Consider the following 68,918-nt stretch of genomic DNA (forward strand, 5'->3'; position numbering starts at 1 on the left):
TCGTTACCAAGTAAGTTGTTATGCTAAACAATTATTTTGAGTAATTACCAATAGTGTCCAGTGCTTTTAATTCTGTATGTCACGAAAACGTTGAACATTTCGTTTCCTTTGTATAATCTTCACCAGACAACGGGCGAGCTTTATTGATTCGATCCCTGGTCGGTACCCGGGTACTCGTCCGTTAAATTCAATCGATCCTCCCTCCCGGCTGCTCGGTAAAACAGCCGCCGCATAGCCTGTTTGAACTTCTTGTATTTGATGGCATAAATGAAGGGATTGATGCAGGAATTCATGGATACCAACGCAACGGAGATGATGTAGGTTGTGGTATCGAATGATAACTTACGCCAATCCATATTGTGAAGGAAAAACAGGACTTGGTTGAGTGACCAGCACAGCACGAATGTAACGAATACGATGAGTAGAGCTTTGAATGTGTTACGTCTGGCCCGTAAGAGCGACTCCCCTCCCCCGTTGCGATTGTCTTGATCGGACACCGTAGGTACTATCCTTCGTGCACTTTTTGATATCGCCACAGCTATCCCAAAGTACATGTACGACATCAGTGCAAGAGGAATAATGTATTGGAACATGAAGATAATAACGGCAAGTCCATGACCGTTTGGCTTTCCGACGCAACTCCCGTCACTGACTGACCATTGGAACACAACATAGAGTCGAAAGGTCAAGACGAGTATCCAAAGACCGGCTAGGATCAAACCGATGGGTTTCTTACCGTGAAAGAGTCTCCCATAGCGGTATGGATGGACAATAGCAAAGTATCTCTCGAAGGTTATAGCTATGAGGCTGTAGGTTGACGCCACGAAGAGCGTGAAGAGGAAGTAGCGAGAGTTCCACAGGACACAGCTCAGCACTCCTTCGATGCCTTGGGGTATCGGGTCAACTTTAGGGAGGTATGCGTGTGCGAGAATGAAGACTGATCCCAAGAAGTCTATGGTTGCTTGGTGGAGGATCAAGGCGTTGGTGTTCGTGTGCATAGAGCGTTCGAAGATGATGACAAGACTCACAAGACCATTGCCGAGGATACCCAAGACACCAGATAAGGTGTTTATTACAAACAGAGATGTGTTAACTGAACCCATGGCTTAAAAATAGTGAGGGGCAACTAGACGACGGTTCAGTCTCCTGGCGATGATTAGAGCAAGCTAGTCGAAACGTTGAGACCAATAAACTCCCTCCGCAGTACTCAAGTTAATACCGATTCACTATAAGCTTTTCAGATCTGAGAAGTCTCCCGAGTTCCGAAAATTTGCTCCGCGGAAGAAGAAGAAGATAACATTGCGAGACAGTTCTCTAATTAGCACAATCTACCTGGCAAAATAGACACACTGTGTTTACTGCAAATCAAATATATCTTGAAACCTCACCATGCAATGCCTCAAATCCCACAGACGACGGTTATATTCAAATCTAGCATTGGTAAACGTGTCTAGAAGTGCATCTTGTCCTTGCTATCTGATTAAACAATACGTTCGTCTGGGTTGCTCTCGATCCTGCGTTCGGCGAAGCAAGTGGTGTTTGCAGTTAAATTCCGATCTTTAAATACCACTTAATGTCCGCAGATTTATCGCGTGAGATGTTGCATTGCTCATGATGTTACGTATGCATGAGGAAGAGGCATGTTCAATCTCGAATCAGTAAAACCTAATAGTGTCTCAGATTGTGCCCACGATGGACCAATTGCATACGTGCGTTACTTCCCAGGGACCAATCAAATTGCTATCACGTGAACCGTGAACATTTCGGTCGCTCCTTGCTTTTTGTGTGCACCAGATTTGTGCGAAAGCCATTTCGGAGTATGGTTGGCATAATACTATCACACTATGGCACGGGTTAATCTGTATGTATACACCCAAACCAAACATTGCACTCATGTATTGTGGCGACCATATCTCAAAAGTCTAATTGAGAGAGTTGTGAGTTTGAGGGGACATGATTCCTTTGGTCACGTTGATGTTGTACACCATTGTGCGCAAGTGCGTTTTTTTTTCCACCCCCCCCCCCAAAAAAAAAAAAATGTGCGGTTCTGGCTTTACTTCATTATATTTTGATTTGATGAAGTGCCGTTTGATGAATGTTTCAGTATAGGTGATTTGACCGACTTCGCCTCGTTTCTGTCCTTCAGCCATTCCATTATAAACTTTCATTGTGTCTGATAAGTTGCAAAGATCAACCTGTGCCGACAGATTGAGCAGTTGAGTATAATATTCTGATAGTTTATGTTAAAATGAAAGAGGCCTATATACCATTCCAACAGCTTTATCCCACGTACTGCATCTCTTTTGAACTCCTTGCCTGGTGCATGTTTCCCTCCATCCTACAATCTCTAAACTGTTTTAAGAAGAATATCAATTCCTACCTGCAGCTCCACTGAGTTTAATAATGCATAAGAGGCGTTTTAAAATCAACGATGCAAAAGTGACCGGGAATACCTATCAATTCAGTTCAATTAAAATTGACTTTAACCATTTAGCCACTGGACCGCCCAGCCGCCTATCGATATACTGTATGTGGTAGGAGGAAACCTTGCTAGCTTGTGTTTGTAGAAAAAAAAGGAACGTCAAAAGAATCCTCGATAGTCATTATTAAGCAAATGAAGCTAATGATGATGAAATAATTTAGCTCTTACCCCAACAAAACGCTCATTAGTGAACACAAAGGAAATTGTATTTATTCATCATTCATGATAATATTGTCGAAAACTCACGCCTTCGCATTTAATCAGTATAATAATTGAGTCAGATAAAAGCCTTGAAAAGCTATTGTGTCCATTTTATCCTTACAAACAAATATTATTCGCCATAAAAATTACCGTAGCCGTTTAACGAGAGACATTCATTGTTCTCATGCGAACTTGTACTTTTATACAAATATCAAGGTTCAAATTGTGCATACAAGTTAAGCTGTGGCTATCTTTTAAAATTTGGACTACGATTCCAGTAATTAATTGCAAGAATCTTGATATATTAGTTTTCAGCAAATTCGGGCGGTGCAGGGACTACAGGGTTAACGTCATATTTAAAGGCACTAGACACACGTTTTGGCAACTGTCAAGGACCAGTTTAGTTTACACGTGATGTATCCCAGCACAATGCAATAATAAATCTGAAAACAATTGAATTCAATTGCAAGAAAATGAACGAAGAAGAAAAAAGACCGCACAAATTAATGTGTGCTTTCAGGTGCCCTAAGTCTTTCTCAGAATAAAACATTAACTGAGTGACATTACCTCTTTCTCAAAAACAACGTTACTTCGGAGAGAGTCAGTCTCACAAAACTGGCTGATTGGGCTATAGCCATGCGGTTTAACAGTAGCATTGAGCTTAAAGGCAGTGGACACTATTTGTAATTACTCAAAATAATGATTATCATAAAACCTTTCTTGATTACGAGTAATAGGAGAGGTTGATAGTATAAAACATTGTGAGAAATAGCTCCCTCTGAAGTGACTTAGTTTTCGAGAAAGAAGTTATTTTCCACGAATTTGATTTCGAGACCTCAGATTTAGAATCTGAGGTCTCGAAATCAAGCATCTGAAAGCACCAGCTTCGTGTGACCATGGTGCGACAATGGTGTTTTTCTTTCATTAATATCTCGCAACTTCGACGACCGATTGAGCTCAAATTTTCACAGATTCGTTATTTTTTGCATATGTTGAGATACACAAAGTGAGAAGACTGATCTGTGGCAATTACCAATTGTGTCCACAATGTTATGCATGCTAGCGTAATACTCGAAATTGCCTGATTGTGCCATTAAAGACATGCAATAGTTTTTGGTAATGAGTTTTTACATTTCAATTCAATTCGTAACGGTTATTCCACACAAAATCGAAAGTGCATATCAGGTATACAAAAATTGATATAATGTTACAGTCATTGAACTTATGCCGTCGCTGCGTACAACTCAAATAATAATATTGTCTGATTAAAAGTGATTGATCTATGTCCGAAACGTGAGCCAATATCAATAACCTCGTCACATCTAATTTGATATCACATTTATTTGTTCCCTATAGACTCTTAGGCTTTATTTGAAACTGCTTAAGTGCATCCAGGAAGTGAAAGATGTGTTTTGTTTGATTCTACTGAGGGTCAAACTTGACAATGTGAGCAGTTATAATTACCAAAGTTCGTTGATTTCCGAATGAATGAAAGTCGTAAACCCTCATATTTGTTTTCACATATATTATATGTGAAAAAAATACGAAAACCAAATCTTTGTTAGATTTAAGATCTCCCACAAAAACTGAAACTATAGATACACTGGCTCAGCGTCCGTTGTTTCTCTCTGTTACTGCTGATGAAAAGGGAGTAGTATTTTCTTGGGTGATAGAATGGGATTACATAGTTCAGAAATTGTAACTTCAACGTAGGATTAAAGAATCATGAAATGCACTTAGGGTTTTGTTTCCAAGGTTGAAGGGAATGAAGAAATCATTATCTACCCATAAAATACAAGGAATATTACAACCGAATATGTTGCTTGAAGACCAACATAATGGCACATCTTTGCCACTTCAGACCGGTTCGCGAATGCGAAGCGAATGTGACGTGTCTTTGACGTCACAACCCTCCTTTCGCAGTGATAAATTATTCGCAAGTGAGTTAAGCAAAGTTGAACTGCATGCTGCGAATAGTTCGTTGCAAATTTGTGACGTCAACATTCGTATCGCATTCGCATTCGCAGAAAGTATGAAACGGGCTTCATGCGAAAGTTGTTAATCAATACAGACGTTGGTAGCTGACGTGGTAAGAAGTATACGACAGCTTTGGATGGTATACTGCATTTTGAGAAACTTAATTATAATATGAAACTAACATTTCGGGGGAAAGCACAAATACATTATGCAACTTTGTCATCATTTTTATGGTCTAGCCACATTATTTTATTAGCATCCACAATAGCGTATAACTCTTCTGGCGCTAGTTGTGAATATAAATCTGTTTCAGATATATTGCCTACTTGCGGGATAATGTACAATTATTCGTTAAACGCTGGACGACGTCACCATGAAATCATTTGTTTTGGCGTTTTGTAGTGTGTACAAAAACCATGGCTCTAATAAAAGCTAGACATTTTATTTTATCCAGTTTGGTTGTTTGGTTTGTAATGTTTGTTTCGAGCGCCTTGGGCGACTGGTAGGCGTATTTTGCGTTATATAACGGTAAAAGGGAGGCTTAGCTGCACGTTACGTGGGCAACAAAAAAAAGCAATAATGAGATGTCGTTTCTAACTTAGTGACGTCGCCACTTTAGGCTTATTGCATGTGCACGTATGGCGTTAACCCGTTTCACGTACCTGACGTGAAAAGTGGTAACTTCACGTATGCATAACACGTCAAACGTGAATATTTTACATGTTCACGTTTACGTTTTTCTCAAATAACGTGCAGCATAATCTCCTTCTTATTACTAAGATTTGTCGCATGACTGTCTGCAATGGTTTAATATTGTTCATGAATGAATGCACTTTCGGGGTCTACATACACTATTGGGTACATTTGGATTTTTGATAGCTGCCACAAGTACATGTCAAGGTCTTGTTTTCCTTAACAATTTGTTTGCGACATTGTAGTTCAACATTTATTATGGGACAGAGAGCCTTATGTTAACTACTACAATTTATTTTGAACGAAAGGAAAACAAACCAAATTGCATCTAGCGATGACGCATTGGAGCTCTTACCAGAACTGTAAACCTTGAGATTTTATTTTTATATCCTTTGTGACACACACTTTCATTCTTTTGAATTAAAAACATCTTTATAATATCCTGTTTCGAAGCCCAATAGAGGGCGCATTTCTGAATTTCTTTTGATATCTCCCCAGATAACATTCATACATTGGGCCAACGTTGGTGTTTGGTCGGCACCGTTGGCATTGGAATTGTGTCAGCTTTTTGCGTTGGCCCAATGTTGGCACTACGTCGCCACGATCGACATTGGCACTATGTTTGTTTCTGACATTGGGCCAACGTTGGCTGTAGGTCGGCAAAATCACGTTGGTTTTACACTGGCAATCAATGTTGAGCCAACGTTGGTTTTTAGTAATTAAACAATATTCGGCATTGTGTTGGTATCCGAGGTCGGCATTACCACATTTTTTTTCCTTTTGGCGATCAATGATGAGCCAACGTTGGTTAATAGTGGGACAGCAACATCGGCATTGTGTTGGTTTCCAACGTAGGACCAATGTTGGAACTAGGTCAGCATTGCCACATTGGTTTTACGTTGGCAGTCAATGTTGAACCAACGTTGGTTAATAGTGGGACAGTAATATCGGCGTTGTGTTGGTTTCTAACGTAGGACCAATGTTGGCTCTAGGTCGGCATTACCACATTGGTTTACGTTGTCACTCAATGTTGAGCCAACGTTGGTTGTAAGTGTGACATCAATATCGGCGTTGTGTTGGTTTCCAACGTAGGACCAATGTTGGATCTAGGTCGGCATTACCGCACACCGGTGTGGCGGTTTTAGTCTTTCGCCGTATTCAGTTTTCTGGGTGACGTTGCCGGACATTTCAGCACGTTGTTCGAACGGTTTTAGCTTTCCGGCGTGTTCAGTTTTCCGTGTGACGTAGTCAGACAAAAATACCGCTGCGAGTATCCTGGCGAGTACTGTAGTTCTCTCAGTGACCCCAAATTGTTTCTATGTTACAGTATTACGATTCTTTTCCGTTTAGTCACATTCTCTTGCCCCATCTTTCGTATTCATGCGAACAACTTTAAGCATGTCACACTGCTTGTATAAAAAACAAACCCCATTTCTCATTTTAAGATAATAAAGGTTTGTTTTACTACTTTCGCGTGACGTAATGTTACCGTATTTGGTCATTCGGAAAAGTGAACACGGCGGAAAGTTGAAACCGCACTCACTTCCGCGCCAACATAGGTTATTAGTGGAAAAGCAATATCGGCTTGTATTGGAGACGTATGACCAGGGTTTGCTCTAGGTTGGCAACGTTTGGGTTCAGTGTTGAGAGAATGTTGGTAACATTAAAGCTTATTCATTGGATCAACGTTGGTTTAAAGTCCATTATATTGGCCTTGGCAACGATAGCAATTGACCAAAACTGTTGAGGTCGGCGTTATGCCAGTTCATAGCATTTTGTTTGCTATAATTTTTTTAATTAAACTATTGTTTAGTTATTTTAAAATGTCATCGCAGCATACCGCTGAATTGCAACATAATTCAAAATATTTAAAAATATTACAATAACTATTAACTAGACACTAGGTGTTTGTGCACAAACACAAAGCTGTTCCGTGCTCTTTTGCTTCGATTAAGAGCTTCAAAGATTGTAGTTGGTCTGATTTCTAGAAATAACAGTTTTGGTCTTTGCCAAAAGAGTCTATAATAACTCAACAAAAGTTTGAAAATCGGTTGCATATTCTTAAGTTATGGCCCCACTTCCGGTTGACCCGGAAGTTAGGGTCAACATAGGGTCAAAATTATCCAAGGCTAATCTCCAATGCCCAATGAGTCTCCCAGCAAACTCTTTTTTTTTTTGCTCGAAACTGGCATTTACATTTGAAACATTGGCAGTTAACCGGCCCAGTACAGTTGCCATACCTCACCATGTACAGGCCCAATAACGTTCATGTCGATGCTGGCACAATTCTTTATTGGGCCATTACAGTCACGTCACTATTGACCCAATAACGTTCATGTCGATGCTGGCACAATTCTTTATTGGGCCATTACAGTCATGTCACTATTGACCCAATAACGTTCATGTCGATGCTGGCACAATTCTTTATTGGGCCATTACAGTCATGTCACTATTGACCCAATAACGTTCATGTCGATGCTGGCACAATTCTTTATTGGACCCTTACAGTCATGTCACTATTGACCCAGAATCAACCCGTTATCTGGCCAGATATGGCCCACTGCTGGCAGAAGGCTGGTCCAATACTCTTTGCATAGGCCCAATAACGCTCGCGCCGATGCTGGCACTGAATCTGTTTTGGGCCATTATAGCTTGGCAATATTTGGCCAGCTACTGGCCAGATAAATGCCACAGCCGGCAGAAGGTTGGCCAAAATACTTTTTGCACAGTAACAGTGCCATAACTCACCCAGTAGGTCTAAAGGCCCAATAACGTTCATGATGATGCTGACACTTCTGTATTGGGCCAACACAATATGCCACTATTGGCCCACAATTGGCCAGTTACTGGCCAGATTGTTCAGAGTGTAATTAATACGTTAATTAATTAAACCTTCTTCTAATTGCACTCTTAAACATATATATACACATGTGATTCTACTACTAGTAAAACACACAATACAAGCAGCCTACAGCCTAATATGCATTATAATAAGCACCGAGTGATATAAGTAGAATTAAACTTCCGTGGAATTTGTACCCATACATGGTTGTGATATTGATTATCAGTTATTCCAAATTATTACATTATTGCAATCAAGATTTATACAAATAAAAAAAAAGGCTCGTCAGTTTTGGCAACAAAATCCCCAAAAATAACATTAAACTGTCAGTTTTTATTTGTTTTCACAATATTTTAAGCCTTCTTGTGGCACAGCTTTGACACCCTGCCTTGAAAATTGCATGTTATGACCTACGTCGGTTCAATGCCGGCCCAAGGGTGCGCCGTTACAAAATCAGTATTGGCACAGAAATGGTTTTTTATACCATTATTTGCCAAAATGGTGTGCCGCTTCGAAACCAGTATTGGCCCAGAAAAAGTTTTCTATACCATTTTGCCAAAATGGCGTGGCGCTAAAAATAAAAACAAAGTATTGGCCCAGAAAAGATGTTCTATAGTGTTGCTACAAAACCAGTATTGGCCCAATAGAGGTTTTCTACCATTTTGCCAAAATGGTGTGCCACCAAAAAGCCAGTGTCAGAAAGTAAAACTTTCATTATCAGACGAAAATTCAACCAGCATTTTAACTCGTCAGTTGAATAATCAATTAAAAATGCAAAAAATTATATCCAATATATTAAATTTAAATGAAATTACTTTGCAATAAAAAAAGGCAATAACAATAAAGGGTAGTTGTCCTTGAAAAAAAAATGCAAAACCAATCAATATAATAAAGGATGTATACATTTTAGTACAACATTTTTTTTTAATAGTGTTCGGTTTCTCGAAATGCCGGTACCATCAGGTTCAACAATTTGCATAGCCTAATTCATTTTTAAATATTAAGTCGGCTCGGTAATAAAAACATATTTTCTTTACCGTTTTGCCAAAACCAGTATTGGCATGATTGGCCCCGAAAAAGTTTTCTATAAACCATTTTGACAAAAATGGTGTGCAGCTACAAAACCAGTATTTGGCCCAATAGAGGTTTTCTGCCTGTTTTCTCAAATGGTGTGCCGCAAAACCAGTATTGGACCAGTGCAGATTTTCTACCATTTTCCCAAAATGATGCACCGCTACAAAACCAGCATTGACCCATTAAAGGTTCATCATTTTGCCAAAATTGTGTGCCAACACAAATCCAGTATTGGCCAAGAAAAAGTTTTCTACCATTTTGCCCGAAATGGTGTACCTTTCTAAGGCCAGTATTGCCCCAGTTAAGGTTTTCTATCACCAAATTGGTGTGCCGCAACAAAACCAGTTTTGGCCCAGTACAGGCAAACCTCCGTCCTAAAAACAGTTTGCCTCTATAACACCGACATTGGCCCAGTGCAGGCACCTTACTAGCAATGACATGGCGCTTGACCGGAAGAAGGCCAACACTGGCCCAGTTCTGGCTCATTATCATCATCATACTTCTTGAGATATGGCGCTGCCAAGAACTAATTAAATATGCAAATGAAGATCACATGGTTAATGAATTAAGAATTTAAAACAAAATTACATTAAGAGTCAAGCTTATATTTCAAACTTCATTTTTGATTTTTTATCTTAGGATATTAAGCTTAAAGACACTGGACACAATTGACAATAAAAATTGTAAAATACCAGTCTTCTCACTTGGCGTATCTCAACATAATATGCATAAAAAACAAACCTGTGAAAACTTGAGCTCAATCGGTCGTCCAAGTTGCGAGATAATAATGAAAGAAAAAACACCCTTGTCACACGAAGTTGTGCGCTTTCCGATGCTCGATTTCAAGACCTCAAATTCTAAATCTGAGGTCTCGGAATCAAATTCGTGGAAAATTGCTTCTTTCTCGAAAAACTACATTACTTCAGAGGGAGCCGTTTCTCACAATGTTTTATACTACCCTGGCTTGCTTGAAATGGCCTTACCCAATCTACCCTACTCTCTCATCTATTCTTCACATGTTTCTTGTTGTATCCAAACCTTTATGTCAGTCTTCTTTATTCAGGACCAGTGCTTTAGTTGCCATTATTTAGCCTTCATGTAGTTCTGTTCAACATATTTTTTTCCATTCTTCTGTTATCTTATTTGCAATTACATGTATTGTTATTGTTCTTTGTGAAATGACCGAATAAATAATAATAATAACAATAATAATAATAACTATCCGCAGCTCTCCATTGCTCGTTACCAAGTAAGGTTGTATGCTAATTATTATTTTGAGTAATTACCATAGTGTCTACTACCTTAAACAGCAAATTTTCCACGTGATGTTCAGTTTAAGCAAACAACAGCTGAATACCAGTAACAAGCATGGATTGTGTCGTTGTACTGATTAGATAGTCACATAGCATAGCTCCATAAGGTCGTTGTAAAGCCTAATGGACAATCTAGCAAAAATGGATTTCAATATAATACGTTAGTATACAGGCCTTGGTTACGAAGCTTAAAGGCACTGGACACCTTTGGTAATTCACAATCACAGCTTTGGTGAATTGCACAAACTTGTTGGGAGGTTGACATACAGAGTGTATCTCTGAAACGAATGCATTGCTTAGTGTTGAGAATTTCAAAATCGAAAAGCAGCGCCCTCACTCTACGGGGAAATGGCTTTATCTCAAAATGTTGAAAACATTGACTGGCAGCCTTTCACCCAAATATGTCTGCGGGCCCAAGGGGCGTGTTTAGTGTGTGTGTGTGGTTGTGTCTTGGAAGTGCAAGTTTCGATGTCCAGGCCAGTATGAGCTGTAGTCGTGCCTGCGTCACAGACGTAATCATAGATTCCGATCAGGCAGTGGTACTCTCTCTATTCAGCGCTGTTGATGATTTACCAGCCCACTATTCCTCTAAAACTGATTCTGGGGATGGAGAACCATTGGTCGGGTATGCCTTCGTTCCGTCCCACAACATCGCAGAAAGTGACATCTTCCCGAATGGCATCGGTGTCCTACCCCAGGGTCACCAATTCTCAATCTTCAAGAAGTCGCATGCCGAAGAAGCATCGAGAATCGTCAACTACCTGGTCTCACTCCCCACTTTAAAGAAGTTCAAGGAGGATGCCGATCGTCTCCGGGCAATTCTGAACGAGGGCATCTACCTGTACGCCACCTCCACGGCCGTGCTGCACCGTGAGGACACCCATGGTGTACTGTTGCCTCCGCTGTGGCAGATCAATTCTCGGCATTATTTCCCTTGGCCGGTCATCAAGCGTGCTTTCGACCTGGCTCGCCGTGGTAAGGTTGGCGGTTCCGACGTCCCGGCTCCTCCTCTCCCCACCTCTACCACTGGTACTCACCGGGACCCGTAGTTCAAGCTTGCCTGGTGGAGAGAAGATTGTGGCTTAAACGCTCACCACTATCACTGGCACCAGGTACGAAGCATTTCCATTTACAGTGCAATTATGAAGAAACCACCACTTACAAAAAACTACAACAACAAAATTAATATACTAGAACCTGGTATTAATTTTTGTTTTATGGTTGGGAAACCCGCAAACACATGAAAACTGATCAGAGGAGAGTTAGTAAAATTATTTAAACTGTACAATATTATGTTATTTAAGTTTTCACGTCTTGGGAATACTGCGTCGTTTGATAGGTACTAGATTCGCAGGAAGTATGAACCGGGCTTTACACGAATGAAGTCATATTATGCATAATAACAACGTGGTTGTGCCCTGTTTTACTCTTTCCAGTTTGGCAATACATATCTTGTTTTTAAAGGCACTGGACACCTCATGTTCTCAACATGCATAAAATAACAAACCTGTGAAAATGTCTACTCAATTGGTCATTGAAGTTGCATGAGAGAATAGTGAAAGAAAAAACACCCTTCTTGCACAAATTGTGTGCTTTCAGATGCACAATATTTTGTCTTCTTTTGGCATGTAACAACAAATTATGGTGTATATTGATTTGAAATTTACAAACCCAGTTAGTACAGTACAGCCTTTAAGCTGGCTTGTCGAATATTGGAGGTTTGTCTTATTGCTATAGATCTCAACACGAACGGGGCATACGAAGAGTGGCATTATGGAGTGGATTGGAGCATTCATGATGTGTGTTAAAGGCATTTCTAGTTCCCGATGTCGATCATTATGAACGAGTGACCGCCCTCTGTTGATTCGACCTTCACATTAAAGATAAACATCTCCAAGTTTAACATGGACAGCGCAGTGCTTCAGCGTTTGATGTCTTGAAGATGAAAAATTGATTAAATGTCGACTGCTTGAACCGTTGGAGATTGGGGATTGGGTTAGCAAACCTTGAGCTGAATTGTACCCCAAAGGAGAAATTATCAAGGTGCGGATTTTATTCATAACTTTTATTCGTGGATTTTATTCTTATAAATCTTTGTGCGTTGTTTTTTGGGCAACATTTGTGTCTGCCTGTTGCAACCAATTGATATTTGTGGTCCTTTTTAAGCTTGTGTGAGCGAAATAATTTCTTCTTTTTGGAGAGTACGGTTTCTTGTGTCTTATTTTTTTATGTATTAAGGTCATGTTACACGAGGCAATAACGGTCAACCAGTTGTATGCCAATCTCCGAGAAGAAAGGCCGTTCACGTTTCAATGTTTTGACAAATTGTTTCTTTTTTGATCGTAAATTGCCAGAAAATTTACTCATGTGCTACCAAATTGATCCTGTTGGCAAGCACTTCAGTTGGTTGCCTGTAATTTGCTTGTCGAAGTCGTCTTGTATGGATACAAGGCCCCGAGTCATCTCTCACAAAAGGCAGTGAGACAACCTTTCGCTCACTGAATCTGAATCTGAATTATATAGACGGCAAAGCATCCTAATGGAAACATCAGATCAACTCTGTGTAGAGAATACAAAGGAGAAATTAATTAAGTTTAAGACGTGGGAGGAAAACCCCTAAAAGGAAACCCATGCAACCAGAGCCCAGTTGCATCTGCGCTTTCGTCAAGGGTAGGGCCTATATACGGATAAGACCGATCGATGTGGTGATCGGATAATTTGCCTATCTTGCGTTCCATTTTTTTGGTAGGGTCTGAAAACTTCCAGCGACACTAAAACAAATTGTTCTTCAGTACTTTTATATCAGAGAAGACGTTCGGCAGATAGGCCTAATTATATTGACTGTGTTCACAAACAAGTCCCCCCCCCCCCCCGCCCCCGCCCCATATTTAGTTACAGCCGAACCACTAGACTTGATTCAACTAGGATAATAGGATAAAACCAGACAGTTTATCCTAGGAGATCTTGTCTCGGGGGACGCGGTACCCTAGACAAACCAGGTCAAGTGGTCCGGGGGAACAGTTTCACCGGGGGGGGGGGGGGGCACAGAATATCCGTCCACACCGGCCGCGCATAAGTTTTCAGACGTTAGGTGATGGAACTGAACATGAAAGGAGTCTCACGGGATTGGGACTTGAGTCAAGTCTATTATGCAAAAACACAGGCGATACCAGAGTGTATGCCCAGTGCTAGACTTGATTCAAGTCCCGTTCTCGTGCGAGAGGTCCCTAAGCATATTCGCTGCCAAAATGTAGCTGTTGTGGCACAGGTTGGGGGAGTTTTCTGATGTGGTGTGATTGGACTCAGACTAAAAAGGACCCTCGCTGGATTGGGACTTGGGTCAAGTCTAGCCCAGTGCGTGCTTCAAGTATTATTACAACTGATACTTATGCAAACGCAGCCCAGGCAAATTTAAAGGCAGTGGACACTATTGTTAATCACCAAAAATAATTATTAGCGTAAAACCTTACTTGGTAACGAGTAATGGGGAGCTGTTGATAGTATAAAACATTGTGAGAAACGGCTCCCTCTGATGTGTAACGTAGTTTTCGAGAAAGAATTAGTAATTTTTCACGAATTTGATTTCTTTGCGAGAAAGGGCCCAGATCGCTCCCTAACCTGTGCCGCACCGCGCCATTCTCGGTGCCACGTACATATGTTGACGGCAGAGGGCTTTCTCGCACGAGAATAGGACTTGAAATCAAGTCTAGGTGTATACAATCCTGCTCCTTTTTATAATGATGTAGTTTAAAGGCAGTGGACACTATTGGTACCTCAAAATAATTATAAGCATAAAACCTTATTTAGTGACGAGTAACGGGGAGAGATTGGTGGTTTACGAGAAAGAATTTTACACGAATTTGATTTCGAGACCTCGGGTTTAGAATTTGAGGTCTCTAAATCACGCATAGAAAGCACACAACTTCGTGTGACAAGGATGTTTTTTCTTTCATTATTATCTCGCAACTTCGACGACCAATTGAGCTCAAATTTTCACAAGTTTGTTATTTGATGCATATGTTGAGATACACCAAGTGAGAAGACTGGTCTTTGACAGTTTTCCAATAGTGTCCAGTGTCTTTAAATCAGCCTAGGCGATTGTACATAATAATACACGAAGATTCTATGAAGTAGTTTTAAGTACCGGGGCTTGTATGTTGTTCTTCTCTAAAAGGGTGTGCTGTTAATTTAACAATATTATAACAGTATTTTAACAATATTTTAACCTCGTCCTAAATGAGTTTAAAATTGAACATGTTGAAAGGAATACTCTTCTGAATTAAAGACGTGGGCTCTCTCCCTGCGACAGAAAGTGGGAGGTTGAATTAAAACCGTTTGAAATATCAATCATTTACCGGTTCCCTTTTCATAGGTTTTATTTTTCTTCTAGCGTTTTTAGACATCTCTGCCTCTCAAAATGCGTGTCCTTGAATACAACTTTCAAAGGGAATGAATACTAAAATGATCTAAAGCAAAGGGTTTATAACTATTCTTTAACTTTGTATAGAGGGTTCAGACATTTATCAACTTCTACCTCTCAAAATGCGTGTCCTTGTATACAGATTGAAAGGAAATTACTAAATTATTTTTTAACTTTGTAGGGGGATTCAAAAATTTAACAACTTCTGAATCGAGCTGTCACGGCCCTCTAAATCTTAAGACGCGCTTCTTTGATTGACTTCAATCTTTCTGGAAGAGCAACTTCAGTTACTAAGTGATTCCAAAGTTTAAACTTGTCAAGACATTCTGAAAGTTGTTTTTCAAGAAGGCATTATCATTTTAGTAAACTGAAGTTTGAAGCGGCAAGTAAACTTGACTCATTTTCATACGCATTGTTGTCACTTACTTCGTCATTATTACCGATGCTGATCGTCGGAAAGTTCTATTTCATGTAGTTTTAGAAATGACGGAAAACATCACAAACTCTCCTAAGCTATAGGTATTTTATACAGGGAGAAGAACATTTACATAAAAATGCTGTCCACAGACTTGGGAGCAAAGGAAATAAATTTGCGGGACATATGACGATGACGTGACAGATAAACGGGACATTAGAAGAAGAAAACCTTAATAAACAGAAATTAAGGGTCAATTTCAGGATGCATTCTAAATAATGCCATTTACTGATGGGTGATATAGATAGCACGCCTCTCACCAACGTGGCACTGGTTCGATTTCCGGCTCGGGTGGGTTTTCTAGGGGCCTGATACCATGTGAGTAAAGTCGTACGTTGGCTCTCTCCTCCTGCCACGAGGGTTTTTCTCCGGACTCCGGTTTTCCTCCGTGGTCACTTTTGATCCGTGGTCATTGAGTCGAGCATGGCTAGACTGCATGTCGAATGTGTCTTGCCAGTGACTATACAGAACACTTTGTAGCTGTGTACTTTGCAGGTGAGCTTCTCCGGACGATTTGTCACCCAATTTAAAGATTAATTGTTGTGTATCTGTTCATCTAAGCCGAGAATTGATGTCAGTTCAAACGCAACGGTCTTGGGTTCGGATTCCACCCGAATGGCTTGCTTGTCGGAAAAGACCTGAGTTTACAGTGCTTTAATATTAAAATCGATTTGAGGGTAAAAAAATAATAAAAAAATAAAAAAAAGTTAAATCCTTTGTCAGCAATGCAATCTAGTTCAGCCGTGAAATAGTTCTGCACAAAATTACCCACTGGTCCCAGTCGGAAAAGAAACACAGCACGGATTATACAGATCTTTAAAACAACATTATTGGAGAACTGAACAAACTGTGTTTGGATTAAATATCTCTTCTATAAACCCATAATTATACTAAAACACTGTTTGTATTCCTTCTTATTCTTCATTGAATTTCGTTTTTAATCAGGTGCAATTTTTGACATAGTGACACACTATACCAAGAAGGTCGGGTCATCCCACGGTGTCACAACCAAAAAAGGAAGTTTCATAAGATGTTGTTTGGACTCACTGACGAAGAAATTAAAAATGTTTTTAAGAGGATGAAATCCTATTGACCCCTTGCACGCGCGTCACACGCGGCGACCGATGCCACGCTCACCCTGTTGGTGGTCAACAGGCTTACGTGTAAACGCCGCATCACCTGAAAATGCGCACTTCACTGAAGAACACACATTGACACAAGATTATTCTGATGATGACACCAGGTGAGATGAGTCAATACCTAGTTGATTTATCGCCTGCAAGGGAAAGCAATCGTCTGCGACGAATGTAAACACAAAGGCTTTTTTTCTGTGACTCCAAAATCATCCGAACAGCTGTTTTGTTGGGCATTATAGAGACCGGTCCGTCGCAGCGTTCATTTCATTTCATTTCATTTTAAGACATGTACTTCCATTCCAACAGATAATCCAAAAAGCAGTATTGAGGAACATTTGAAATGGGGGCATAACCTGAAAAACCAACGCTATAGTGGTAAGCATGCCCGGACAAACAAAAACACAATGGACTAGCATGGTCATATGTACTACATGTATATTTAGCTAATACAGAACAGACTTTATGCGAACTTGGAATGAAAAATAATGACATGAAAAATGACTGTGATTTGGTAATTACTCAAAATAATTATTAGTAAAAACCTTTCTTGGTGACGAGTAATGGGGAGAGGTTCATGGTATAAAACATTGTGGGAAACGGCTCCCTCTGAAGTGCCATAGTTTTCGAGAAAGAAGTAACATTCCACGAATTTGATCTCGAGACCTCAGATTTAGAACCTGAGGTCTCAAAATCAACCATCTAAACGCACACAACTTCGTGTGACAAGGGTGTTTTTTCTTTCATTATTGTCTCGCAAGTTCGATGACCGATCGAACGCAAAATTTCACAGGTTTGTTATTTTATGCATATGTTGAGATACACCAACTGTGAAGGCTAGTCTATGACGATTACCGATAGTGTCCAGTGTCTTTAAAGATGCTATGTCAGATTTTCGGCCGATTTGACCCAACAATTTTGATTTAAAATTCAATAGGTATTTTGATGGGGGTCGAGAAAGTTACAAGCTTTCATTTGAGCCATTGCTCGAAAAAGTCCGCCAATTATTAGTAGCAGTGAAAAACAGTGCTCAAAATTCGGGATCCCGACAATATAACACGTGACCAATTCTTATGTGTTTTATAAGAAATGTTTTAAGTTTTTGTCATGGTTCCTGACCATTAAAAGTAAAAGTAAAACTTTTTTTCATTAAAGCGGGTGATACTCTTTGAAATACCATTCACTAAAAAAAAAACTATTTTTTTTAATGTTTGGGGGCAAAAATCTGACATAATATCTTTAATTTAGTATTGATATTTTCCCATACACTATGTGGTGCTGGCTGTAACTGAGACCGGATCCAGAGTCGAAAGGATTTAAGTGAGAGTGTAAAAGTATAGATACACACTTACACCGGGGGACCTATAATAAAAGATGACAATAGGGTCCTCGGTTCCGGAAAGGTCCACAAAGATGGACAACGTATATAAAAGGGAGCTGTTGCCAAAAATTGTTAACTTTTTACTCGATGTAAAAAAAAAAAAAAAAAGAGGATCTGTGGCACTAAAGCGCTATTTACTTTTTTGAATCCCTACACTATTATTGTTCATACCTTTATGTTCAATATTAATGAGACAAACGGCGCTTGTAAAAACTAAACGGTTTCCGAAAGCAGTTGTTATTGACATTCATACGTGCATGGCATCACGAATACGAGTAATATTGACTGTTTCCAAGGTTTTCACAACGCTTGAGCACGGTATATTAACCACTTAAATTGAGCAGCGTATAATTAAAGGAAAGGTATTGGTAGTCAAACATAAATTTATTGACAATTATTCAACTCTTGGTTGGAAGCCTAATTATAACTTGATATTCATAAATACCTCAGACAGTTTCGTTATTCCTATTTGTGGAGACCTTGTCGCGTGGGTTAAACGGTTGATAATGACCAGCTGGACTCTGTTTATAACCGGTTAGTCTTTATAGTACTAGACGTTTCTCGTTACGGGCGATGCGGGCGCTGCCGGTGAGTTGGCCGCGTTGTGTGTGGAAGGAAAACGAGAACGTCTTGCACCAAGACTGTACGCGCACGAAGGAATCCGGAAACTGTCGGAAATAGGCGTCTCAGTCATAACAGTGCAACACACGGACGTACAGAGCTCAAGCACGTCGGAAAAGTTTTACACAGTTTCTTACTTTATTACGCCTTTTAACTAACAAAGGCATTTATGAATGGAAACAAAAGAGTAGTGACTCGTTCTTAAACGGCCGTTTAAAACCTTGCAGGGTCACGATTGCCGTGCGGTAAAGACCCTTTACGGCAACGACCCTGCCGGTTTCAAACGGCCGTTAAAGTACTCGTCGCTACCCTTTTATCCCCTTAGTAAAAACGCATTCTGAGAAATTATGTTGTTGTTGTTTTTGTGGTGTGTTTTTTTTGTTTTTTGTGGTTTTTTTGTTTTGTTTTTTGTTTTTTTTTGTTTTTTGTTTTTTGGGGGGGTGGGGTGTACACTTCTATGTGCGTAATAAGTGCACATTGCGTTGCGTAAAGAGATGGGTGCATGATGACCGCCTCCGAAATTTGAATGGACAAAAATGTATATATATATCCTGTAAGGTCTTTGACCCCTATGGAATGCAAACATGTTGGAGCGTCGTAGTTCTCATTGAAACTATAGACCAATCTTCTTAAGAACGTATAAAAGAACGATGTAGACCGTTTCGCATTATGAACACAACAAAATGGACTGTCATTTCTTTTATTTGTTTAATTAAAACGTTATTTTTAACGAGAGCGACCCATCCCGCTTTGCAAGCTGGTCATCAAAATACCTCAACAAGATAAGTGCAAAAAGTAAAAAAGAAAAAAAAACATTTAATGTCAGTGTGGAGAAAACTGAATAAGTAAATGGATTATTTAATCCAATCTAGAGTCACAGAGTGCTCTCTGATTGACGCAATTATAGCTTAATCTTTGCGTCTCCTTTAGATTTCATGCATCACAGCAGTACACCGACTCGGTAGTAGCCACTCTGGGTGTATTTGGGATTGAGCTTTTCTCTTGACCTTCTTCGGTAAAGTAGCACTCCCCCGCAGTACCGAAGTAGCGACCGCATGACGTCACCGTCACGTCTCGTCCTGGCGTGTCGTACATGCCCCATCCATTAAGACGGTAACCGGCATCGTAGGCAGCTTTCAACTGAGCCAATGAACACAGTTGCATATCACACTGTGCACAACGCTCTCTGGCCTGTGTCAGGTCGGCGCTGGGATACTCCTCCGGTGTGAAGACGATTGCGTAGTCTGAAAAACAAATGGTATTTGTAAAGTCACGAAAGGAACTGGATTAAGTGCATAATTAGTCAGGTTTACGGAACATGGGAATCATACATTCATTCCTATACAGTGTTGTTTGCAAACAGTATTACAAAGTGCAGCTTGGTTTACACAACGCTGAGTAGAGTTGTATTACAAAGTGCAGCTTGGTTTACACAACGCTGAGTAGAGTTATACGTTGTGGCTTTAGCGGCCCCGCCTGCGCCACTATATACGTCATCGCCTCTGAAAGCATTGTCTGTGCGCTTAACTATGTATTATGCTTCTATAAAAATAAAATAAAAATAATAAAAATAATAATAATAATAATAATAATAATACTAATAAACGATAAACCATTCGGGCTGCTTAAAGTTGAAACACAAATTTAAAGATTAAAATAAATGGCCCATAGTTAACATCTCAGTGTCATGGGTAGCCTTGTCATGGTAGGCGTTTTACGCAAGCACCGGCCTGCTCTGACTAAACGAAATGCATAAATATATGCACAGTACCTCGTTGATACCTCGAACAGCCATGCCTCGACCCCGCGGTATCAAGTACTGTTAGGTGCCATGCGGTATAGTATCTATTGTTACTTGGTCACAGTTTGTACCTATAAACCTGTAGCCAGCTTGTGTGTTTGTTGAGCCGTATCTTCCTTTCTTAATTCCCCACCTGTGTGCTTTGTTAATGGCACTTTATACTTTCATTCAAGACGTGGTCATGCTTGAGGAACTATGCGGTATAAGCATAGCCGCATCCTCTTTCGATTCTGCGAAGCGCGGGACGGGATGCTGACCGGTGCAAACCTCGGGGATGTGATGTGTCTGACGGCGCTACTGACTGGGCGTGGTACTGGGGGTTCTTTGACTACTCTTAACTGTGATGTCTCTACCGTACTACCGAAGGCTACCTACCGGTGGTGAGCGCCGGACTCCCCGTTCCCGAGCACTCTTGGGTCGATTGAGCACAACTTAATGGTATTTGTTTAAATAATCTTATTTCATTGATTTCGGCCGAATCTTACTTTATTATCCTAAATCAGTTCATTGACGAATTGTGCCTTGATTTATGCTCTATCTAACTTCATTTTGTCAACAACCTTTGTAAGCTTTGATTTTGTAAATTAATGACTTAATTAATTGTTACTGTACACAGAATGTTTCAACTCTTGTCTTTTTTCAGTTGCTGGTTTTCCATTTCTTTATTTGTTTTGGTAATTCCATTCTTTATAAAAATAGTCTGCCGTGTGTACCAACTTATGGGGTTTAACCTTGTGAGTTGGTCGTACGTAACACTATGCATTTCGTGAAGTCAGAGCGGGCCGGTACTTGTTGTTAGACGGCAGCATTCAACCGTGGAAAACTTCTATTTAGGGGGAACAATTTCGCTTTGTTCCTGTTTTGTTTGTTTGCGTGTAATTTGTTTGCTTTTTTTGTTCAATTTTTTTATTTGGTTGTTATTTGGGGTGGGGGGTTCAAACAGATGTAGATGCGTATCGTTACAAGGAGGTGACTAATGATGTATTTTCACGAGTCGAAGCAATTATTATGCAGTCGGCATTTATTGTTCTATACAATTGGAGATATAACTTAATAAATGTCAATTACACAGCAGCAATAATAATGTTGGTTTTGAAGCGCTGGTACCAATGAAAACATATAATTTCCGGCTACTGATTTCGTATTTGGAGCTTATTATACTGCGGTTGAATGGTGCTGTTGTTACAAAATTTATGCGTAAAAGCTCAACTACTTTTTGCAGTGCCGTTTTGTCAAACAATATTCCCTTGAAAAATATCAACCCGGTATTTGCTTTTGTTCGTCTAACTAACGGGTTTTCAGCCATGCGTTTATTAATGTGCATTGTTTTGTTTTATGATGATACTTGCAATTAAAGTAGGCTACTATGCAAAGGTTTACAATGTGCTTCAACGTAAACTTCAAACCTAATAAAACCAGCGAGCAAACCATTCTTTTACGATAAGTGTGAAGAGATTGTTTTCTTTGACACAAAACGGGATTAACTTGTGTGATTGAGATGTAATTTCAAGTTGCGATTCGGTCGTTTGACCCCAGATTTTAAATGTTTTAAAAATAAACAATAAACAATAAACCATTTATGTCGTTGCATACAAAGGCTGGAACATTGAAAGCAATTTCTTATTTCTGTCTTGTCTACTCTGACAACACCAGACAAAGTGTTTTGGCGCGGTGCACGGATTCTGTCACTACACTTCACTCACGTTATTGTCTCTTTATTATGGGAAAATGGCTTCAAATTATTATCTTACTGAGGTGCTGTAGTTTTTGAGAAATGAGTAAAACAATGTCATGAAAATACGTTTGTAAATGCTTAAAATAATTTTGGTCTCATGAGACCAACATTATTTCCATGAACATTTTGTTTTATTGTTTTACTCATTACCCCAAAACTACAGCACCTCAGCAAATTTTCAGGGAAGCTTTTTGCTATCATTATCTTCAAACTGTGCAAGTTACGTGTAAATCTGTGGACATTGTGGGGTTTTTTTTCCTACAAAAAGTGAATACACCCTTTAAACTCCACTGATTAACTATATCGTATTACATTCAATGCCAATTGGGGTGAATTAAAGCAGACCGAGTAAGATTCACACTTAAATTAAAATAAAACTATTCACAAACACCACGACGGTTGCCTGAAAATTCTTCAGTCTTGATAGGCTTTAAAAGAGTAGTGAATAAATCCTTTATTAAGTAAATCCGAGGCGTATAGTTTTGTTTCTTTCATTTCCTTGTCATTAGTTTCGAAAAAGGACACGGCTTGTCAGAAAACAAATTTGTATCTGTGGTGATTTTGGGTGTTTTTGCGTCTGATTCATAGTAAATTAAAAGACATTTTTGTTATTTTTAGAATTGGTTGTAATGAACTTCGTATTAAGGACATTTTGCGGCTGTGCCAACAAGTTAAAGACACTGGATACTTTTGGTAAAAATTTTCAAAGACCAGTCTTCCCACTTGCTGTATCTAAACATTATGTACAAAACAACAAACCTGTGAAAATTTGAGCTCAAACGGTAATCAAAGTTGGGAGATAATATCGAACGAAAAACCCCCTTGCCACACGGAGTTGCGCGCTTTCAGATGCTTGCTTCCGAGACCTCAAATTAATTCTAAATCTGAGGTCTCGAAATTAGATTCGATGAAAATTACTTTTTTCTTGAAAACTACGTTACTTTAGAGGGAGCCGTTTCTCACAATGTTTTATACTATTTAACCTCTCCCCATTACTCGTTACCAAGTAAGGTTTTGTGCTAATCATTTTTTGAGTAATTACCAATAGTGTCCACTGCCTTTAATGACAGTCAATGTAAATTGGACTACGGGATCCAACAAATTAATGTTAAGAAACAGCAAACTTACCACTACTAATAGTGTCTTGACACGAGCTTTGTTGAGTTAGATTGGTGAAGAAATTCTGTAAATGAATCGAAAATATCTCCAATGATGTATTTCTTTGTCTTGAAACAATCACAATATTGTTAATCCACGTCCCGGAGCTTCGTTGGACAGAAATGTCTTTTATAGCCATCCGATTGAAATAAGCATATCTGGAACGCCTTCATCAGTCGTCCCCTTTCTTTTTGCAAAGATAAATCAATGACCTACTTAGAAATTGCGTTATTTGTTCTGGTTTTTATTTTTTCTTCAAATAATAGCTCCCATCCAACTTAATGAAATTGTCTTACCTCTTCCGGCCCATAATAGTAGCTGCCGCTACTCTCAGCCAAGGCTTGCGGGACCTGCGACGCTGATGCCCCGTTCAGCTCACACAGCTTCTCTCGCTCCCAGTAGTTGATGGACAAACAACGGGTGTCAGACAGACACAGATTGCCGCAAAATATATACGATTTGCCCGTCACGTTGCGGTACCCATATCCGCGTAAAATCAGCTTACTGAAATACAGGTTACGAGAGGTACTCGTGGTTGCATTTTGACATGACTTATTAGCCTCGGCCAAAAGGCACCAAGTGACCATCAAAAAGAGGATACTAAGCCTCTTCTTCATCGTCAATATTGGTGACGATTACTCTCAACTTGTATATTACATGTGATCAAAGTTATCAAACTGTGGCATCTTTTAAGATTGAACAACCTTGCTCAAGTAGGTTTTCGTTTTCACTCCGGGGGAAAAATGACGTAAAGAACACCACACGTTTACATGTAGGCATATTACACACGATGTGTACTTTGTGTATCACTACCACTCGAGCACGATGCGCAGGTCATCCGCACCCGTATTACCATATAAGGCAGTTCATACTCACTGCGTTTTCACTGCGTACGCATTAGGTTTTTCTTCGTATTGACTCAAGATGTCCACAAAGCTTTTATTTGACTTTAACGAATAGGCCTACCAAACGTTTTTCGTGGCCACATGGTATCATTTTTTACGTATTCCCTCCATAAACATTTTATTTCGCTTCCAACCTAATCGTCTTCCTAAATTACATTTGTGAATATAACTTCACTGGTTAGGTTTCACTTATCCTTGTCATTTGTCTCTGTCGTGCCTTAGTTCTTTTTTTACATTATGAATTAGGCGCACGTAAACACTATGGTCAATATCTAGCATGGTAGCCGGCCTTTAACAAACTAAGCCGTCCAGAGTGTAATTGACTGGCCTACATCAAAACGGTTTTTATCGTGGCCACACGATCTCATCTATTTCACTTTTCCCTCTATAAACTTTCCCTCTATAAACATTTCGCGCATAATATGTTGAGATACACCAAGTGAGAAGAAATGTGTCCAGTGTTTAGCCAGCACTATTTAAGCATGTCTATTTGTGGCCGTTCCCGGATGTCTGTTTTCACGAAGTATGATAATAAAATATCAAAGCTAACTGAAAGATGGTGCGAAGGATTTGTTACAATAACCATCAAGCCACGATATAAACTAGTTCAGAAATAGTTAGAGGCACTGGACACCTTTGATAGTTGTCGAAGATAAAGAATCTGTAAAAGATTGGACTCAATTATTGGTCATCAAAAGTTGCAAGAAAATAATGAACGAAAAACAAACCCAAAACCTTGTGTGTGCTTTCCGATGCTTGTAGGGGAGAAATTACCTTTTTCTCAAAACCTACATTACTCTTTAGCGGGTGCCTTTTCTGACAGTGTTGACTTTATCAACAGTTCTCCATAACTCGTTACCAATTAAAGGATTTGGGTACTTTTTTAACACAATACAAATGTCCATAAATTTACATTGAACTTATACTCAGTTTGACAATAATTAAAGATGGCACAAAGCTTCACTTAAAATAGTACTTGCTGAGGTGCTGTATAGTTTTTGAGAAATGGGGTGAGTAAAACAATGTCACGAAAACAATTTTCGTCTCAGTCTGTCAGTGAGACGAACATTATTTTGCATGTAAAAAACGTATTAACCAGTTTTGGCATGATAATGGTAAATACCATAACTGGTTGAACCATTTTTACATGCAAAAACTTAGACTAAAATAATTTTTGTGACATTGTTTTACTCATTTCTCAAAATCTACAGCATCTCAGCAAGTATTAAATATTAGCTTTCTTATATCATAATCTTCAAACTGTTCGAGTTTAATGTAAATAATATGTGGACATCGTGTAAAAAGTACCCAGACCCTGTAAGTTTTTATGCTAAAAACAACAATTTTGTATGCTATTTTTTAAGCGTCTGTTCGGTCGATCCATTATATTGGCCGCCATCTTTGATGCCAAACAATGGAAACGTGCATGCACGTGCAACCGTTCGCTAATGACAGCTCTTCGTCATGACGACCTCATTGAAGGAACTGTTTCGGGCTTGTGACGTCATGTGAACGGTTTAATTGAACGCACATCATAGCAGACGAATTCGGACGCAATGTCACAACGCGTATTATGTTACGTCACCCGATTTTAGGTATTATGTTTGACCAATGTGTTCGACGTTGATTTGTCGAAGATCGCGTAATTGGTAGCTAATTTGAATAATGTTCGATGTTCGAATGCGCTGGCGTAAACTGCTCATCGGGACAATGGACGAACAGCGTGTACCTTGGTTGGGTGAAAGGTTTTGTACACAAGTTTGTAAACAAAATAAATGAGGTTTAAGATTTTACTGAGGACACTATCGCCTGGGGTTCTTGATTGAGTTCCAGCTCACTTTGAACAATGACCGTTTCCCGCTGCGGTAAAATTACAATAACCAACGACGACAACAACCATCCGGTAAGTGACGTCATTCCGATTTTGGTATTAAAGAACACAACTTTCTCAAGTTGTACATCTGTAATGGTCATTACGTAAGATACGAATGGTCCTAGTTCTCACTCTGTTGGTGTTTTAAACTGTACAAACTCCTGGGTCTGAATATTATTCCAGATTCCGGGTCCCAGAGGGCCTGACCCATTCAGGAAAGTGAATAAGATTGTAGTTGGGATGATTCTGCTTCCTTTTTACATACTTCTGGGTCATTGTTGAAACATAGATTCCGGGCTTTCCGGTGAAATTTTTTAGCGTAGGCCTACTTTAAAACTATTTTGTATTTCAAAACAGAACAGATTTTTACATGCACTAACAATTAACAGCTTCATAATTAATTTTATGTTACACGAGGAAAGGTAAATATTTTGCCAAGGAGGCCTTTGATTGCGCATTGTCCGTCATGAAAAGCATGACGATATGCTAAATTTAACAAAGTGCTTAAGGAATTTGAATGCCTCAAAATGAATGACCGACTTCTGAATGCAAGAGGACAAAAGTACGACTCCGTAGTATTTTCGTAGAAATCAGAATTAGGTAATTAGAAATGAACTTTTTTCTTCTTTTTTTAGGTTTACCAAAGAGTTTGGCAATTGTCAAAAAAAGGATTATACTGTAATCCAGATTAAGGACAGACACCAGAGAATTAAGATGATTCTTCGACCGTTACCACAGCAATCATCCAATAAGGTGAGTAAATTGCATCCCAATTACGTTCATGTTAAAATCAAACAGCACTTCACCCCATCCCTTACGACGATATCACATGACCGGTTTGAAAAGACTGTCGCCGGCCCCCATGGTTGTGTGTTCTCTACATGGAAGAGGCGAATCCTTGTCCAGACTCTTATACTGACAATACATTCAAGATAACCAAAAAATTAAAGACACTGGACACTATTTGTAATTGTCAACGACCTGTCTTCTCACTTGGTGTATTTCAACATATGCATAAAATAACAAACTTGTGAGCATTTGAGCTTGATTGGTAGTCGGAGTTGCGAGATCGAGATAACTAAAAAACAAACATTCTTGTCACACGAAGTTGTGTGATTTTAGATGCTTGATTTCGAAACCTCAAACTCTAAACTTGAGGTATCGAAATCAAATTCGTGGAAAATTACTTCTTTCTCGAAAACTACGTCACTTTAGAGGAAGCCGTTTCTCACAATGTTTTATACTATCAACCTCTCCCCAGTACTCGTTATCAAATGAGGTTTTATGCTGATAATTATTTTGAGTAATTACCAATAGTGTCCACTGCTTTTAAATGTTTAATAACTTGACTTGTATTGGCATAAAAATGTTTAATATGTTCGACATTCACGTCAAGGACCTACACTGCAAATTTGTTGGCCAAAAAATGTGTTGGGTAAAATGCATTACTAATTTGTTGGTCACAAATAATGGACGTTGGTTAAACAAAACCGTTGCCCAACACGCACCGTTGCCCAACAAAGTTGACCAAATTATTGGTTAACTGGTTGGTCCAATGTATATATTATTGTAGTTGGGCAAGATTTGCCCGAGAAGTTGGTCAAAATTACCACAGTAACCAATGGTGTTGTGCACAAAGCTTTCTGGTTGTTGGGCAAAGTTACCGGTGCGCAATATTGTAACAAAACTGTAATGATTTAGTATTTATTAGTGTACATGTACAACGTTCGTACTGTATGTAGTAGTGGTAGGCCTACACACACACGCACACAAGCAACATCATGGCGGCTGGCTGTCAAAAATACTCTCGAGATTGGGGAATGGAGTGCTTCTCTGAAACGTTATAGGTTAGAAGCAAAAACAAGCAATATTTAAAGGTTTACCCATAGAATACACTGATTCATGTGTAGGGACACAGTTTAGTTTTCAGAAGTAAAGTAGGATGGAGCCCACCGTGCATAGTTTGATGTTTACTCCCGTGTTGGGGAAATGGCTGAACAGTCCGTTGTCGTTAACGATCGAAAGGCAAGGGTTAGATTAAATCCGTTGTGTTCCGGACTTTTTGATCGGGCTCAGTTATCTCGACAAAATTATATAGACCCAATATTATTCGGAAATTGTCATTTTTAAAAAGCAAAAAAAAAAAAAAAAAAAGGGAAATGAACACTGTTGATTGCTGACTCTTTTACCAGGTTACTTCTGACATGATAAATTTATTTACCTTTAAATTGTGAGCTGTATAATTTGGGCCTTTTGGATTTGAGGAATAATCCATTACAAGACATAATGCAGTATTAAGTCAAGAAATAAAATAATTTTTGCAACGCAGTATATAGTCAGAATTAGATTCTTTCAAAATGCATTTATTATCACACCAAGGGCATTTTACCGCACAACAGTTACCGACTTGATTTCAAGCCTACGTAAAAAGGTATTGTTATTATTATTGTTATTATTGTAACACGGGGGAAAACGAGGACAAGTCATGCGGCTCGGGGCCAACAAAATTAAATTTCCATGTAAAACTCAAACCTCCATGTTCAACGCAAAGGGCAGGAAATTGGAACCAACAGTGGCTGTTTTCACGACCTGCATGGCATTAAATTGCGCTATTGTTATTCAATAACTCATTATTTCAGGTTCAGAAACGATAATCTCCGTAGGAGCGATAAGTGCGTCTCGTTAACGGCTACCAGGAATTGTGTGGATGACTTGTTTTATTTATTTGTTTTATAAAAGGATGAACACAATTAGTTTTAAGGGTTTCCATATCATATTTAATTTTCCTTTCAAAGATTGCTTGTCAAATATTTGTGGCGATGATATTATTTAACCTTAGTTTATTTCGCTTTCATCACGATGATTATGTTAAAAATTCATGACAATAGTAATTAGTCAGTCCGAGCATTTGACGCTTTCGGTGACTTAGAATGTTGTCATCTACATTGTAACAGCCATTTCATGTAGACATTGGGTCGACCACTGGCAGGCCGACAATGCGCACACACAAAATGGGCATAGCACATTACGATAATGCTGGCCGCCTGCACTGCAAAACAAGTTGGTCAAATCATTTTACCCAACAGTTGCCCAGCTTCCAGCAGATACAACAAAGCAGAAGTTGAAGCAGAAGTGAAGAGGAATGACTGGCTGAAATTTTTTTAGACTGCACATATCAGATGAATCCAGTGGTGAAAGAGTACCGCAAATTAGATGCCCTTTCCGAATTGAAGTTTTTGTTGCATCATATTTTACGTTAAAAAAAAAAGGGCCCTCACCTTCCTTCTTTTGGAAAAATCCGGACGATCAACGTTTTTTTTTGTTTTTTGCCTAACCAACAATTGAATAAAGGAGTAACCAACAAATAATCAATCATTGCTACTTTTTTGGGGTAGCAACCTTTGCCCAACACGGTTGCCCAACGTTGGTTCAAATATCAACTGACTACATTATTGGGCAACATCTTAACCAACATAATGGTAAACAAACTTGCCCAACTATTGGGTAAAATGATTTGACCAACTTGTTTTGTTGTACTGTTTGCCCAACTATTAGATAAACGTTATTGCCCAACCACTGTTGGTTAAGTTATGCCCAATTATGTAGTCAGTTGATATTTGAACCAACGTTGGGCAAAAAAGTTGGGAAATTTTTTACCAACGGGATTGTGTATGGGCTCTGCAAAAAGAATTGAGATTTATTCTATTGGTGGCAATAACTATACTAAGCTAACTATACTAAGCAAAATCTAGTGTAACGAAGCAAGCAATCATGGTGATACTGACAACTCAAACATATTAAATTTGACTTACTTCGAAATAATGGACAAACATCAATTTGAGGTCTTTGTAAAATCACTTGTCATTATGCGTTTTGTTTCTTTCATTTTAGTTACATATCAAAGGACATGGAAAGCGGCAAGCAATCAAGAGAAAGACACGACCATCTGATGATGGCGAGGTTTTAGCGCAAACCACCAAGAGACCTCGTGGGACTCCCATTGCCCGGTACTCAGATCAGAGGATACCCAGCAATTTCTGGCTCAATGAGCTCAGACTCAATGCTAGAGATGTTGAGATACTGGACAATGGGGAGTGGCTAACGGATGATCACATCTCAGCCGCCCAAACGTTGCTTCGTCGTCAGTTTCCTGCAATGTCTGGTCTTCAAGAGCCCGCCTTGGGTGAGATCTTGCAGTTTCAGCACATGAATTCAGACGGGGTTCAGGTCATGCTGAACGGTGGCGGACATTGGGTGACAATCAGTCAAATGAACGGCACAGTCAAGCTGCTGGATAGTGAGAATGTTGGTCTTTCTCCAAAACTGTCCAGTCAGATTATGAATCTGTTCTCGGGGAGTGAGTGCGAGCTGCAGTCCCCTACCGGTCTTGAGATCCAACTGCCGAAGATGCACCCACAGCGTGGCTCTAGTGACTGCGGGGTATTCGCCTTGGCTTACGCCACTGAGATCGCCTTCGGAGGTCACCCGGAATCCACAGTCTTCGACCAGAGGTCAATGAGGGGACATTTTAAGAGATGCTTGTCCTCTTTGCAAATGGTTCCCTTCCCAAAGTTAAAATGTACTCCAAGGAGTGCTAAAGACATCGGAGGGAAATCTGAAACTATATAATATTTCAGTGTATCTCGTGAATAAACAGATTAGAATGAATTCACTTATCTTGGATTAATGAGATCTATGATAAACAAAACTGTTATTAGATTGTACGTTAAAAGAGCTGTTATTACAATGGGCTATTATTCACCAGTCAAGGAAAGAAAGATGAATTTTTACTTTGCATAATTATATTTATCGTGGTTTTAATTCGGGTCGTATTGTAAGATTGAAATGGTGACTTTCAAACAGGAAATCCTGGCTAGAGAAATTAGTACCCAATCTTTTACTCAATCATGAACTTCAAAAACCAAAATTAAACTGCAATTAACGAAAGTTGTTGTTTTGTTTAATTTAAAAAAAATATTATAAAAAATATATTATCTATAAAACAAGAAGGAGACAGGGCAATCACCACCCCCGGCCCGCCCCAATTAATGCTGTAACTTACTTTTGAAATAAATCATGACTCAGAGCCAACAAATAGTTTACATCCATGTTTGCCAATTAATATAGCTGGCATTGATGAACAAAAATAATATTTATTTTTTTAATTAACAGATTTGGGAGTGATATTAAAACACTTTAATACAGTCTGTCTGTTACTGCGTTGAAATTTGTTATTTACTTCTTCTTCTTTGAGTTTTTCTAGACACAGTTGCCTATTGCCGTTTTTAACCATGTCCTAAAATTGCAGGAAAAATGTTTGAGTGACAACTCTGTCTAATTTCAATGTAAATATGCATGCAGATTATTTTAATAAATACTGGTGATTCAATCACACCAACACAAAACAGTTTCATTGTGCTACTTGTATTTTCTTTTCATAAGTGTCTAATGAACAAAAATAACAATGTAACAATGCAGTTTCTTTTTGTCTTTAGACATATTCAATGTTGGTTTATCAACAAACAGGGAAAAGAGTTTCTAAAATTAATAAGTGATGAAAGTTATTTGAAACTCACTTCATTGAAATGTTTATTAGTTTTGCTCTTGTGTTTTCAAAATAAAAATAATTCAGGTTTTTTCTTTTTTTCAACTCCATCATTTATTTATTTTTTTGTTATTATACTTAAAATGGAAGCTTTCGATTTGCTGCTGCAGCGCCGGTGTCAGATGCATTTGTGTCCGCCATGCAATACTGTCAGCTCCGGACACTTTTGCATATGCAATCGTGTCCGGGGCTATGCAAGAACCGTCCGGCGGATATGTACATGACTGTACATATGTATGTGCGCGCGTAAGCGAGCATGCATGCACTGAACCTACGTATATGCAGCATGAATATGCACGTATTATCATTCATGACATGCACTTAGCTCGTAAAAAAAACCGGCGAACGTGTTCCGTCGGCCCATGGAGCAATAAACTATTGTCGACCAAGGGCGTTTAATTTACTGCAAGGACGGTTTTTGCACGGGGGCGGACACAACTGCATATGCAAATGTGTCCGGGCGGACACAATTGCATCATGCAGCAGCAGCAGCGTCCGGGCGGACACGATTTCATTTATGCAAAACCGTCCGGCGGACATAATTGCATATGCAATAATGTTCTCCGGATAGTATTGCATAGGGTGCATTCGATTAGCTTTCCTGGGTCGACCCCGGTGTGTGGCGTTTTCTTTTTCCAGGACGAACGTGTGCAGATAATTACCCACGTTCGTCCTGGGCAAAAAAACCGCCACACACCGGGGTCGACCCAGTGAAGCTAAACGAACGCACCCATTGAGGACATAATTGCATGCGACTCACACCGGCACCGGATAAAAATAAAATTGTGTTTAAAGGGCGCCCTCTAGAGGTAAGTTTGTCTCAGTGAATTAAAATGGCAGCGCGCATAGTGAATGCAGCGAAAACGGTGCGAACACACTGGAAAAAGTCTACATTTGCAGCAGTGTTTGCCACATGGGGTGTATACTACCTTCAGGATAAATATAAGTATGTATACAATAGTCTCTTAACACCAAAGGTGTAAGAACGAACGAATTCTTTCAGTTAAAGTCATGTGTGTCTGCTGTGCTATATGTTATGTGTACATGTATGTGCCACCACCCTGACCACCGCACGCGGTACAGACAGAGTCAGTAAAATTTGTCACTGACAAATTATCCAGGGGCCAATTTCATAGAGCTGCGTGAGCAAAAAATAATATGGTTAAGCACAAAATAGCTTGCTTATTTTACACATGTTACTGGCCAAAATTGCATGCCATTTACATTGCTTGTGACTGGAATTTAGCTAATGACATGTTTACTTAGCATGCCACATAACATCTGTCTGAGTGGAGTCTTGGCCGGTATTCTGATTTTACAAAGCATGGATTTGTTTGCAGCAAGTGAGTAGGCTGGTGCCCGCGTGTACAGCGCTTGGTGACCAAAAAGTAAACCGCTGAGCATATTGAGAAGTAAAAAAACCCTGCGATGCGACATAAATACAACAGAGAGTACCGAGCAGAAAACTTATTTTTTGAAGATGTTTTTTAATTTAATTAACTCAACAAAAAGGCAATACAAGCATCATGAATGTATATTGAGTGTGTAGGGTAAGTTTTGGTTGTGTAGTACAAAGGAAATTTAAGTTATTGGTGGCTAACGGTCGTAAAACTTTCATCTATCAACCCCTGATTTAAAAAACGTATAGCGTTAAAGCCATTGGACCTTTTCGGTACAGAAAAAACAAAAAAAGTTCACAGATTTACAAATAATTTACAGGGTTTACAGAAGGTAATGGTGAAAGACTTCTCTTGAAATATTAGTCCATGAAATGCTTTACTTTTTGAGATATACATTCTCGTTAGCGAGAATTACGGATTTATTTTAAACACATTTCATGACACGGCAAAACGCGCGAAAACAAGAGTGGGTTTTCCCGTTATTTTCTCCCGACTCCGATGGCTGATTGAGCCTAAATTTTCACAGGTTTGTTGTTTTATATATAAGTTGTGATACACGAAGTGTGGGACTTGGACAATACTGTTTACCGAAAGTGTATAATGGCTTTAAGGAGGCCCAAAATATTAGACCCCTATAAGGCTCACGGGGGAGCCTTATAGTTTCTAGAAGTAGTAATCACCCACCACATACCTTACTTTATACAAACAATGGGCGACCTGGCATATGTGAGTTTGTGCATGCGCACTTGGTTCTTCACGCAACAATGGTGTCGTATGTCGTATGGATGTAATAAAGAAGGAACAACTTTTTTTTGCTTTTTTGAGGCCTGATAAAATTTGTGTACGCTTTCGTACACAAAATCGAAAAACACAATTGAATACCAACCATCCTCGTGTGCTAATACCCAAATTTTGAACCACCTAGTGACCGGAAAGTCGCAAAAAATGTAGAAATATGCTGTGATATTTCCATGAAAACACCAAAAACGGTAAAAGAAGAAGTCGATTACAACACACCTTCTGGGAAAAAAACTTTCTGTACAAGAGATCTAAACACGCATGTACATGTAATCGATTGCCTGCAGGAGGTCTGCCATCTTTTCCCACTGGTAAGACAGGGGTATTGTCAGGGTTTTCTTTTGTTACTCTACGGCTTGGCGGGTCGTTCGAACTCCTGCTCTTCCTTCCTCAATGATCTAATGTAGTTGCGATAACATAACCCTCCTCCCGATGGCGGAGCCGCAGAGTTACGGGATTCTTTCGAGCGGTAGATGGGAACAGCTACATGTACTTAGCTAGTCACCAGATTTGCCCCATTTTTACCACTTTCGAAAATCATTACACAAATTCTAATCTAAGAACACGAACTTGATCCTCAAAAAGAACTCAATGTCAACTATCAGTAATGAATCCTTTCATAACACTCCATTGAGGAAATATTTTGAAGAAAAAGGACAAAAACTCACCAGAGCCCGGAGCGACATGGTAACAAAATTTCCCAAGTTGATATTTTAAACTTGAGTGGGCGGAGCTTCGGCTCTGTGTGCCCAATGATTAATGGAACTTGAGACGACTTGGGACCGAGATGACTTGACACTGTGTTGACTTCCCACTAAGTGTACTAGACCCGAGCTGATGTCCGACTGGTTTAACCTATTGTATCTGATGTTTTTATTTTACAGGGCAAACCTTCTGAGAGAAGAATTCTGTCGCAGAGCAGTCGTAAGTATTCCTGTACTAAAGAAGTTATGTTTTTTTCTTAATTTGAAAGTGAAACATTCTCATCATGCCTGGTTCAGTACTTTCATATAAAAACCAAATACCACTAAGTCTATTGAGCTACAAACAAAGAAACTCTCCACTATCCTCCAGAAACCCACTACACTGTAATGCTATACAACAAATTCAGAATAAAACATTGTGAGAAAGTGTTTAGACGTTTATTTCAGCAGGCCTGATACTTCACGGAGGCAACGGAGGCGATTGCCTCCGTTGCCCCTTGTCATTGCCTTGGTGCCCTTGAAATGCTCCAGTAGAAATTTACAATTCCCTCATAGGGTGCCCTTTGCCAAAGAGAAAATGCCTTGGTGCCCTTACCCTTTCAAAAACGAAGCATACAGGCCTGTTTCAGTATTGGCAACAAAAGAAAAACATCAAATGTAATACAAGCATTATACAGTCTACAGAATTGAGACATAATTATAACATGGCTAAAGATACTCCGTTAAGTTATTACCAACATGCAGGGGAAATTTGAAGCATAGTGCTTTTTTAAAATTTACCCTGGGACAGACAAGACTAGGACTAGACAAGGACAGACAGACGGACGAGACCAGCCAGATAAGTAAATAGGTACATTGTTTTGAGTGAAACAAGATGATTACAATGACATTTAACAGTTGTCACTATTGGCCTAGTATTTTAAGAAAGATGTTTTATTTTTTCTTGAGAAACTTTCAAGCGTGAGGGATTGCTTAATGGTTTGGAGGTTGTTCCAAAATATTATACCATTTGAAATAAGACTATTTTTAGAATATGAAGTTCGGCTGAAGTTAATATGAAAATCACCCTTTGATGCACCACGAGTGTTATGTGAATGAACTGATGAAGATAGGGTAAAACAGTCATTGAAATTGGCAGGCAATATACCACATTTATATTTGTACATGAATTTACCTAAGTTAAAGCTATCCAGGTCAGCCAACTTAAGCACCCGTACAGTAGTGCTGCAAACAGGGGAGTTGTGTGTTCTAGAAATCTAGACTTTGTAACAATTCGAACAGCTTTCTTTTGTAAAAGGAACAATTTGGTACAATTTTGCTGTGGTAAATCAACAGCAAAGTTTGGATATTGATAAAGGTCAGTATGACGGCCTGAATGATCAACGTAATAGGACCTGCAGTACCCTGACCTACAAAGTCAGACAACTTTTGGAAAAGCATTTTGGAGGATTTTGGCCGAGTGGTCAAGCTTTCTGGACTCAGGTTATAGTGTTTCTGATCAGTAGAATTTGGATTCAAGTCAGTAATGATGATTGCGTTCAACACCCCTTTAAAAGATGAACTTCTTTTTAAAAGCATGTGCATGTTCCAGAATCTGTAAACTGTCATCACCCACAAGTAACCAATGATCATTGACCTGAGATGTGGGGATGGTTAAGATATGGTTTTGATAAAATCTTTCTAATCCTGCAGATTTATGGTCAGCAGTCCATTAAATATGCAACAGAGAAACCAAGAAAGGTGACAGTAATCTTGAATCCAGCGGCCAGAAAAGGGTAAGTTTTATCTTCCAAGTTAAACTAGTCTTCGTGTCCTTGTGACCGAGTCATCGGCGTGTCGGTTTGAATCCTATTCATTGCTCGTTCAATGTCAAATTATTTCCAGTCCAGCAAGTGACCAAAGTCATCAGGGTGTTAGTCTTGATTAGAGATGTTCATTTTGTAAAGTAGTCACCGATATCACAACAGGAATTATATCTGTAGGCCCTATCACACAAACATCTGCTTTGGTCCAGATTTGTAGACTTGTCCAGTCCGTCCGAGCCAGTCGATGTTGAGCCCTCTACTGGTGACTAATACAAATACATTGTCACCAATCCAAACTATCAGAGTGTCGGTTCAAATCCCATTCAGCGATTCCATAGGAGATGTTTTTGATCTCGGACAAAGAGACAACTAAAAGTCTGCAAAACTGTATCCGTTCTTCTATGACCTGTATGAGCTCCTGTATCTTTTGCTGACGTGTATGCAAAAACACGATAGTCGCGGATACTAAATGATGATGTATCAGTATCTGTATAGTGTATCCGTAGACTTGCGAAACCTCTTTATTATCCAAATGTTTTTTGTTTTGTAGAAAAGCTAAAAAGTTGTTTGAGAAGAACGCCGTTCCTCTGCTACATCTTGCTGGAATTGACGTTGAAATCATTAAGGTATGTTCCAATTGTAACTTTGTGTTGGACCGATGAATGCACTAGAAAAATTATCATGCTTTATATTGGATCAGGCACACCAGAATAAACAGAGTCCAACAGTTTGGGCGTTGAGTTACTGTATGGTGTTGGACTGAGGACTGCACTAGGAAACTGATTATGCTTTACATGGGATCAGGCATACCACTATTATCATAGTCAAACAGTTTAGGTGTTGAGTTACTGTATGGTGTTGGACTGAGGACTGCACTAGTAAACTGATTATGCTTTACATGGGATCACGCCTACCACCATAATCAGAGTCCAACAGTTTGGGTGTTGAGTTACTGAATGGTGTTGGACTGAGGACTGCACTAGTAAACTGATTATGCTTTACATGGGATCAGGCATACCACCATAATCAGAGCCCAACAGTTTGGGAGTTGAGTTAGTGTGTGGTGTTGGACTGAGGACTGCACTAGTAAACTGATTATGCTTTACATGGGATCAGGCATACCACCATAATCAGAGTCCAACAGTTTGGGTGTTGAGTTACTGTATGGTGTTGAATTGAGGACTGCACTAGTAAACTGATTATGCTTTACATGGGATCAGGCATACCACCGTAATCTGAGTCCAACGGTTTGGGAGTTGAGTTACTGAATGGTGTTGGACTGAGGACTGCAGTAGTAAACTGATCATGCTTTACATGGGATCAGGCCTACCACCCTATTCAGAGTCCAACAGTTTGGGAGTTGAGTTACTGTATGGTGTTGGACTGAGGACTGCACTAGTAAACTGATTATGCTTTACATGGGATCACGCATACCACCATAATAAGAGTTCAATTGTTTCAGAATTGAGTTAAAATAAATGGATTTTGTAAGAGTGAGGAAAGATTGCATATATCACTCAACTAGAGCTGAAGTTAACAGTCATTTTCTGACTTCACCTTACAGACTGAGAGTGAGGGGAACGCCAAGGAGAAAGTCAGTTATGTTGAGTCCACAGATGCCCTGGTGATCGCTGGTGGTGATGGTACGGTTGGAGAAGTCATTACTGGTCTGCTACGAAGGGAGGATGAAGCGACGGTCAGTTTAAAATGGCCTCTGGGAATCATTCCGCTGGGTACAACTAACAGCTTAGCCAAGTTCTTATATGCAAGTGCAGAGTCAGATGTGAGGTGAGTGGTAACTCATTGTCAGAATCATCAGGACCAGCTTATAATCAAGATTTAGAAAGTACGGTACAAATTGGCAGCTACAGTGATGGTTACTGCTAGATTCTAGCGCCATACACCTCTCTTGATATTTATGCATGACGTCATATTCTTACCCAAAATGAGGCTATGGGCACACGTCCCCCATCACTCGCCATGGCTGCGCCTATCGCCTCGTTTTGGATTAGCATTGTGACGTACCTCATGCATAAAATATTAAGAAAGGCAAATTATCCGCTGAAGTATAGCACGTCCTTAGCAACACCCTTGGCAAGAGCCGTAGTTGTAGCTGAAAATTTGGACATGGCCTAATAATATCACAGCCTTTTCAGTGCGCTCAATGTTTAAATGGAAGGTCCAATGACAAGGTCCAATACCAACCCATGACTCATAGCATGTACTCTGTTAAGCCCTGGTCCCACTGCAGCGATAACAAGAACGATAACAACCACGACGCAAAGAGAACGCGCTCTATTGGTTGAATTGCTCCACGCAGAATACGCACACGCTCATTCAACCAATAGAATGCGTTGGCATCGTTATCGTTCTCGTTATGGCTGCAGTGGGACCGGGCCTTTACCCTGTTTTTTTTTTCTTCTTGCCCCTGGTGCAACTTCATAAAGTTTCCAAAGACTTTCAGATTTTGCAAAGATTGTTTGTAAAATGCGCAGTACACAGTAATACCTGTAGGGATTTTGACTTCCAAAATGGTACAACCAAGATTTGGGTGATGAAGTCAGGGTCTTAACACTGGTCTGATATACTCTTTACTCTTAGGTGGATGGGTAATGCAGCAATGGCAGTCATTAAAGGAGTAACAGAACCAGTAGATGTCATGGCAATACAGGTAAGGAGTCGACATACATCAGGGCCTAATTTCATGAAACCTGTTAGCACAAAATTGCTTAACAAAATTCCACAAAAGTTTACATTGCTGCAACTGGCGCCCCACTTATCTTTTGCTTGGCAAAGAAATTGGCTTAACAGACAGTTCTGCTCAACAGCATTATAAATACAATATGGCCCAGGTCTCCTTGATTAAAGAGGATTAAGAAAAAGTTTGTTTAAAGGCAGTGGACACTATTGGTAATTACTAAAAATAATTATTAGCATAAAACCTTACTTGGTAACGAGTAATGGGGAGAGGTTAATAGTTGAAAACATTCTGAGGAACGTCTCCCTCTGAAGTGACATAGTTTTCGAGAAAGAAGTAATTTTCCACGAATTTGATTTTGAGACCTCATAATAATTTAAATTTGAGGTCTCGAAGTCAAGCATCTGAAAGCACACAACTTCGTGTGACAAGGGTATTTTTTTCTTTCATCATTATCTCGAACTTCGATGAACAATTGAGTTCAAATTTTTACTGGTTAGTTATTTTATGCATATGTTGAGATACAACAAGTGAGAAGACTGATCTTTGACAATTACCAATAGCGTCCAGTGTCTTTAAGCTGCGTCAAATTTTAAGATACTTTGGCTCTTACTGCGGCTAGTGGCTGCAGTGATAACATTGACGACTGTGACTTTCGGTGTTGTATGGTGGGAGCTGCTTGTCAACCTTTTCCCCCATGAAACAATGTGGCAATTCGGTAGAGAGCACACTATTGTGAGTTAACTAATTCAAATTTAAAACCTCTTAAAGGCAGTGGACACTATTGGTAATTACTGAAAATAATTATAATCATAAAACCTTTCTTGATTACAAGTAATAGGGAGAGGTTGATAGTATGAAACATTGTGCAAAACAGCTCCCTCTGAAGTGACATAGTTCTCGAGAAAGAAGTAATTTTCCACAAATTTGATTCTGAGACCTCAAGTTAAGAATTTGAGGTCTCGAAATCAAGCATCTGAAAGCACACAACTTCCTGTGATGATGGTGCTTTTTCACAAGGGTGTTTTTTCTTTCATTAATATCTCGCAACTTCGACGACCGATTGAGCTCAAATTTTCACAGGTTTGTTATTTTATCAATATGTTGAGATACATGAACTGTGAAGACTAGCTTTTGACAATTACCAATAGTGTCCAATGTCTTTAAGAGAGTTAGAAATGCAGATGGTGAACACTGACTGGCTGAATTTTAAACAATTGAGGGTTGAACAAAGACAATTGACCAGAGCAGGACTTGAACCAACGACCTCCACAATAACATGTCGCCCGCTCTACCAACTGAGCTATCAAATCCTTAGGTTGGAGGTCTCCCTATTTTGTCAACATCTTTGTTCAGAGGTGCCAGTCAGAAGCCATTTAAAGGAACATTACAGAATTGGTTTTTGCCAACAAAACCGTTGCTGGCAGTGTAAGCACTTAATGTAATCCACCCTATACATTAACTTGTCGAAGTTTGAGATTGATCGGCCATCTAGATCGCGAGAGAATAGTGAAAAACCAATTACCAATTTTGCATTGCATCGATGCCCAAACAAAAATGAATAAAACGCTCACTGAGCGATTAACTCCAAACGCGAAATTAGATTATTTATTTCTCATCAAGTATGACATTTCAGACAGAAATATTTCAAGGGATGTTTTCTACTATCATCATTATTAGACCGTGTAAGTTTTATGTAAATCTGTGATCATCACGATTTTTGTTTCTTACCAATTCTGTAATGTTCCTTTAACTTGTAACTGCTGTTATAGCAAGGGATTACAATGATAGCCTGGGATTCTTTAGTGCAAAAGGAAATTTTAAAAACCTGTTACCTCTTTTTTCCTTGTTTTTCTTTTTTTCTCTGTTTTTTGTTTCAATAGGGAGAAGATGGACGAAGTGTTTTCACAGTAAACAGTCTAGAATGGGGACCCCTTCATGAAGCCAGGGAAAACAACACAAAGTAAGTTCACAACACACTTTGTAACTTCTGAATCATAAATGGAGTCAAACTACAAACACTTGCAGTCAATCTGACAGTCTGAGACAATAGAGTAGCAAGACTGGCTAAACTGGTCTCTAGAATGCAGCAGTCAGGGGTTCGAATCCAACCCAAGTAGTCTGTTGATTTCTTTCCCTGCTGGATTCTGGAACCACCCAGTATGCAGCAGTGTTGTAGTCAAACCCAATAGTCTGAGACCATAAAGTACCAAGACTGGCAAAACTCTAGAATGCAGCAGTCAGGGGTTCGAATCCAACCCAAGTAGTCTGTTGATTTCTTTCCCTGCAGGATTCTGGAAGCACCCAGTATGCAGCAGTGTTGTAGTCAAACCCGATAGTCTGAGACCATAGAGTACCAAGACTGGCAAAACTGGTCTCTAGAACTACAACACTGTTAAACAGTGCTTATCAACATATTATAATTCTACAAATGCTGTCTTACAGATACTGGTACTTTGGCCCCTTAAAATGGAGACTGACATATGTATTCAACAGCCTGAAAAGTGTAAGTTCATATATTTATTATTCCAATAACTATTTTTTGATGTTAAGTCACTAGTTATAGTGCCATTCTGCTTCTGCTTGTATCTGTACTCAACGTCCTGTTTTGGTTCTCCGAGGAAATTTTTTTTTTAGAAAGAATATCTGCTCAAACATTAAACCAGACTTAAAACCCCAACAAAAAAGTTTAGTAGCAATCCAGTGATGTTCTGTGCCATTGATTCTCATCAAATTAATAAAAGTGACTTTGTAGCCATTCCCAGATCAGCCTAAACCTCAAATGATGAAGCAAATGTCTAGTTATAAGCGCCCAACAATTTGTTTTGTTTCGTCATTCGCATTTTTACAGATTTCATCTACAAATAATTGTATCCTGAGTGATAACCCTTTTAGTCCAAATGGCAACTCTATTAACAAAGATGATATACAAACAAACGGCACAACATTCTGAGCACAAAGGCCATTTGTTGAAAAAAACTATAGTTTTGTCTATGCTCACCCTCAGTACCAAAGCTTACTATTGTTAGCATGAGAAAGATCAGTTCTTTGTAATGATGGAATGAATAAGGGTTGCTATCACGCAATCCCTTAAAGTTTGAATGGAAGGATTTGAAATGCCAAACAATTACGGAGCGCCATATGGTTGCAAAAAAAAAAATGTTGTTTGGGTTTACAGATCACACTGAGAACACAAAGACCAAGAACTTAAAACATTTATTTGGTTGATCTGAATGATTTTAGTATGATATGAAATGAGATACAATAAGTAAGATATTTTGTATTACTTAAAGACAGTGGACACTATTGGTAATTATCAAAGACTAGCCTTCTCACTTGGTGTTTCTCAACATATGCATAAAATAACAAACCTGTGAAAATTTGAGCTCATTCAGTCATCAAAGTTGCGAGATAATAATGAAAGAAAAAACACCCTTGTCACATGAAGTTGTGTGCATTAAGATGGTTGATTTCGAGACCTCAAGTTCTAAATCTGAGGTCTCAAAATCAAATTCGTGGAAAATTACTTCTTTCTCAAAAACTATGCCTTTTCAGAGGGAGCCGTTTCTCACAATGTTTTATACCATCAACCTCTCCCCATTGCTCGTCACCAAGAAAGCTTTTATGCTAATAATTATTTTGAGTAATTACCAATAGTGTCCACTGCCTTTAATATGCTCGAAAATGAAATCGTCAAAGTAATAATAAGGTTTGAACATTTCAACACAAGCTTTCTTCTGTGTAAGAATTTGTGCTTCTTGCTTGAATGTGGGTGGGCACCAGTGGTTGTTTATCTCAAAACCGAGAGAGGTTTAACAAACTTTACTTCCCATCTTACCAGGTTTGGCCACCAGTACTCTCTGCAAACATTAAACACAGACCTCCCGTTGATGAAATTGAACCTGTTAATGAAGTAGCTACATCAATTGGTATTGACTGGTGGGCATGGATACAGAGGTTGATGATATGGAGGACTGCCCCACCCACACAGGAAAATAAAGGTACGCTATAGTGGTGTGTCGTGGTTGTGGATTAGAGCACCAGACTGTGGAGTTTCTGTTCAGCAGAGTGTGGGTTCAAGTCCCGGACGTGGTACTCGGTCCTCAAAGGTCCTGTCACACTGCTGTGAAAAGAGCAAATGTGTGCCCGACGTTCTTGGAAATTTGGGTGTACATTCGTTGTTAATATTTCGAGACACGCTGTCTTTCGTTCAGGACACGCTTTTGGCATAAGTTGTTTTCGTAACAGTTTGCCTACAATTACATTTGAAGATCCACTAACATGTGCTTTTTCTCTATTAAGTGTTCATGTCAGACTGTTGCGAAAAGAGCTAATGGGTGCCCGACGTTCTTGGAAATTTTTGTGTACATTCGTTGTTATTAGTTCGAGACACGATGTCATTCGTTCGTGACATGTTTTGGCAAAGGTTTTATTCGTAAGCAGTTAGCCTACAATATTCTTGGAGATCCACTCACTTTTGACTTTTCCCTATTTAATGATCATGTTTATGTCGATTTAAAGCCATTGGACACTTTCGGAACAGAAACAAAAATTAAAAGTTCACAGATTTACAAATAACTTACAGGGTTTACATAAGGTAATGGTGAAAGACTTTTCTTTAAATATTATTCCATGAAATGCTTTACTTTTGAGAAAACATTAAAACACTGTCAATTCTCGATATCGAGATTTACTGATTTGTATTAAACACATGTCATGACACGGCAAAATGTGCGGAAACAAGGGTGGGTTTTTCCGTTATTTTCTCCCGACTGATTGAGCCTAAATTTTCACAGGTTTGTTATTTTGTATATAACTTTTGATACATGAAGTGTTGGCTCTTGACAATACTGTTTACCGAAAGTGTCCAATGGCTTTAAAGAGCTTACCTTACATTCTTCATGGTAATTTTATCTCTAGGATTCTTTTTAATTTGTCTACAGTCATATCCCTGCTCAAAGAGAAACATTTCTCTGAAGGAATGGTATTTAGATCAGTTGAAACTTTTTAACTTTTTGCCAGCTTTATGTATCTAGATTCCTTAAATTTTATTTTACTGTGTAATACTTTGATTTGTATAAATTTTGTCTGGTCCAGACTTTTATTGTTCTTTTCCAGCGCCTTGAGGCGGATTCTTTCTGCTATTGTGTTTGCGCTTTATAAACTTCTCAATATTATTATTATTAATATTGACTATTAACTGTTTTCCCAAATGATTACCAATCATTTATATTTCTTTCAGAGTTGGAAAATGAAGATCCAGAGATTCAGGGGGATAAAGAGGAAGAGATTGAATGGACAGAGGAGGACTTTGTTACCGTGGAGCTAGTGGTTTCTACCGGGAACACTGATGAAATCAAGAAGGTCAGGAACACCACACAAGTTTCTCATGTACTCCAACATTTAAGGGAACAGCTAACTAAAAACTTGGGATGGAAACCAAATTTACTCTCCCATAAATATATGACCTCTTATTGTTGATGACGTGCTAATTTAATTTTATATTTTTGATGTTTACCTGAGTTTGTTATTTCCCTTGAGATTAATTAGCTTATTCTGCGTGTCAATATTATCTACATATAGATAGATTTTGGTTTGGTCATGTGTTGGTAGTCCCAACTTAAAGGCGGTTTTGGTTTGAAACTTCTTTGACCACTACAGTTTTTATTTGTCTTTGTAAATCTTGTTTTTTTAATATTGGTGTTTCATATTTGATTCTTTTCTTGTACTATGGGGTGTCGTCGCCGAGCGAATAAGAGCACATAATTCAAGCTCCACTAACTTTGTTTGAATCCCGGTCGTGACACTTGTGTCCCTTAGCAAGACACGCAACTATGTATTATTGCTTTTCTCCATCCAGGGGTAAATGGGTACCTGTGAGGGCAGAGATGGTTCTTGTGCTTGATTTAGCCCAGTAGCGCATTCGTTGCATGAGGCTGTATACTCCCTTGGGAGCTGAGATGGTTTAAGGAATGATTTAAGGCCCAGTGACCAGGGGTAATAATTTGAAGCACTTTGAGACATCCTTCAGGTGTGAAAAGGCGCTATATAAGAACTTAATGTTGTTATTATTATTATTATTATTATTATTATTATTATTATTATTATTATTATTATTATTATTATATTTTATTATTTTGTTATATTATTATATTTATATTATTATTATTATTTTTTTTTAACTCTTTGAAATATATATTTTTGTAGAATCTCTTAGTAATTTGACTGGAATCAGCCTTTGGCTGCGATAGTTGTTGTTTTAATGAACCATTTCAAATCCAAATTAACTAACAATAACGCATTGTTATTACTACAGTCTCCCAGAGCTCTAACATTGACGACTGGCCCAACTGAAGTAACAAGAACAGAGTTTATCCAAGAAGGGTAAGGAATATTAACATACTATAAAAAGGAAGAAACTGTAAATAAATAGTAAACTTGGGGTACAACCATATGGTAATCTCATTTAATACATGTAGTGGGTGTGTTGGCTCCAAAAAAAAGATGGAGTGGTATCGACATTTCGAGCAGTATACTCTGCTCATCTCAGAAAATAAACAGAAAAGACTGCTGAACAACTTTCTACGAAGCAAAAATGAAGATACAAGTCACAGATGGTACATCTATAATAATAATTTGGCTAGTAACCTTATTCTGGTCAGCATGACATTGTTGTGCATAGCTATTTGTTGTGGTTAAGCACTTGTGAATTAGGCTTAGTTCTTTTGAGTCTATTAAGAACATGTCACATTTCAAACAATTCTTCCTCTTTTATGAATTCTACTTCTTTAGGTGGAGGAGGTTAAGTCCTAGCGAGGATCAAGACAGCAAAGTTAGCATTTATAAAACCCAAACGTCAACGGTTGGGGAGATCAAAATCACACCAGTCTTGAAAGAGGTATGCTAAGACAGGCCACACACTAGGCCCACCCCCCAGCCTTTCGCAATCTTATCTGGCATCCAGCACTCTTGAGCTACCATCAGTACTCTATACTTAGTCTGTACCATAGAATTATATATAAGAACTAGAGGGCGCACTAGCCTATTTACGCGCTCCGGCATGCGCGCAGGCGGCCATTTTCTAAGTTGACAAACTGGCATCTCACAGCGTGTGTTTGTGCGGCACATTTTGTAAGTTGAACAAACAGCATCGCGTGAGCATTCAATAAAAAAAACTCAAACATGCAGAATGACGCGCTTGTCATCTTGCGGTCCCGTGCCGTTTGTGCACGAAGCATCACTCGTGCGCCCTCTAGTTCTTATATATAACGCTATGGTCTGTACATGTATTTTTCTATAATACCAGCTTTAATAGTAGCTTCATGGTATTGGGGCTCATGCTTAAACAAATCTGACCTGTTCAAAAATTTTTGACTAATTAATGAGTGATGTAATTTACTAAATGCTTTTGTAGTCTGTTTCAAATAAACATAATGTTATGATGAGATTGCTGCCTGCTCGCACTAATCGCCATCTTCACTCTTGTGTCCCTATTGATATTGCGTTTTTTAAGGCAGGAATAGAAGACTAGTGCTGGTTCACAAGTTTTGCATATATTTTTAATAATAGTTATCATAATTTGTTTCTCTTGTTTTGTATACATGGCTAGACTGAGTGTGTGGTTGACATATGGATTTTATTCTTAAATCCTTGTGCACTGTTTCTTGTGCGATATTTGTTTCTTTTGCAACTTTTAACTCTTTGATATTTGTTGTGCTTTAAAAAAAGGGGGGGGAGAGTGGGCCTAATAAGGTTTCTTATGTCTTATCTTATTCAGATAAATATAAATAATTAAGATTACAATTTGTTTCCTTTTAACTTGACCTCAGGGTGAAGAAGCTTGGTATAGTGTTGACAATGAGAGGCTAGAAGCTCAGCCAATCACAGTCCAGCTACTACCCAGGAAACTTCAGTTCTTCACTGATAGACAAGATAGAGACAACATGATTGGTGAATCAAAAAGCACATGACCAACAGCTTATAGATTGATGATGAATTGGACAAAAAAGAGAGTCAGTATTCCATTCACAGATTCCACTTCTTAAGATGCAACAATTCATTGAAGATTCTGTTGACCTGGAATTGCACAGAGCCTCTGTTGCACCATGTCTTGGCCTTGGTGCCCCTTTGGAAGTTTCCAACGGAGCAACCTTGAAGATGGCCTGATTGGCAGAAAAGGTTTTGTACTTTGTATAAATCACTGTAACGTTGGCTGGTGTATTGAAACTCTCATAATAAAACAAAACGACGTAAATAAGTGGTACTATGATCGAAATATTGTTTTTATATTTCTTATGTTTCTCAGCATTCTGAGGCAAAGACAAAGTACCGGTTTTTGTTTCAATTGACCCCTTGCACGGGCGTCACCATGGTCACACACGGCGACTGATGCCACGCTCACTTCACTGAATAATACACGTTGACATTGACCACCAAAATGGCGCATCCAAGATTATTCTGATGATGACGTCGGGTGAAATGGGTCAATTGACTGAAAACATTGAACATTGATGCTGCAGCAAGTAGTGTCATGAAATTGGCTCTGGGGCCTTAGTTCATAAAGCATGTAAGCACAAAAAACTTACCAAGCACAACCAAATCTTGCTTAGCAAAAATAGATTACCAGCCAGAATCAAGTACAGTTACCATTGCTGTGATTGAAAACAACTCATTTCTTGCTTAGCGAAAACATTTGCTCAGTAAAATTTTCTGCTTAACAGATTTATGTAAGTGTGCCCTGATGACGAGTTTTAAAATTCTGTTACAAGTACAAGGTAAAGGTGACCTCTTCTTTCAATATAAACACTATAACTAGTAATAATAATAAGCCAGTTTTTATACAGTGCTTTTCACAACCAAGGGCGTCTAAAAACGCTTCCAACATTATTACCTTTGGTCACCGGTGTGGCGGTTTCAACTTTCCGCTGTGTTCAGTTTTCCCGGTAGCATTACGTCATGCGATGCCTGCACACAGCAAGCGAAAGTAGTCCATTTTTAGTGCCGTATTGAGTCGTCCATTACCCTCCGGTAGCTGTCATGGCGGCGTCCACGAGTCGAGTACAACTAGCGGCAAACGCATGGATCGTATGAGTTGTTTTTTATGCAAGCAGAGTGTGACCTGCCTAATGTTGTACATGTAAAGATGGGGCAAGAGATTTCGTGACTACACAGAAAATAATCGTAATAATAAACAATTTGGGGGTCACTGCTGAGAGAACTACACTACTCGCCAGGGTACTCGCGGCGGTATCTGACAGGTAACCCGGAAAACTGAACACGCCGGAAAGCTTAAACCGTTCCAACAACGTGGTGAAATGTCCGGCTACGTCACCCGGAAAACTGAAACCGCCACACCGGACCTTACTTCATTCCTTGCACCCTATCAGCTCCCTAAGGAGTAACCTATATACAGCCTGTACAACATTAATTATGCACTACTCGGTTAAGTCAATCACAAGAACCACTAAAACATCCAACACAGATTTCAGTTTGTATAAAATGTTTATTATCAGTTACTCATCTTTACAATGATATCTTGTAAAAGTCTCTTGGCAAGTAAAAAAAAATCTTTAAGTGACAGGATTCAACATTGCTTTCTACTTTTACTTTAAAATGTAATCCCGTGATTAAGTCAAGCCACTCCGGCTTTAGCTAGGACTGTTGGCTTCAACAGTAATGTTGAAGAATAGTACTTATTGTTATTGGCATTGAAGCCATAGCCACTAGCAAAGCCATTCATCCAGGCACAGTCTTATTGTGGACATTAAAGAGTCCAGTTTGAAGTAACTATCTCTTTCAGAGCCTGTTTTTTTGTTGTGTTTCTGAACCTAAACTGCCCAGCTTGTTGATGTTTTTTGAAACTCTGTAATAAAAAAGTATTTCTTACCAACCACGTATGTTGCTGATTTGTGTTGCTTTTGTTCATCCCCTAAAACCAATATTCATAAATACCTCAGACAGTTTCGCTATTCCTATTGGCGGAGAGTGCATCACGTGGGGGTATAAACCTTTGATAATGACCAGTGTTTATAACCAGCTGGCTTCAGCGTGTCGGGCGCACAAGATTATCATGCGGAACGCAATTCATAGCTATAGTAACTTTAGTAACAGCGCGTAATCTAAGTGCGCGCGAGTCGCACAACCCACGCGCATCGAACAGATTCTTCACAAAGTTTTTTGAAAAAATATTTCAAACCTGGAATTGTTAAAGTGTCTATATTTGTGTTTTTGTAAGTTAAAAAAAAAGGGCATTTATGAATGGGAATAAAAGAGTAGTGACTCGTTCTATAACATCCGCAGAGTCGTTGCCGACCCTGCCGGCTTTAAACGTCCGTTAAAGAACTCATTGCTACCCTTTTATTCCCTTGCTTGAGTGATAATGCCTTCTTGTGATAACATGTATATTATGGCTCATGCAGGTTTGGTCTGTAGGATTGATAACACGAAAATGGCGCTTTCAGATCACAATAAAAAAGACTATACATGTGTCCTATTTCTATCCTGTCAATCTCAAGTGGCAGCTGCAAATGTGGATTAACGAAAGTTTTAATATTAATTTTGGTTTTTAACCATACACCGATGTATGTAAGCACTGTATACTCGGTACTTTCCCCCGAGTCCTGTGAAAAAATATCACAGGCATATTTTGTACTCGTGCAGGAAAGATATCACGTACCTCAGTGAAACAGTTTTACAAATTGTTTTCCAAAGTAAAATATTCTTCGTACAAATTTAATATATTTTGTTTAATTTGTTGAGGAATAGATGCTCTTTTTAATCCTCGTTTTTTTGTTTGTTTAACTATTAAACAATTTCGGTCCAATTTTTCAAAAGTGAATAATGAGTTAAACAGCTAATTATTTTATGTGTCACACAGCTGAAAGTTAGCGATTGGTTCCGTTACCAGACCAGCTACCCATGAGCTGGATGTAGTCTTCTTCGTCTTCTTTGTACTGTAATGAAGAAAGCTCCGTTGTTTGTTCCTTCACAAAAGTAAAAACCACACTGCAAAAAATGTTGAGCAATCGCAACAGTTCAGATTTCAGTGATCTGTGTCTATACACACTATTTCCTATTTGCTTTTCTAAAAACCACATAAGGTTTTGTAAAATATGCACCATTTTTTGTTTTAATGTATAAAAAAAGGACATTACATCCTTGAGGTACATTCTAGACACCTTAAGTATGTGTGCATCACACTAAATAGAGAGAAAAGTGTCACGCTCATGAACTAAATGCAAAGTTGTAATCCCACAATTTTTTGGGTTATTAAAATAATATTTGAAGGTCTAGGATGTTACAATATTGTGTCCTGGCATTGTTGACTTTCAATCTGGAACAATTTGGGCTTAAAAAAAAGTCAGGTTGTTTTTTTCATAATGGAGTTTCGACAGTTTGCTTTTTAAGAGTGTTTTCATTCTGGGTGAGCCATTCTACAGCGAACCTACTAAATTTTGAAAAGAAAAGCAAACTTTAGCTGTATGAAAACAAGTTTGATTCGTTTTCAAGTAGCTTGAAGAGTTTTAAACAAGTTGTTGGGTATATTTTTAAATACCTATATTTCTATGGTATGCTTATCTAGTGTGGTGAACCCATGTGAGGTTATAAACTCGAGCTGTGTGTAAAGAGAGTTGCGACATGAATTATCAGGATTTCTCCGGTCACATAGTTGCTGTACGCCTTTTTTGGTCCAAATGCTACAACTCTCTCAATATACAGCTGTTATAAACTTATAAACAGCGCCCTCACTACAGACAAAAGAAGGTACAGAGCCATCATTAATGTTAAAAGAGTTTACAAAATTTAAATTATGTGACCTTGGGTTTTGCAGCAGATTTCAGTAGGTCTTTTAGCTGAAACTAAAAAAAAAAAAGAACCACCTAAATGCACCTTTTTTTCTGAAGGCTTGTGGCTTCAGTTTGTTCCTAATTAGAGTTCAGTTCGAGATATTCTTGGGCCCTTCTTCCTTGGTTTCTTTTCTTTCTTTTTCTTTGGTGTTGGTAGTTCAGGTGGAACCTACATAAAAAGATAAAACAAAACAACAAACTTCCTACGTTATTAAAAATTCAGGCGTCGGTCTAGGTCAATCAAAGAATTCTCATATGTGTTCATAGGCCAATCTGAAAAGATGTGTTTTATGAGATTTTGGGAAGAGAGAAATGTCTTAAGTGTATCTCTAAGATATTTCGGCAGAGAGAAGAAGAAAGGACATGTCTGTTATAGATGTGGGAGGGAAACCCCAACTGAGGAAAATTTGTACTCGGATAGAGAGTGAACCATTCAATCCACATGTGAAGCTCTGTTTGGAAGCTGGATGTGAACCAGGGTCCACTGGGATCAAAGGAAGACACTACTACAGCCAACTTTATCACCTCGAATACTTATAAAGCTACTGTATCATCAAAAAACTGCAGCTAGTATACCCTGCTGCTGCTGCTGCTAGACAGACCAGCTTATACCGCCTTGGAAATCCTTAATACAATTTATGACCACGAGTTATTTCCCTCTGCAAACCCCTTATCATCATTCTCTGTATCCATCATGGTGGACGTAGAGCCGCCCAACCAATGTGATCTGATGCACATTGCCACAGCTACCGTACCTGAGGCTCGGAAAGTAAAATAAAGCAAACCCTGGACCTTCGTTAAATATCTTACCTCTTCTTTCTTGAATGGATTTATATAATCAGAATCTCTCTTGATCAGCCTTAATTCCTGAGACATCTGCAAGATGTATAAAAATAATGTGATGCATGAAGTAAAACTTAATATTAGAGCATGGATGTTCTGCGGTCATTTCCAAACCATGGTGTCAAAGTCTACATAAAATGTCTATCAAGCCTACATCAGTGTAAAGAAAAGTTAAACATTATTGCGTTGGTACTGGTTTCAACAAGAGATTTCCTTCTTTTTGTTTTAAAGGCAGTGGACACTATTGGTAATTACTCAAAATAATCATTAGCATAAAACCTTTCTTGGTGACGAGTAATGGGGAGAGGTTGATGGTATAAAACATTGTGAGAAACGGCTCCATCTGAAGTGCCATAGTTTTCGAGAAAGAAGTAATTTTCCACGAATTTGATTTCGAAACCTCAGATTTAGAACTTGAGGTCTCGAAATCAACCATCTAAACGCACACAACTTCGTGTGAAAAGGGTGTTTTTTCTTTCATTATTATCTCGCAAGTTCGATGACCGATTGACCTCAAATTTTCACAGGTTTGTTATTTTATGCATATGTTGAGATACACCAAGTGAGAAGACTGGTCTAAGACAATTACTAATAGTGTCCACTGCCTTTAAGATAAGCATTGAGACAAGTAAATCACCGATCTCAGGCTTGTATTTTTAACTGAGATAAGGATAGCTCCCGCTGTTCACAAGCTCGTTACCGTAGACACTGATTCATACCAGACCAAAGTATTCAGGGATAAGCTTGGAAGACAACAGGGCCTAATTTCATAGAGCTGCTAAGCACAAAAATTTGCTTAGCGCGAAATTTCTTCCTTGATAAAAACAGGATTACCAACCAAATTTCTTTTTGTTGCATATTGCTTGTTACTGATATTCAGCTGTAGTTTGCTCATACTGAAAATCACGTGGAATTTTCTGTTGGTAATCCTGTTTTATCGAGGCAGAAACTTCATGCTAAGCTCATTTTTGTGCTTAGTAGCTCTATGAAATTGGGCCCAGGCTGCAACTGCCTTCATCAAGCCTCCTGCAAATAAAGAGTGTTACAAATTCTCCTACCTCCCAAGAGATCATTTGCTAAAGTGAACACACTACCACAAGATATTCGCGACGCACCAACTATTAGTATTTCTTAGAGTAAACTTCAAACTATGGATATAACATCATCAGGGGGTCGACTTCATGTAAATCATTGCTGCTCAGTCACCTGAACATGTACATCCCAATATATGGAGATAATGCAGTATTTCACCAGAACCAGAACTTACTAAATTCATGAGTTTCTTGTGGATGTCGTCAAAGAATCCCGTCTCCTCAGTATAAGTCACAGCCCAGCGGAGGACTTCTCGTAGCTGTTTCTTCTTGCTGTACAGACTGTGTGTGATGTCGGGAAGTCGTAGAGTTATGTCTCCAAAGAAGGCAAGGTTTTCAAGAAGTAGTGACAGACCTGATGGTAAAACAAAGTTGAAAGTTTACTTAACAGGGGAAAGTTCCAGCTAAATAAGATGTTTCTTTTTTTAGATTATCATATTGGACAAGAGTTTTGTTACTAAAGATTTGTCAAGGCGCTGTTTGAGATTTTGTAGGATCTTAATTCTCACCTTCTTTGGATGTCTCATCTGTTGGGAAGGACATTCCTGGGCTGAAACCGGACTCTGACAGCTTGTTTCGGGACTCAGATAAAATCTAGCATACAAAAAGAGAACAAAATCAAAATCAAAATTATTTATTTCATTAGCCGCCTACTGTCTGACCATTCAATATCATCCACTGTGGTCTTCAATGATAGAGAAACTTTGTCAGTCTGCAATTATTGTATCATGTTGTGAATGCGTTACACAAAGTCAACCCTCCTACTGTCTGACCATTCAATATCATCCACTGTGGTTTTGAATGATAGAGAAACTGCATCAGTCTGCAATTATTGTATCATGTTGTGAATGCATTACACAAAGTCAACCCTTCTACTGTCTGACCATTCAATATCATCCACTGTGGTTTTGAATGATAGATAGAATGATATGCAAGCCTACAATTATGTCATGTGGTGAATGCATCACATCGATACACACAAGCACAATGCCATACTACACCCAATAATGCAATTGAACAAGTTCAGATGTTGGGTCGTAAACTCATTGGAAAATATGACCAAGGGTGAGGGTTTGGGATTGCCCAGCATAATTTGATGATTGTATTGAAACATGAATTTGTGCATTTTGTTTTACCTCATTTGGAAGATGGAGTGAGGTGGAGAGCCAGTCCACCTAGATTCAAAATGGAAAAGGGTTCTTCCAGGGGACATTTTATAGAGCTCTGAAATATTTCTTAAGCATTTTCTGCTTATTAAAAAAGTAGAAGGAAACCAGCCAAAGATGCTACATATTATTTAAGCTTGGAACCTCATTTTGGTTAGCAAAATTATTTTGTGCTTATTAGTAAATGAAATAAAACCACTGGTTGTGGATAAAAAGCTATGTATCAGTCTTGCAAACTCAAACCAAATGCTTCGTTGAAACACACCAATTTCTTTCCTGAAAACATGTCAATGCCCTCAAAAAGGAGAGTGCGTGACTTTGCAATACTGAGAAATTAAAAAGAAGCAGATCAGCTGAAGAAGCCAATTATGTGAAAGCAATATCAATCGGAACCCAAGATTTCCAAATGGTTAAAACTTGTTCTGTCTATAGAGTGGAACACGTACCTGTTGCATTTTATCAAACAGCATATCAATCAATTTAAACTGCTGTTGGTAGTCATAGCTGGCCAAAATGCTCTGCGTCGCTTCCTGCTGCTGAAGTCTCTTTTGGTGGAAAAGCTTCTGAACTAATAGAAGTTAAGGCATTGTCCAAATTATATAATCAGAGTTATACACTCTTTTAAAATTTTGTCAATTCAAATGAAAATGAAATTAAAATATTTAGTGTAGTTGTTAGCAAGGCACTCCATAGTTTATTAGTTACACTGACCCTTAATGTTAAGGTCATAGATCACACTGCTGTACGACTTGTGTATGTTTGTAGTTGTCTTTCCGAACCACAAACACTGAAGCAGCCAAGTTGTCTTTACTCAGTTCTTAGTATCTGAAAGCGAACAAATTTGTGCGAACAAGTTTCTTGCAACTTCGACGACCAAACAAGTCCAAATTTTCACAGATTTCTAATTTCATGTACATGTACATTGTATAATGTTGGGATATACACCAAGTGAGAATACTATGTCTTTGACAATTACCAATAGTCAATAGTGTCCAGTGTCTTTAAAGACCGTCTTGAGAAGCTAACTTAAAAAGGGTGTATGTACTTTTTGACGAACAAAAAACACAATGTCCACAGATTTACACTAAACTTACACAGTTTGAAGATAATGATAGTAAAAAGCTTCCCTGAAAATACTACGTGCTGAGGTGCTGTAGTTTTTTGGGAAATAAGTAAAACAGTGTCATGAAAACAATTTTGGTCTCATGAGACGAAAATTATTTTAAGCATTTACAAACAAATTTTCATGACATTGTTTAACTCATTTCTCAAAAACTACAGCACCTCAGTAAGTAATATTTGAAGGGAAGCTTTCCACTATCATTATCTTTCATAGTGACGTCATGCAGCTGGGGGCAGCCCCCAAGTGACCCACTCCACTATCATTATCTTCAAACCCTGTAAGTTTAATGTAAATCTATGGAAATTTTTAAAAAGTACCCAAATCCTTTAAAGCCATTGGACCCTTTCAGTCCAGAATTTTTTTTTTAAGTTCACAGATTTACAAATAACTTACAGGGTTTACAGAAGGTAGTGGTGCGAGCGAGACTTCTCTTGAAATATTATTCCATGAAATGCTTTACTTTTTGAGAAAACAGTAAAACAATATCAATTCTCGTCAGCGAGAATTACGGATTTATTTTAAACACCATGTCCTGACCACGGCGAAACGCGCGGATACAAGGGTGGGTTTTCCCGTTATTTTCTCCCGACTCCGATGGCCGATTGAGCCTAAATTTTAACAGGTTTGTTATTTGATATAGAAGTTGTGATACATAAAGTGTGGGCCTTGGACAATACTGTTTACCGAAAGGGTCCTATGGCTTTAAGGTGGTTCAGTGAAGTAACCCCCCCCCCAAAAAAAAAAACAGATTGTTGGCACTACCACGGTCTTATATCAATGTATTAAATCACTTAAATCCAACATGACTCCTATTATGATCAATTTTGATACGTTATCATAAAGTACACAATACTGTGCACACAAATAATTTGGCCCATTGTCAAGGAAGGGCTTGATCAAATATCTGAAAATATTCAGGCAATTAATTGTTCATTGTCATCTAGTATATGTGACCCAGTTCTAACCATCGTATGATGTCCGTCTACCCATGGTGTGATATCGTGAACCCTGTAGCTGTAAGGTGAATGGAATCATCATCAAACTATCGGGCAACATGGTTTGAGTTCACCTTAATCACAGGCCTGGAACTTCATTGCTATTGTAATACTAACAGAGGGCAAGGTGTGACTATGAAAAAAACTATACCTCATTCATTGTTTTTGTAATTTAAGTGACATTAGATCTAGAAGTATTTGTAACCTAAAACTTGAAAACCTTGATCCTTGACCTTGCAATGGCCTTATATTTTAGACACAGACTGTCCGAAAGGTCGAGGTCGAATGCTTCAACAATGCACCTACTTTGAAGGACACTCATCATATGCTCTACATATGTACATGTCCACCTGCTACTTTGTCCTTCTCGTCTCCTATTAATTATGATGAGTCATAACTCTGACCTCCCGCTTCATGGTGGAACAAACTCAGCATAGTTTTAAGAAAGAGGAATGTTATTGACATTCGTTTATCATTTTATGGTCCTGAAAAAAAGGCTGAATGAATGGGGTAATCAAATAATCAAAGAAGATGGATTAGGCCCATTGTTATGGTACTTTTAAATTCCATTTTGGGGCAATTTTTTGTATGCAAAGTAACTGTTGAGTTTGGGTTATTATTGTTAATCCTGCATTGCACAGATCACAAATCTAAACATTGATAAAAAGGATACACCGTTTGAGCTCTATGTCACTTTCTCCACTGCTTTCCTTCTTAACATTAGCACCATCATCATTTTCTTGCCCCCAAACATGCGATGATATAATCAGCAACTGAAGAGAGATCCACGTAAGCTCCATTCTTAACAAATAAACCACCGTCGCTTCGTAAACTTGTGCAAAAAACACGAAACCATCAAATAATATCTGCAGGCTGGCCAAGCACACGACGACATCCACTCTCCGACCCCTCTACTGCAGCACGTGTTTGTTTATGATTGTTTCAGTGAGTAAATCATGTGACCAAACAGCTGTTCAGGCACAGTCTCTGTTTCGTGTCGCTAACTAGTCTTGGCCCAAGACGTCAGTGATCGATAGTGGATGCAAGAGGGCGCGCTGTTATTCAAGCAGATTGCAAAACATTGAGGTTGGTTCAAAAGAGGGCGCTGTCAAAAAACATGCAACTGTTCCCAGTGGTTTAACTACTTCCTTTGTTCGGCTTATGATTGTCAGATACAGAGCGTTCATATTTACAATTTTATTGGGCCTCTTCAACCATAAAAAGGCTCAGGTTATACCCATAAATAAAAAAGGCTGCAAGCATGATGTTGGAAATTATAGACCCATTTCTGTTTTATCAACGTTTTCGAAATTATTTGAAACGTTAATTATACCCGATTGATTTTGTTAATCCCAGTTTGGCTTTAGACGTAACCGCTCGACTGATCTAGCTACATCTTTGGCTGTTAATAACTTGTACAATGATCTGATTTTTCAGTTGGCATTATTCTGGATTTATCTAAAGCATTTGATACAATTAACCATGATATCTTGATGCGGACATTAATAGCGCTTGACTTGTTTAAAAGTTACTAATGTGATAGATCACAATATGTTTTGTATAATTCTGTAAAATCTTCTGAACGGCCTTTTACTTGCGGTGTACCTCAAGGCTTCGTTCTGGGTCCCTTATTATTTATCTTGTTCATTATTAAGATCTGCAATACGTTAGGAATTTGCGGATGACCCATGTTTGTTGTGATAAAAATGTAGACTTAGCTGTGCACAACCAACATTGAGTTCAGGGTAATCACTTCTTAGCTTTTAGCAAATAAATTATGTATAAACGTTCTCAAATCAAGTTGTGCTAGCCAGTCCAAGTGCACTCAGTCTGTTCCTTTAATTCTGAATAATGCCAATCTTGAGCAGGTTAAGGGTACTAAATTTCTGGAAATTCATACCGATGAAAATTTGACTTGGAAGGAGCATATTGGCACTACAGCAGTTAAAATATCTAGAAATAATAGGAATAATGAATCGGCTAAACAAATTCCTTCCTTGTAGCATATTATTACTGACCTTGTACAACTCTTTTATTTTACCTTATCTTTATTACGCAATTTTGGCATGGGGAAGTAAAACTCCTAAATGTAATAAACTTCTCACTCTCCAGAAACGTGCAGTTCGGGTTATTTCCAAAGCGGACTATTGTGAGCACTCTGGGCCTCTCTTTTGTAATTTATAACTGTTAAAATTCGTTGAACTTTATCATCTTAACTTAGAAACGTTTATGTATAGATATATGAATAATCTTTTACCTGCTTGTTTCAAGTCCAGTTTTACACTAACAAATCTCAAACATCCGATCCTATTATACCCGTAGCGCTGCTAGGAAAAACCTGTTTTTTAACTATCGTACGAACCTCGTTGTCAATAAATGGTGTTGTCCAGCGTGGCACTTTATTTTGGAATAGTCTAGATGACTCTTTTAAATCACTGCGTACTCTCTCAACTTTAACCAAAAAACTTAAAACTCGTTTTCTTAGTGAATATTAAGATTCTGATGTTTATTTTTGTGTGTAGAAATTGTAACGGCTTTATGTTCTGTCTTACACCTGTCAGTTTTGTCCTGTTAGTTTTGTCCTGTATTTTTAATGTATGTCTGTTTTTTGGTCTGTGGAACAAAAGCTGTGCTTCTCCCCGGACCTATATATTGCCTTTTGTCTAAAGTTTCACCTTTTAATAGTTTATTATAAATTTTATATTAAACATAAATTTGATCCATATTACTCTGCGTTATACCCCATTGTTGCACATTGAATAAACGTTTATATCTACTATTTATTGCCATCTACTGGGGTAAGCATGGCAGTTCACTGTACTGACTTTGTTTTAAAGCGAATGTACACGTTTGGTAATTGTCAAAGACCAGTCTTCTCACTTTATGCATAAAATAACAAGCCTGTGAAAATTTGGGCTCAATTGGTCATCGAAATTGCGAGATAATGATGAGATAAAAAACATCCTTGTTGGACGAATTGGTGTGCTTTCAGATAGGAATAAAAGACTTCTAGCTAGAAGTATTTTATTATTTTAGTGCGAAATTACTTCTTTGTCAAAAAATACATTACTTCAGAGGGAGTCGTTTCCCACAATGTTTATACTATCAACAGCTCTCCAATGCTCGTTACCAAGTCAGTTTTTACGTTAATATTTGTTTTGAGTAATTTCCAAACGTGTACCTTCCCTTTAACAGAAACATAAAATCCCAAGGTGCCTCAGTGCCCGGGGCACATAACAAAAAGGTCTATCTGCAAACTTGACTTGCGGCGCGAAAACCTGGCAGCGAATCTGGCTTAAGACATTTATTGGCATTCAACCGCCCTATGGGCGTCAAACCTGTAGACGCTCTCTGGTCTATCTAGGGAGTCTGAGGGGTGATGTGCCCCCCCCCCCCTCTCAGATGTTGGAATTCTTAACATTTTCAAGCTATGAAATCTTTACGGGATGGGTCCGGGCCCGCTTAATAATGTTAGTTTGTTTGCAGGGCCCAAATAGAAACCAATTATTTTTTACTAACCCGGTTAACCCTGGGTAAATAAAAGAAATACATAAATAAGGGGGATGGGCGAGTCGTTCACGTTGTTAGTTAGAAGGTATTGCAAACGTCGTATGGTTGTGGGCAAGGTCTCCTGTCCAGGTTGAACTCATTGTGAGAAAATCATTGTCAATTGCACTATGTATCTTATAACAGTTGAATCTGTGGTTTATTATTTTCTTTTTACAAAATACAACCAGAATGTATTATCACCAAACCCCAAAAATACTTTTAAAGCTCTCATAAAGAAGAAAACAAAAATGCAAGAAAACAGCTACAACAGGTTTAACTACACTTTTTCACAATTCACTTTTTTTTTTATACATAGCATTTTTTCTTAAAGTTGTCTATAAAGTGTTAAAATCATGCTATTTTTCTTCATAAAATATTGTTTGGGGCACAAAGTTAGAAACTGGTGAACTTAGAACAAAATTAATTACCTTTTTTGTCCAAGACAAGTCTTCTCACTTATTCTAAACATAATTATGCATAAAAATAATAATAAACCTCGTGAAAAATTGTGAGAGAATAATGGAAGAAGAAACGAGTAGTGTGTTTTGATGCTTGACTCCGAGACCTCAGCCCAGTTCTCAGATTCAATTCAAATAATTATTATTTTAGTGAGAAATAACTTCTTTCTTAAAAGCTACGTTACTTCAGAGCGGCGTTTTTCACAATGTGTTATACTATCAACAGATCTCCATTGCTTGGTACCAAGTAAGTTTGTATGCTATCAATTATTCCGAGTAATTACCAATAGTGTCCATGGGGGAATTATTCCAACATAGACATATTCCCGATGAATTATTACAAACATGCATCTTAAAGTGTCTGTAGATGTTTAAAATATGAATCTGAAAATTAATGGCAATAAACAGTTGTTATCGTAAGAGTTTGAGCAGCTTTGGCTGCATTTTTAGTTTACTTCGAGGTACACGGTTGTGTAAAAAGATATCACTCCGTTTCCCCCAAATTACTCACAAGAAGCGTTTTTTTTTTATCGCTCTGTGATCGTTAATAATCCCGGTGTCGCCGTCTTTATAACCGTTCGAACACCGCCCTCTACCTATTTGACCTTGATTGGCACCATGGCTTTTTTGCAGTCCTCGCCCTTTACGTATACACTATCCAGCGCGTTTCAAGAACTTCCCACAAACCCTTCTTAGTCAGTTCCTCTACGGCTGCGTCCAACTTGTCTTTGAAAACAATCAGTCCCTTTTCAGTAACAGTAAATATGATGAAACCACCTGGCATGGACACAAAATTATGAAGTGTTATAGTTACATTCATTGCCAACTTTAAGTAGCTACTACTGTGTTTGTTGGACAAGAACATTGTTTATACTTCAAAATGAACAATCAACGCCAGGTGTGTCAGTAGGTTCTGTCCCCGGTACACGAGTCAACAACTACTAAAACAGCCAGTAAAGGATGATCTCAGTATTTCAACTATTACCCTTTTATGGCCAAATAGATATCGTACCGGTTAATAACCATTAAGTTTAAAAAAATAATATATAAAGTTGTTTGGGGGCTGACTCCGCCTACCCCTTTTGTGACGTCAATCGAGGCAGACTTTGCCTGCAATGCGTGCAAAGTACATGTATGTCCAAGTCGTGAGTTGGTACGTGTCAAAAAGTGTTTTTCTGCATTCAGCAGCAATACACCTGGTCGGCATTGCCGAAAAAAACACAAAAAAATCTTTTTTTGAAACGTACAAACTCACGACTTGGTCCGTACATGTACTTTGCAATTGTGTTTACTCTACGCATTACAGGCAAAGTCTGCCTCGATTGACGTCACAAACAGCGCCCTCTCGGGTCGGGGTCTACTCTTAAATTTGTAAATAACATAACAACTGATTTTTTAAAACCTTAGTTAACTGTTTATTCACATTCCACTCATCAAAACACAAAGTGACAAAAGCTTTATTTAAAAAAAAAAATACCACTTCCAGGGGACTTTAATATTAATTATTTTATACACTTTGGGCATTTTATGTTTTATTGATAAAAACTTACGAGTTAAAATGCTTGTTGAATTTTCGTATAATAAAGAAAGTTTTATTTTCTGACATCTGTCTACTGAATTTTTGGCGGCACACCATTTTGGCAAACTGGTAGAAAACCTCTATTGGGCCAATATTGGTTTTGTAGCTGCACATAGACAATCTTTTCTGGGCCAATACTGTTTTTTATTTTAGCGCCACGCCATTTTGGCAAAATGATAGAGCAAACTTTTTGGGCCAATACTGGTTTCGAAGTGGCACACCATTTTGGCAAATAATGGTATAAAAAAAAACTGTTCTATGCCAATAGGCCTACTGATTTTGTTACGGCGCACCATTGGGCCGGCATTGAACCGACATTGGTCATAATATGCAATTTTCAAGGCAGGGTGTTAAAGCTGTGCCACAAGATGGCTTAAGATTGTGAAAACAATTAAAAACTGAAAAAATAATGTAATTTGTTGGAATTGTTTGCTATAAAATACCCAAAAAATTGTAGATATTAATAAATCTTGATTGCAACAATGTAATAATTTGGAATAACTGATAAGCAGTGCTTATTATACAGCATATTAGACTGTAGACTGTTTGTATTGTGTATAGTGACATGGATATAATATGTGTTTGAGTGTGCAATTAGTAGAAGATTTAAAGATATTGGACACTATTGGATTGTAAGACTAGCTTTCTCACTTGGTGTATCACAACATCAACGGTTTTGCATTTTGCAATAGTGTCCGCCCGGAGGCGGACGCTGTTGCATATTGCATGTGCAGTTGTGTCCGCCCCGTGCAAAACCGTCCTTGCAGTAAATTAAACGCCCTTAATACTTTCGGCATTTGTTAACAAGCTATAAAAAAAAAAAGTGACATGTCATGAATGACATGGGAAATGTTCGGCCGTTGGGTATTCGCTGCAATCAGCGGAAGCGCGCCCTCAATAGAACATTATGAGGATTTTTTTTCTGGCCTCCGAAAAATAGTCAGGTAACCAAAAATGCGGAAAAACAGTGTATACACTGCCTTATCGACGTCGGGATACAGGAAATTCATTGAAGGTTTGATGAATTTGTGTGAAATCATCGTAGGCCTACTTTTTTTTATCTACCGTAAAAATTATCGTTTCCAGCAAATTTCATCCAGAATTTGCCCCCAAAACAACCTAGTCAATGATCTCATGATCTGAGACAATGATTTGGACTATTTTAATTGCGCTCACTGTGTGGGCTTCGCCGTGTTTCACGGAGGAACTTGAAGAGGGCAAGTTGAACGACACATTCGTTGTGGAAGGTAAAGTGTTGGTGACTGGTGTTAAAGCAAGCGACTGGATCCCACATACGAGGATATTGGTTGATGGCGGCCAGTACGTAGGATTTCTTAGGTAAGTTAATAATAATAGTAATAAACAGTTCTTATATAGCGCATGTTACAAAATAAAGTGATTGAAAAGATGGGTTTTAAGTTTAGTAGATTTAAATGTTGGCCCACCTTGTTGAGCTGTTATGAATTAATGGCTCCGCTTTTAACAATAACAATAACATCGGTCTCATCACTGTCACCATTACAGCCCACCTGCCATACATGTCTTAAACGCTAAGTTTTCAAAGGTCGCAAAATGCGTGGTAGTTTGATTGCAAATTTCTCCCATTTAAAAAAGTCCTATATCAGTCCGCGCAAAGTGCAGATAAGGCAACGTTGCATTATTGTGCAACGTTGAGTAGCAGAATTGAGAAACGTTGACGAATTGCACTACTTCAAAGTTGCACTATTCTGCAACTCTTGCATTCAAACACAAAAAGGGAATCGAAAAAGGCTTTGTTGGAATAGTTAAAATCATATAATAGTATTGTACAGTTCCTTACCCAACTTCCTATCTGTGCAAATCAAAAGGTTATCTGTGCGTTTTCGCGCAAATGGCTTTGAAAATCATCTCTCCACACTTGCCGTTCTGGAAAACTGCGACGCCATTTTACTGTGTCAGATTGGGTCCTACTAAAAGCCGACAACTCGCCGACAACGCCGACAACAAGTCGAGAGCGCCGACAACTCGCCGCTAACAAGTTTTAATTACCTTGAAAATTGCCAATATACCATAGATGTATTAGAACTATATGTGTTCTGTAATATAAACATAAATTTAATGGAAAAACTTCACGAAAAGTGTGAATTTTTAACCAGAAAAAAAACTGAACGTTCACGGAAAACGGTCGGACGCCATCTTGGCTTAAAATCGTGTTCGGACCACTCCATTATGATGCGGGTGAGTCAGACTTAGCAATAGAGGGCGGGCGTCATGCACTGTGCACACTGCAGTGAAGGTCTTCACATGAAGCCCGCCCTCTGTTGTTGACAAGTGCTAAATCTACCCGTATCATAATGGTCTGGTCCAAACACAGTTTTTAAGCCAAGATGGCGTCCGACCGCTTTTCGTGCAAGTGAAGTTTTTTTCTGGTTAAAAATTCACACTTTTTGTGAAGTTTTTCCATTAACTTTATGTTTATATTACAGAACACATATAGTTCTAATACATCTATGGTTTATTGGCCATTTTTGAGGTAATTAAAACTTGTTGGCGGCGAGTTGTCGGCGCTCTGGACTTGTTGTCGGCGTTGTCGGCGAGTTGTCGGCTTTTAGTAGGACCGGTCAGATTGTATCCTCGCCCAGCGGTGTGAATTTATGCAAGTTTAAAAACCACTCTTATTTTAACATTGTTTATAGTCAATACAAAATGATTACAGTTTTAAATTAAACTTAATATTTTTTATTGTAAAAATTTAATAAAATAAAAACTTTATTGATGTTAAGTTTTTAAATGTTTTGACGTGCCTGACCATTCATGAATTGCGCGAAACATAAACAGATGGCGGGAAACTTGGAAGAGCCTTGTAATACTATAGTAATAACTATTTTAGTAACTTTGCCCCTTGCCTTGGCTGAAGTAGTTTGGATAACAAATTTTGTATGTAGACGAGAATTTCATATTACAGCAGGGAACCTAAGTAAATATAGTGACAACTTTGGCAAGAGTAGGCCTGTCTATGTCCAAGGGACTGTGGTTTGAAACTTGAGATCGGCCCGATGCCGGAATTTTTCATTTACGCCAGACAAGTTCGTTGTTGTGGACCCAAAATATTTTGGAGGTTGAGAGAGGGGGAGATGTGCAGGCGGGTCTCTTACTTAGCCATCCCGGCCCGTCCCATTGACATAATGGGAGACTTTCTGGGACGATAGAGGGCAGCAGACTTACCGGGTAAATCCATTGTTCTCAGAATTATGCGCATGTTCAGAACTACGTAAACAATGGAAATTTACCCGGTATGTCTGCTGCCGCCTAGCGTTGGAAAGTCTCCTATTGATTTAAAACAGTAGATTGCAACCAAATGTAAACAAGTAAAAAGGAAGGTACAGTAATTATTTCGGAAATAAATAATTATTAATAAGCAATTATTTTAATTGTGCAATCTTTGTTAAGTATGGCTACAAATTAAACATCAGTGATATAAAATAATTAATTTTGGTTTGTGCAATCTTTATTAATTAGGGCAGAACTAAACTTGGTATATCCACTTTTCAACAAAAACGATTGGGCACGCCAATCAGCAGGAAGTTATGTACTAATTAGATGTCCTATTCAACATTCTGAACACACATGGTGGCAACATTTTATTAACTTGGTAAAAGTGTAACATTGTTGTAATTGCTGACTTCCATTTGATTTGAAAATCACATTTTTTGTTAATTTTTAAAGATTACTAAGCTGTTTATTCAAGAAATGTTTTTCACTTTGATGTTTACTAAAATCCTAACTGGTACTAGAAAGTTCGATCACATCACCCCCATACTCTATAAACTACACTGGCTACCTGTCAATCAGCGAGTTCAATTCAAAATCATCATACTCACATTCAAGGCACTACATGGTTCAGCTCCACCCTACATGCACGATCTATTGACACACCGTACAACTAGACCAGGTCTAAGATCTATCAGAAATACGCTCCATGTTCCTCGAACTCGACTGGTCAGTTATGGGGACAGGGCTTACTCCAACATAGCACCAAGACTCTGGAACTCACTTCCGGATTACCTCAGACAAATACACAACATCACTCTCTTCCAGCAGAAACTCAAAGCACACTTATTCTTGCTTGCTTTCCAACATATTGACAAAACTTGACCGGCGCCTTTGAATGTTTCTCCTTTTCAGTAAAGTGTGCCTTATAAATGCTGTAGTTTATTATGTTGCTCTCCAACTCGACACCCATCTCAACACCCGTCTCCGACCGTCAATGTGACGCAGGCAACTTCTCGTCTCAACACAACGAAATCTTTGTGACTTTTGAGAATGGCAGTTTTTGTCTTCCATTTGAGCTCATTCAGCCATGAATTCATGGACGTCTTTCATTTTCATACACCACTTAGGAAACATGTCATAGAATTATTTCTTAATTAGTTGTATTGGTGAAATGTTTTACCTCATAGTTATGACGAATTGTTTAGGGGGGGACTTACTTTTGAATTGATATTTTGTTTGGAAGATCTTAGTTCCATAATCTAGGAGAAGCATATTTGAAGGAGAGTCGACCGTAGAATTTTGTGTGAACTGGAATTGGCGTAAGAAAACCTTTTCAAACTGGAACAAAGTTGTTGGGGAGGGTGATACTGATACTGATTATGATACTGTTGAATTAATGCCTGGAGATATATTATAGTCTGGTGCTGATCCGTTTTTTGCAGTTAGATAGTCGCAAATTACAGGATTATGGGCGGAGAATGAGAAGAGGGGAAGGAATGGGCAAAACAAATTTTCATAAACAAACGTTTTGCTTTTGAATGAAGTTTTGTTTGGCTTGGTTGGGGTTGGGCGTTAAATTTTGAATTGAAGTTTTGTTAGGTCTACATGAGATTAGTAATACTATATGGTGGCATGGTTGGCTTGCGCGTAAAGCGCTCGCCTCTCACCAAGGTGACCCCGGTTCGATTCGCGGCCGGGGCCATGTGAGTTTCTTTGTGAAATTGACCCCAGGTGACTTAAGGGACATAAACACGTATTACAAGAAATAGGACTACCCTGACACTCTCGGATGACCCTCAGATCTCATTGGAAAAGTATGAAACGAAAGTATTGTCAAAACGATCTGAGTAGCCGACCTAGAGTAATAATATTATCACAGTCAAGGAACTGGTTACAAAACAAAACTGTTTTGACACTATCACAAATACCATGGTTGACGCAATGACTTAAACTTTGAGAATTGTTTTTATTTTCAGAGCCGATGGCACATTCAAGGTGAGTGGTGTTCCATCTGGATCTTATGTCGTTGAGGTTGCCAACCCAACATACATCTTTGAGCCGGCTAGAGTGGACATCACAGCCAAGGGCAAGATGCGAGCTCGGAAGGTCAACCATGTTCAGAGTAATGCAGTAGTCACTGTCCCATACCCAATGCGGTTCAAATCTAAACAACACGCCTCGTACTTTCAGAAACGTGAAGAATTCAGGATAACTGACATGCTTAAAAACCCAATGGTAAGATAAAAACTTATTCTGGTTGATGAGTCTTTTTTCTCTCTTATTATTTTAGTGCCATTTAAAAACTGAACATCACTTTAGCAGTAATGAAGTTTGATGACTGAATGGACACCCTTTTTTGGGGCGTTTGTGAATGTTACCATGCCAGTGAAAGCCCATTTTTAATTGATACTATGATTTCCACCTGTTCCTTTTTCATTATCTGTCTCTACATTAGGTACTCATGATGGTGCTGCCACTTCTGTTTATTGCCGTTTTACCCAAACTCATAAATACACAGGATCCAGAGGTTCAAAAGGTAAGTTGAACTGAAATCTTTGACATGTAGGCCTGACGTCAGGTCTGTGAAATGAAAACTGTTTCTAGCACTCGGGATGATGTCTTCATTAACTGTTGGTTTTCTCTGAATATTCTTTACAAAAGAGTATATTTTAGTACCTGTGTGTAAGCTTCCCCAGGAATGAAATACTACCAAGTACACAATGAATGGGAACACTTTCAATTTGTAGGCAGCTTTTCCAAACAATTTTTGGTTGCAACTAAAACCACATAGCGGTAAAAGTGTTTCATGATGTGAGTGAACATACCATGTAGTCTTATTGGCCCATTTCACCTGACGTCATCATATAAAAAAACTTGAATGTGCTATACTGGTGGGCAATTTCACTGTGCATTTTTACATAACTCTATGATGTGCGTTATGCAGTGAAAGTGCGCATTTTAGGCGACGCAGCATTAATACACGTAAACCTAACTTGCCCACCAACATGGTGAGTGCGGATCAGTAGCCGCGTGTGACGCGTGTGCAAGGGGTCAATAGTGGATTTTTTCAATTCAATCAAATTTGTATCAAAAATGGGCCAACATACATCATAGAGCAAGGACCTCTATGTCTACATGTACCTATTTTTCTGTCCATTATTTGATTCCACTTTGATTGATAGTGTATAAATAGTGTATGACTTGTATTTGTACATTATAATGACACATCTGAACTACTGTATATAACAAATGGAATCACTATGGCCAGTTACAATGTACATGTACGTAGGCACCTCCTTGATATTTGAAATATAATTGCTATTACCACTATAATTAGTTTTTATCCTTACTCCGATTATCACATTGCTATTATTTCATTGCTATAATGTTCCCTCATACCATTCATCTACATGTTACATGTACAGTGTATTGCATGTAAAACAAAATAATTTCAAAATCTTTTCCCCGTAAAGATTACATTGCATTTTTGAAGTTAGGTTATATCAATGTTTCCCATTGGCTGGTTTATTTCTGTGTTATATTTATTTATTACCATACTTGATAAAACAAACAATCTAGGCCAGCCAATCAAGCCAGCAGCCAGTGGCCAAAGTTATGTACTAGGCATTTAAGATGACTGGACCACCGGTCACAACAATGTAAACATTATTTTATGTTGGCTGCACCTGTTTTTGCTAAGCAATATTTTCCAGTGGTGCAAAGGTGGTCATGAGTTAAAAGTGGAGTGGAAAGCAATTGAAAGGAACATGCTGCCTTGGATCGGCCGAGCTGGTCTTTGAAAAGCATTTGTAGCCGTTTGATATAAAACGCATATGGGTAGAAAGATGTTTTAAAAGTAAAATACAATGATCCACACAAACATGCCCCAAAATTGCCAGGTTTACTTTTACCTCGTCGACTA

At 38.6% G+C, this 68,918-nt stretch overlaps 6 protein-coding genes across 7 annotated transcripts in view; 3 read left to right on the top strand and 3 right to left on the bottom strand.

Moving 5' to 3' along the window:
• Positions 1-140: 140 nt before the first annotated feature.
• On the bottom strand, positions 141-1,103 carry LOC117294013 (allatostatin-A receptor-like). The gene has a single exon (XM_033776529.1). It carries the CDS (start codon positions 1,101-1,103, stop codon positions 141-143), a length of 963 nt encoding a protein of 320 aa, XP_033632420.1.
• An 18,442-nt stretch (positions 1,104-19,545) lies between these two features.
• Positions 19,546-24,077, bottom strand: LOC117294014. Its single transcript, XM_033776530.1, has 3 exons — positions 23,603-24,077; positions 23,277-23,331; positions 19,546-19,856 (listed from the first exon to the last, which is right to left on the bottom strand). Exons 1-3 carry the CDS (start codon positions 23,921-23,923, stop codon positions 19,546-19,548), a joined length of 687 nt encoding a protein of 228 aa, XP_033632421.1. The 5' UTR covers positions 23,924-24,077.
• Positions 24,078-26,177: 2,100 nt separating this feature from the next.
• Positions 26,178-30,728, top strand: LOC117294015. Its single transcript, XM_033776531.1, has 3 exons — positions 26,178-26,188; positions 26,720-26,837; positions 29,976-30,728. The coding sequence occupies exons 1-3, from the start codon at positions 26,178-26,180 to the stop codon at positions 30,711-30,713; spliced, it is 867 nt and encodes a 288-aa protein (XP_033632422.1). The 3' UTR covers positions 30,714-30,728.
• Positions 30,729-32,522: 1,794 nt separating this feature from the next.
• LOC117294067 (acylglycerol kinase, mitochondrial-like) lies at positions 32,523-47,502 on the top strand. Its single transcript, XM_033776584.1, has 13 exons — positions 32,523-32,635; positions 34,772-34,811; positions 36,284-36,366; positions 36,947-37,022; positions 37,961-38,184; positions 38,998-39,067; positions 40,978-41,057; positions 41,540-41,600; positions 42,936-43,095; positions 44,337-44,458; positions 45,411-45,478; positions 45,887-45,992; positions 46,924-47,502. Exons 1-13 carry the CDS (start codon positions 32,523-32,525, stop codon positions 47,062-47,064), a joined length of 1,344 nt encoding a protein of 447 aa, XP_033632475.1. The 3' UTR covers positions 47,065-47,502.
• A 1,803-nt stretch (positions 47,503-49,305) lies between these two features.
• Positions 49,306-57,099, bottom strand: LOC117293975 (coiled-coil domain-containing protein 134-like). Of its 2 annotated transcripts, XM_033776488.1 has the most exons (7): positions 56,832-57,099; positions 54,487-54,608; positions 53,384-53,468; positions 53,051-53,229; positions 51,751-51,816; positions 50,984-51,109; positions 49,306-50,098 (listed from the first exon to the last, which is right to left on the bottom strand). In XM_033776488.1, the coding sequence occupies exons 1-6, from the start codon at positions 56,956-56,958 to the stop codon at positions 51,023-51,025; spliced, it is 666 nt and encodes a 221-aa protein (XP_033632379.1). In that variant the 5' UTR covers positions 56,959-57,099; the 3' UTR covers positions 49,306-50,098; positions 50,984-51,022. The 2 variants fall into 2 exon arrangements, with proteins under 2 accessions (XP_033632379.1, XP_033632378.1); XM_033776487.1 differs by having other exon boundaries at positions 49,306-51,109.
• Positions 57,100-62,765: 5,666 nt separating this feature from the next.
• The window catches only part of LOC117293181 (ER membrane protein complex subunit 7-like), an 8,117-nt gene continuing 1,964 nt past the window's right edge, over positions 62,766-68,918 (top strand). Inside the window, exons 1-3 of the mRNA XM_033775402.1 lie at positions 62,766-63,082; positions 66,973-67,231; positions 67,452-67,532. Coding sequence (XP_033631293.1) covers positions 62,892-63,082; positions 66,973-67,231; positions 67,452-67,532 — 531 coding nt within the window. The 5' untranslated portion in view covers positions 62,766-62,891. The remainder of the gene's footprint in view (positions 63,083-66,972; positions 67,232-67,451; positions 67,533-68,918) is intronic.

This window comes from Asterias rubens, chromosome 8 (genome assembly GCF_902459465.1).
Source record: "Asterias rubens chromosome 8, eAstRub1.3, whole genome shotgun sequence".
NCBI lineage: Eukaryota > Metazoa > Echinodermata > Asteroidea > Forcipulatida > Asteriidae > Asterias > Asterias rubens.

Coding starts and splice junctions, on each gene's coding strand:
- LOC117294067 (XM_033776584.1), top strand. CDS start 32,523: ATGGCAGCGCGCATAGTGAATGCAGCGAAAACGGTGCGAACACACTGG. Junction 44,459..45,410: donor ACACTGATGAAATCAAGAAG/GTCAGGAACACC, acceptor TTATTACTACAG/TCTCCCAGAGCTCTAACATT. Junction 45,479..45,886: donor ACAGAGTTTATCCAAGAAGG/GTAAGGAATATT, acceptor CTACTTCTTTAG/GTGGAGGAGGTTAAGTCCTA.
- LOC117294013 (XM_033776529.1), bottom strand. CDS start 1,103: ATGGGTTCAGTTAACACATCTCTGTTTGTAATAAACACCTTATCTGGT.
- LOC117294014 (XM_033776530.1), bottom strand. CDS start 23,923: ATGAAGAAGAGGCTTAGTATCCTCTTTTTGATGGTCACTTGGTGCCTT. Junction 23,332..23,602: donor ACTATTATGGGCCGGAAGAG/GTAAGACAATTT, acceptor ATTCATTTACAG/AATTTCTTCACCAATCTAAC. Junction 19,857..23,276: donor TCAAGACACTATTAGTAGTG/GTAAGTTTGCTG, acceptor TTTGTTTTTCAG/ACTACGCAATCGTCTTCACA.
- LOC117293975 (XM_033776488.1), bottom strand. CDS start 56,958: ATGGAGCTTACGTGGATCTCTCTTCAGTTGCTGATTATATCATCGCAT. Junction 53,469..54,486: donor TGTTTGATAAAATGCAACAG/GTACGTGTTCCA, acceptor TTTGTATGCTAG/ATTTTATCTGAGTCCCGAAA. Junction 53,230..53,383: donor AGATGAGACATCCAAAGAAG/GTGAGAATTAAG, acceptor TTTTACCATCAG/GTCTGTCACTACTTCTTGAA.
- LOC117294015 (XM_033776531.1), top strand. Junction 26,838..29,975: donor CACAGCAATCATCCAATAAG/GTGAGTAAATTG, acceptor CTTTCATTTTAG/TTACATATCAAAGGACATGG.